The sequence below is a fragment of the Chionomys nivalis genome, chromosome 8, assembly GCF_950005125.1.
Source record: "Chionomys nivalis chromosome 8, mChiNiv1.1, whole genome shotgun sequence".
NCBI classification, from domain to species: domain Eukaryota; kingdom Metazoa; phylum Chordata; class Mammalia; order Rodentia; family Cricetidae; genus Chionomys; species Chionomys nivalis.
This window is the reverse complement of record NC_080093.1, coordinates 87,286,001-87,346,948: the sequence shown is the minus strand read 5'-3', so window position 1 is coordinate 87,346,948 and position 60,948 is coordinate 87,286,001. Positions and strand designations below refer to the sequence as shown.

The window sequence follows — 60,948 nt, the reverse complement described above, 5'->3', positions numbered from 1 at the left end:
AAAGGTGTAGGATACCACTCTCTACCTCTACAGCTCACCAAGTTTTCTTACACCACCCAGGGATCCAGCTCACTATACTTTCTCCACAGCCCCTATTTATTCTTCAGACAGGATGTTATTTTGTAGTCCAGTTGGTCTGAAACTCACAAACCTGCTGCCTCAGTTTTCAGTATTCAGTCATGTATAATCGTTTTAAAGACTTACTTTCTTGTGTTTTTGTATCTAGGTAGGTGTCCCTTGGAGCTGCAATTACAGGTGTTTGTAGGACATAGCTGCTGGAATCCAAACTCTAGTACTCTCATGATTGAACATCTGCTGAGTTCTAACTCACAATGATTTAAGACTTATTTTATGTGTATATTTTGCCTTTTTGTGTATGTATATGCAACATGCATGTTTGGTGCCCACTGAGGTCACAAGAAGGCATTGGGTCCTCTGGAACTGAAGTTACAGATAGTTGTGGGCCACCATGTGAGTGCTGGGAATCAAACCCTGGTCCCCTGCAAGAGAAACAAGTGCTCTTTTGAGTCATTTCCCCAACCCCAATATTGCTACCTTAAGTCCTTTTTTTTTCTTAATAGATCTAGAATACAGTTGTTCAAAATCAACTCCAAAATATCACACAACAGACTGAACAGACTTTCCCACTATAATACTGTCAGTAACGATGAACTAAATTTTACCTGTGGTCGATTTAAAAAGTCACAGCATAACCAGGCGGCGGTGGCACATACACATAGTCCCAGCAGTCAGGAGGCAGAGGCAGGTGGATTTCTGAGCTCAAGGTCAGCCTGCACTACATAATAAGTACTAGGATGTTATACAGAGATATCTTGTCTCTGAAAATCCAAATTAAATGAAAAGATAGATAAAAGCCACAATACAAACCTTGTAGATGTTCACCAAATCTTTATTTGCAATACACAAACCTGGAATTTAAGACACGAACTCCCCACCACTGTTCCAACTCTTATCTCTGGGCTTCATATTCAGAATGTCTTCAACAGTACCTCTGTCAGCATAGAACACTGAGAACTTGGAGCTCAGCAATGCTACTAGGCTTCAGATGGAGAAATAGGGGAGTTCCAGGCCCAGCTTCTCTCTGAATCCACCAGGCACATAACCTGACAGACATCCCGTCTACTATCCAGCAAACACCCCTACCTGATTCCTTCACTCTTTGTTCTCTTTTGCATGACTGGGGATAGAACCTAGGATGACACTGTGCATGCTGGGTTAGATAGTCCCAGCTACTCTTTCTTTTCTTCCAGTTTGTGGAGACTAGATCAACCTTATTTCTCATGGGTCCAGTTTCCATCCAGACCGTGGTTATCGGAGACAGAAATGCTATCTTCACAGCACCTGTCTATTTTCCAGATAGGTTCTTGCTACTAGTTTAGGCTGGCCTTGAACTCAATGTGTCTCTCCAGCCACAGCTGGCATTACAGGTGACTAACATACCCGGTCTCTTTCATTTCTATTCTTTGTGTGTTTTCTAGAAGTTAACCCCCAAAGTCTGACATACCAGGCAAGCACTTTACTACTGAGCTGTATCTCAAGGCAAGAGATTAAGAGATGCTAGGGGAAAAAAAATGAATTTTGTTTGCTTTGTGTTTTGGAGAGATAGGGTTTCATTATGTAGCTTAGACTGGCCTTGAATTTCTATTTCTTTTGCTTCTAGAGGTCTGGGATTCTATGCATGATGCCACACCCATCTCCTCTTTAATGTTTTGTTTCTTTTTAAAAACTCATTTACTGAAGGACATCTGGATTACTTCCATTTTTGGTCTATTATGAATAATTACTAAAAAGTGAAACAATCATTCATTCAAACATCACTGGTGGGGAAATCATTTCCAATCTTTTAAATATATAATGTATATTTATATTTTTTTGATTTTTCTTTTAATATTTATTTATTATGTATACAATATTCTGTCTGTGTGTATACCTGCAGGCCAGAAGAAGGCACCAGACCCCATAACAGATGGTTGTGAGCCACCATGTGGTTGCTGGGAACTGAATTCAGGACCTTTGGAAGAGCAGGCAATGCTCTTAACCTCTGAGCCATCTCTCCAGCCCCATTTTTTTGATTTTTCAAGACAGGGTTTCTCTGTGTAAAATCCTAGCTGTCCTGGAACTCACTCTGGAGACCAGGCTGGCTTCAAACTCATGGAGATCTGCCTGCCTCTGCCTCCCAAGTGCTGGGATTAAAGACGTGCGCCACCGTTGCCTGGCCAATTTATTTTTATCTTATGGTCATTGGTGTTTGGCCTGCATGTGTGTCTGTGTGAGGGTGTCAAAAGCCCTTTAACTGGAGTTACAGATGGATATGAGCTGCCATGTGGGTGCTGGGAACTGAACCTGGGTTCTCTGGAAGAACAGTCAGTGTCCTTAACCATCGATCCATCCATCCCTTCAACCCCAAATTTTGTTTTTAATTAGCTTAGAACTCAAAGAGATCTACTTGCCTCTTGGATGATGGGATTAATATGTATGCAACCACACCCTAATCTTAATCTTTTTATTTTGAGACAATTCTAATATTTAAATAGTTCTAAAAAATAGAGAAATCCTATGTACCCAATTTCACTCAAAGGCAACATCTTGTAAAGAATATAGTACATCACCAAGACACTGACACCCATACCAAGAGCCAGAACAGTCTAGCCTCCTGGTCCTTATTCTCAAGGCTCCATGAAGAATTATATTAAAATCCTTATATTTTGATTTATATTTATATTAAGATTCATGTATTTTGTTGTTTTTTTGAGACAAAGGCTAACTCATTAACCTAGAATTTGATGTGAAGCCAAAGAACTTCTGATCCTTTTGCTGAACTTACAGTGCCTAGGTTACAGGTTTGCACCACTGTGCCAGATTTACGAGGTGCTAGGTAGGGAGGGGGTGGCAATGTTGAACCTAGAGCTTCAAATATACGAGGTAAGCACCAACTTATAAGCTACATTCCAGCCCTTATGTTCTTTGTTCCAAATGGCAAAATGTATGTTAGAATCTTTGAGGGAACCACAAATATAGCTGTGATAGAATTCTTTTAAAAAAAAAAAAATATTTATTTATTTATTATGTATACAATATTCTGTCTGTGTGTATGCCTGCTGGCCAGAAGAGGGCACCAGACCCCATTACAGATGGTTGTGAGCCACCATGTGGTTGCTGGGAATTGAACTCAGGACCTGTGGTAGAGCAGGCAATGCTCTTAACCTCTGAGCCATCTCTCCAGCCCCATGAGTGATAGAATTCTTGCCTGCCATGCAAAGACCTGGGTCAAGTCCTAAGAAAGTCAGGCAGTAGTGCTGTATGTTTTTGATCCCAGCACTTGGAAGGCAGAGGCAGGAAGATCTGGCTAGAGGCCAGCCTGGTCTACAGGGTGAGTCCAGGACAGCTAAGGCTGTTACACAGAGAAGCCTGTTTTGAAAAACAAACAATAATCAAATTCTTTTAATCAAAAAATGTTATTTGTTAGAAATATATATATATACATATATTATATACATATATGTACTCTGATGAAATGAATCCAAAGCATGACAATGTTTCTACACCCGAGTAATCTACACTTTAGTTTACATTTATTAAGCATCATAGATATGTAATACTCAAAGTAACAAAGCTCTATTAAAGAGCCAGAAACTAAGAAGGAAACAGTTTTAAGTATGTGGACTGCCTAGTTAGCCTATTTGTCTCTCTGTTCCAATAGTATGCTCTTTTATGGTTATCACTAGGAAATCTCTTAAAGATGTAATGTTCTGCCTGAAAGCCAGAAGAGGACACCAAATCTCAAAGATGGTTGAACTCAGGACCTCTGGAAGAGCAACCAGTGTTCTTAACCTATGAGCCTTCTCTCCACTCCCAAGAATTTTTCTTTAATTTTTTTACTTATTTATAAATTTTTTATGTATGAGTACTCTGTCTGCATATACACCTGCATGCCTGAAGGAGGCAACAGATCCCATTATAGATGGTTTGAGCCACCATGTGGTTGGTGGGAATTGAACTCAAGACCTTTGGAAGAGCAGTCAGTGCTCTTAACTGCTGAGCTACCTCACCAGCCTTCCCAAATTCTTTCTTGACAGTCAAGGGTGAAATGTTAAAACAATGGTCGCCCTCTCTAGGGAGAAAAAAGTATATCCAACTAAAGTGGCAGCTCCTGTTGTACGTAGGGAAAAATATAGTAAAGGGAAAGAGGATGAAGAGGGTATTCTCAGCATAGACTATGCACCATATACAAACCAAAATAAGCAACAGGGTCTTCCCATTAAAGGCCTGATAAACACACACACACACACACACACACGATGTGTAGACCAGGTTGGCCTCAAACTAGGCAGTCAAGGTTAACTCTGAACTTCTACTTCTTAAGTCTTGGGATTGTAAGCATGTTACCATGTCTAGCTTCAATGGTATTTATACAATAATATTAGTAAACTTTGTCCTATACAGCTATGTGTTTAATTCATTAGTAAAAATAACAAAAGCTTTATCACTCAGCAAGACCTTTGCTAGACATAACAATTTCATACAAAATGACACAAGACTACACTATCAATCATTTTCCTTATATTTGTAATATATCCACATGTTAATACTGTGACAGAAAAAGGTTATGCAGGAGAAACGGACTTCGATTACGAATAAAAACACAAGGGTTTGCACACTGCTAAAGCGATTGTTTAACACACCACTAGATCTTAGAGTGCTTTAGATCACTCTGTCCTGGTAAGCAAAGAAGTCAAAAGGAGTCTCTCCCAAGAAATGGTAGAGATGATAATCACCATGTAGAAAGTGTTTCGCTTCGTGAGGTGAGAAAATAAAAGCTCTACAGCTGGGAAACTGTACTAATCAAGGGCTGTCCCAAAAAGGAAGTCATCAAAGGAAAGGCAACAAGCAATCGCACAGATGTATCATGCATGAAAGGTAATTACACAATACACTCTTTAATGAGCAAATATATTAATGTGGCAAAATTTACAGCTATTGAAACAAATAAACTAGATTTAAACACCAATGCTTCTACCAGATGTTTCATTATAAAATAATTAGTGTCTAAAAATTCTATGTTTCGAGTACTTACTTTCAGAACCCTTTTGAGATAATAAAGACGCTGTAACAAAATATCATTATCTGAATATACATTATCGACACCAATATGATACAGGCATAGAAGTCTCATTTTATATATGTATGGTGGAATACTGTAAAAAGGATGAAAACAGTTTAAATTATCAAACTAATTCATGATAAACCTCTATAAACTTAAATACTTATCCTTGCTACATTCTCTGGCCTATGTAAAGTGCTGTCTCAAAGAAATTAAAACCTCCCATTTGCATAAAGTATTCAGTTTTTGCTCTAAACTTTTTTTTTTATTTCACTGTTCCTTATTTTACATTAATATAGGGTCTTGTGGCATTGCTCAAGCTGGTCTCAAACGAGCAATCCTCTGGCCTTAGTCTCCTCAGCAGGTGGGATTACATGTATGTGCCACTGTACCCGAGTTCACTACTTTAGTTATTAGACAGAAAAGGAAAAAAAAAAAAAAAAAAACAACACAAAACCACTCAATTCAATGAATCATTTTGAATAAGAATCCTAAGACAGGCACACGGATGCTATCTCAGAGCTGCTCTTGGAACAGTTACACCCACAAATCTGATGACAGCACTTCTCATAGTCTGACGATCTTTGTAGGACAGTTTACTTTACAAATCCTTCTTCCAGTTACTGAAGAGCTGATTTCAAAACATAAGATGGATACACCTGCTATTCCTGAGATGGTGGTGGTGGTGGTAGTGACGTTGGTGGTGGTAGTGGTAAACAAAAACCCACGATTTTTACTCAAATTTCTGTTTTAGTTTTTTTTGGAAGATGGCTGGCAGAATAGAAAGAAGAGCCAAAATCATCAGAATAAATACTGAGTTCCAGGAAACAGCTTCCCCTGCTGTCGTAAGCTGATATAGAGTTGTTCCTGCCTTAATTGCTACAAAAGAGGGAGGTGCAACACCTAAAAAAAAAACAAAAAGAAAAAACAAAAAACAGTGAGTGAGTGGCAATGGCAATCAAATAAAAGTAAAAACCACCATTTTTCATATTTTTCACATGTATGCATGTTTTGTTCACATGTATGTAAGTGCACTATGGGCAGGCATGCCCACAGAGGCCAGAAGGTGGCATCATTTCCCTAGAACAAGAATAACACAAGATGGTATAAGCCTCCATATAGGTTCTGGGAACAGAATCTAGGTCCTCTATAAGCACAAGTACTCTTAACCACTGAGCCATCACTCCAGAACCCCCAAATCATATTTTAAAAGTTAAAATTCTATGTGCATATAGTCTTTTAGGAACACAGCCATTTGCATTGTGAATAAAGGATTAAGAAGTTAATGCAGGTATTTAGCATACAGGAGGCCCTGGATCAATCCCAGCACACACCAGCAGATTATTGGATTATCATTGGATTACATTTTTTTTTTTTTTTTGAGACAGGGTTTCTCTGTAGCTTTGGTGCCTGTCCTGGAACTACCTCTTGTAGACCAGGCTGGCCTTGAACTCACAGAGATCCACCTGCCTCTGCCTCCCGAGTGCTGGGCCACCACCGCCCGGCTGGATTACATTTTGAAACGATAAAATTATCTGACACAGACTCAAGTATAACATGGAAATAAAGTTAATTTCAGGATTAAAATTTATATCAATAAAGCAAAATTCTAAAAAAAAATAATTTCAGGTGTTCCTTTTTTTTGATGTTCCTAGATGGCTCACCCAGTCCTCATAGCCCTGTGCTACTAAAATAAAATCTTTTGTTATATGCTCAAGATCAAATCTCTCCCAGCTGTTCACTCAATTTTACAAGTACGCCTTTTCATAGAGTGTTTAATATTCCAAAGTACAAGACGAGCTAGCGAGATGGCTCAGTGGGTAGAAAACTTCAAGCTCCATTAAGTGTAGACCCCTAAAAGAAATTCAGTTTTTCAGTTACCTCCTAAGGATTATGAAAAACAGTTTTTAAAGATTTATTTATTTATTATGCATACAGTGTTCTGTCTTCATGAATGCCTGTAGGACAGAAGAGGGCATCAGATCTCATTAGAGATGGTTGTGAGCCACCATGCGGATGTTGGGAATTGACCTTTGGGATCAGAACCTTTGGAAGAGCAGCCAGTGCTCTTAACTACTGAGTTATCTATCCAGACGCAGGATAATGATATTTTTACAAGCCAGGAAACTTGAGAAGGCAAATAAAAACAAAAAAAGCAATGTCATCTAGAGAATAACTTCACAACTTTAGTATGTTTTAAAGTCAGTGAGTCCCATAATTCCAACTACTACTACTACTAGGGAGGTTAGGCAGTAAAATCTTTAGAGACCAAGCTTTGCCTAAGCGATGTCTCAAAGTAAAATGTGAAAAAAAGGTGTGTGTGGGGGGGCTGGGAAGCTAACTCAATGGCAATGTTTGCCTAGCATGCATGAAGCCCTAGGTTCAAGCCCACATACTGCCAGTACCCCTCAAGTCCCCACAGAAACTAGGTTGAATATAGTGTGTAGAACAGACTTTAAAATGGTAAGGGTTAGAAACATAACTCAGTGATAGAATGCCATCCAAGTAGTCAAAAGGTCCTGGGTTCAAGCTCTACATCCAAATCAAACACACACACACACGTAGAAAGAGGGAAGATACTCAAAGTCTAAGTAGACACAGCAGTTTATAATATGAAGTAAATGCTGGAAAGATTGCTTAGTGGTTAAGAATGCTTGCTGCTCTTGTAGAAGGTCATGGGTCAATTCCCAACACCTATGTTGGTGGTTCACAAACACCTAGAACTCCAGCTCCAGTGATATCCGATGCTTCTGATCTCCACAGGCACCTACACTCACACACATATTTTCTCACTCAGACACATAATTAAAAAAAAATCAGAACTTGTAAGTCAACTTTAGCAAATATTCAATACATGAAATCCATACATGCAGAATCCAAGCAATTTAAACTGCAAATAAAAGCAAGAGTCTTTCTAAATAAAGGCGGAATTCTCAAAATTAAGGTTTTGCCCTTGTGTACGGTAGTTAGGCAAGCACTCAACTCCTCTAATAAATTGTTGTGTCCACTTATTAACTTCAAAATTTGGTATCAAATCTTTTTTTTTTTTTTTTTTTTTGGTGTTTCGAGACAGGGTTTCTCCGTGCTTTTGGAGCCTGTCCTGGAACTAGCTCTTGTAGATCAGGCTGGTCTCGAACTCACAGAGATCCACCTGCCTCTGCCTCCCAAGTGCTGGGATTAAAGGCGTGTGCCACCACTGCCTGGCTTGGTATCAATTCTTGATGTCTATTGATTTCGCTTTTCCTAGACTTCTGGTGATTTCCGCAATAAATTGGATTTCAATATTTGACTAAAATACAAAGGAAAAACAGTTCAAAAACAGAAACTAAATGTTTCTATCTACTGAGAGAGACAGTGGAGTTTAAAAAAAATTCAGGTGGTGGAGGTGCACGTCTTTAATCCCAGCACTCTGGAGGCAGAGGCAGGTGGATCTCTGTGTGTTCAAAGCCAGCCTGATCCACTGATCCAGATGGAGGGGAGTTGCAAGACAGCCAGCAGCCAGGAGTGTTATACAGAGAAAACCTGTCTAGAAAACAAAAAAACAAAAAAAAAAAAGAAAAGAAAGAAAGAAGCCGGGCGGTGGTGGTGGTGCACACCTTGAATCTCAGCACTCGGGAGGCAGAGGCAGGCAGATCTCCGTGAGTTTGAGGCCAGCCTGGTCTACAAGAGCTAGTTCCAGGACAGGCTCTAAAACTACAGCAAAACCCCGTCTCAAAAAACCAAAAAGAAAAGTTCAGTCTGGGGACGCAGTGAAGTTTGTGCAGCCGAGAAAGGACTAAGAAAAAGCTGTCTTTGGCCAGTTCCTAGTCATCACCCACCAAGTCCTTTGGAAGGCCAGAGGGCACCTGGAGCCTGGGATGCTCAACATGCAGTTCAGGCTCATGAGAAGAGTTCTCAGCCAATAGAGTTTGTGGCCTGTGATCTCTGATCTAACTGACTCCAGCTGGCAAAGAAAGAAAGGCCAATGGGCCAGAGTTGGGGTGGAAATAAAACATTCCCAGGTTTGAGCCCTAATATCACCAAAACAAAACAAATAAAAAAGGATACAAAAAAAGAGGTGGTGAGGGTTCTGCTTAATCTTAGGTTATTAAAATAACATGTAATAGAAAGTGCTCATTCTTTACAGACGTAACACATTACAACACACTGAAAAAGCTGTTGTTCTAGGCCAGGTGATTTTGCACACAGCAGACGACCTAGGCCAGCTGGACATGCACACGATGAGCTGTCACAGTGTGAACCAGAGGTCTTACCTAGAAAAGTGCCAATAAAAAACACTTTCAATGGCACATTTATCACAGGAGACGTTATATTAATAAACCAATTAGGCAGAAATGGTGTGATTCTCAAAAAGATAATGTAGTTAATGAGATGTTCTCTATGACGCTCTACCTGTTGTAAGAAAAGAACCAGTGTAAGTTAAGACCAATATTGAAAGTAAACTGCTAATATAAAATACCTTAAATTCTCATCCCTGATACATCTCAGTTTACCCAACAGAAACAATGTGTATACAGCATCTGCCTACCATGTGTAAAGCCCAGGGTTAAATACCCAGAAAAACACAGACATGCACAGTTAAAAAAAAATTTCCTTTCACCTTTACATGGGTTCCAGGGATCAAACTCAGTTGTTAGGCTTTTGGGCCATGACCTTATAGACTGAGGCATCTTACCAGCCCTTATTTTAGTTTTTACAATTATGGGTGATCCTAGGAACTCATTCATGCTAGCCTCCAGTTTAATTTTTTAAAAATTCACATAATCTTTATCTTATGGTATTACAACACATGAATTAAATAAATAAATAAATAAATAAATAAATAAGCCGGGTAGTGGTGGTGCGTGCCTTTAATCCCATCACTCTGGAAGCAGAGGCAGACGGATCTCTGGGAGTTCGAGGCCAGCCTGGTCTACAAGAGCTAGTTCCGGGACAGGCACCAAAACTACAGAGAAAGCCGGGCGGTGGTGGCGCACGCCTTTAATCCCAGCACTTGGGAGGCAGAGGCAGGCGGATCTCTGTGAGTTCGAGACCAGCCTGGTCTACAAGAGCTAGTTCCAGGACAGGCTCCAAAACCACAGAGAAACCTTGTCTCGAAAAACCAAAAAAAAAAAAAAAAAAAAAGAACAAAACTACAGAGAAACCCTGTCTCGAAAATAAAAATAAAAATAAATAAACATTTTAATTAGCTATATATAATAATTATTTATATTCCTATATAAGTAGTAATATCACTTATAAAAACAGCTATTCTTTTTTGGGGGGGGATTTTTCGAGACAGGGTTTCTCCAAAAACAGCTATTCTAAATAAAAATATATATGTAAAATTCATAATCTGTACACATATAATAAAAAGTAACTAAATTTAAAGTGTAAACTACAAGTCTAGCCATTAGATTTCAGATGTTTTAGAAACATGTGATCACAATTTAAAAGTAAAATATAAAACTTTCATTTGTTATCTAAAGCAAGAAGCTGAAGAAGGATGATCTCTCTACTTCCTATGAGATGCAATTATTTCTTCTGATCTTTGTATAAAAATAGAGTTCTCCTCCTGTTGTGATTTAAAAGTAACATGTCCCTATCAACTGTCACATGTGCTGAAGCCTAGGTCTCTAGCTTGGGGAATGATCAAAGGTTATGGAAACTGGGTGGTGGTGCCTAGCTGGAGGAACCAGGCTACTTGAAGGGCGTTCTTCTTTTGTTTATTATTATTTTTTTTAAAGACAGGGTTTCTCTGTGTAGTCCTGGAGGTTCTGGAACTCACTATGTAGATAGACCAGGCTAGCCTCAAACTCAGAGATCCACTCCCTGCCTCTGCCTACTGAGTGCTTGGGATTAAATGCCCCCACACCCTGGCTGAAGGTTCCATCCAGGATCCTCTGTTGTGCTCCTGCCTGCCACAGGGTGAGGGACACTGAAACAAGCTTCCTGTGCCCTGCCCTGTCCCACCACTGGCCTAGAATTAACAGAGACAGAGACTGAAAACTGAACCCTGCAGAAAACCATGCCCGTTTTCCCCAGCATTTGTCACAACTGAGGGTCTAATACACCACAAAGATTATGGCAGCTTTTTTCTGTGTACAGTATATTAGTCATTGTTAGTCTTTTCAGAGATCCTGATTGAAAACAGAAGTTTTTCCTACTAAAATGCCTAAGAGCAATAAGCTTAAGGTTTTTCAGTTACCACTGACAATATGCTACATTCACACAAAACATGAAGCACCTAATTTTGGAATGCTTTCATACTGACATTGACTTCTGCTAACTGATTTCACAAAACAAGCAAGCAAATAAAATAAAACAAAAATAAACAAAAAAGTTGGAGACATAGGAGTATCGGGGATAATCCTTCTGTATGTTGTGAATATATATTATTCTCATTGGCTGATAATAAAGCTGATATAGCCTATAGCAAGGCAGAATAAGGCTAGGCGGGAAAGTCAAACTGAAAATACAGTGAGGAAGAAGAGCAGTCAGGGAGAGATGTGAGCCAGCCGACAGAGGAACAAGAAATGTTACATAAAGCCACAAACCATGTGGCAAAGGTATAGATGAATAAAAATGGGTTCATTTTAGTTGTAAAAGCTAGTTAGTATAAGTCTGAGCAATAGGCCAAGCATTAAGTAATTAATATAAGCTTTGTGTGATTATTTGGGACTGGTTGGTTGGGACAGAAAAGTTCTCTTTCTACACAGGAGGATCAGGAATTCAAGGCCAGCATGGATTGATTACATGACAACCTGTCTCAAAAAGTAAAATCACTGGGGCTAAAGGAACAGGTCAGCCGGGCGGTGGTGGCGCACGCCTTTAATCCCAGCACTTGGGAGGCAGAGGTAGGTGGATCTCTGTGAGTTCGAGACCAGCCTGGTCTACAAGAGCTAGTTCCAGGACAGGCTCCAAAATCACAGAGAAACCCTGTCTCAAAAAAACCAAAAAAAAAAAAAAAAAAAAAAAAAAAAAACCACACAGCACTTGGGAGGCAGAGGCAGGTAAGATCTCTGTGGGCTCAAGGCCAGCCTGGTCTACAAAGTGAGTTCCAGGACAACTAAGGTTGTTATACAGAGAAAACCTGTCTCAAAAAAAAAAAAAAAAAAAAAAAAAGGAAGAAAGGAGGGAGGGAGGAAGGACAGACGGACAGAAAGAGAAAGAGAGAGAGAGAGAAAAGACAGACATGTAACTGGGAACTGGGGAGGGGATGTGTTGGGAAGTGAATCTAGAGGGAATTAAAAAGAAATAGGGGGTGGAGATGAACAAAATACAATGTACACATGTATGAAATGCCATATAACAAGGTCGTATCTCAAAAAACTCAAACTGTGGCACTGTATATCTGACCAAAGCCTATGGCTAGAAAGGAACCCACTACTGCTGTCTTGCTAAATGTGTATGCTGTCAAAGCCTTCCAAATCTTCATGTTTCTATCTGTAGATTAGTACTACTTTCAGAAAAGCTTCTTTTTGCAGTGGGCAGCAATGCAGAGTCATAACTGGGCAAAGTGCTGACAGTAAGTGGCTGCTGAGTGCTCAGACCTAAATGGGTCTCAAGAAACATCACAGAAAGGAAAGGAAAGAATTTAAGAGCTGGAGGATGGGAAGGAACACTGAAATGATGTCGGAAATAACATGGCCACTTCACTCATGAATTACAGCAGCTATGGCTACTTACACAAGATTAAGCAATGTTTAATTGCACAATAAACATTCCAGCATGGATGAAGAGGGACTTACGAGGTTCTACCCCTAGTTAAGAAACTAACTACTGGTAGTTGGTAGCTGCTAGGAGAGGGGTCATTTTTCTGAGGTGGTAGACCACCTATCCCATGAGCATGCAGGCAACATTAATGAGACTTAGTAGGCTGGGGGTAGGGTGGAGCCAGAGATTATAGGAGGGTAAGTACTGAAGGAATGGGGAGAGTAAAGTCAGACTGGGGTTGAATATAATTAAGATACACTGTCGAAGACAGCAATGAATTAATGCATAGCTACTGCTTAGCTTGCTCTCCTTTTCATACAGTTCAGGACTCAGCCACTGAAATGGTGCTGACCACTAACAGGGTGGTCTTCCCATCTCAAATAACTCAACTAAGAAAAGACCGCAGGCCAATCCAGTCTAGACAATTCCTCATTGAGTCTCTCTTCCCAAGTCAACAACTTAAGCTAACCATAACATGCTTTATAATAAACTTTGTGTACGAAGTCTTTAATCCCTGCACTCTAGAAGCAGAGGAGGGCAGATATTAAAGGTGAATCTGAGGCTAGCCTGGTCTACAAACTGAGATCTAGGCCCTCCAGGGCTACATGAGGAATTAGGCATGTGTGAATATAATCAAAATACACTGTATGAAATTCTCAAAGAACAAAAATATGTTTTAAAAATTTCTTATCACATGATGACAAAACCAAAAAAATCAAAAAGAAACAAAACCAAAAATACATGCCTACCTGCTGCGACCATTTTACTGCCTTCTCTGTTAGGTATTTGTATACAACAGGTCTTCCAACTAAATAGGAGAGCATGTAGCAGAAGGAGGCACCAAGTCCAGAACACTGGAAAACAAGACAAACAAACAAAATGTACTCTGTATCCTTCCATCTCATTCCTGCAGATGTATTTACTTAGTTGACCTCTCTCAGGGCCAGGCAGAACAGTCTAAATAACATCTATTTAGAGAACAGAAGAACCCATTTGATCTAGTCCTTTCTCAAACTAAAAACGAGATCAGATAAAATAAATTGGTACTTGCAATGAAACTTTGTGACCATATCCAGTAATTACTGTTTAGTTTAAGAATAAGGAGCCTTAGCTGGTATGGTGGCACGGCATTCCATTCAGGAGGCAGAGGCAGGCAGATCCTTGTGAGTCTGAGGCCAGCCTGGTCTGCAAAGCAAATCCCAAGATAGCAGGGCTGTTACTCAGAGAAACCCTGTCTCAAAAAACAAAAGAATAAGTAGCCCTTCCCATCCTCCCCTATACCTATGCATAAAGACACTTCCATATGAACTGCAAAAAACAACAGGAATGAAAGGCTATGTAATTAATTACAAGCAAGTCTATAGTATCCCATTCTAAGAAAATCAAAATCTTTTTTGTTGTTGTTGGTTTTCTGAGACAGGGTTTCTCTGTAGCTTTGGAGCCTGTCCTGGAACTAGCTCTTGTAGACCAGGCTGGTCTTGAACTCACAGATCCACCTGCCTCTGCCTCCCAAGTGCTGGGATTAAAGGCATGCGCCACCACTACCTGGCAAAAAAAAAAACAAACAAAAAAAAAACTCTTAACAGTTCCTCATGAGAGACTTAACAGGAACCACATTCCTGTTAATGAACAAGTTAACTAACGATAATTCCTCAAAAATTGATGAATGAGACAGACTGGTGTGGCTAGGATGCCATTATCACCCTCACCCCAATTCATTGCCCATACTTACCAAGCAAACAAGGAATAAGGCTAGTGGGAATGGGTAAAGGAACCCCGAAAGTATGCTGAGGAAAATGGAGCCTGGAATAGCAAATGTTTGCAGACTGTTAACTTCTAAGTTAAGGATCAAAACATCAAGAAGTGGAATTTTCACAAGACAAACTCAACATCTGAGGAAAATTACAATACAGAAATTATGTCAATAACCCCAAAGTAATCTTATGTAGTATTATTACTTTGTGTTGGAATGAAATCTGCCCCAGCAGTTCAGGTGGATTTTTCTACCTGTGGTATCATATCCACACTAAAACAAGGTGCATACTTTGGAGATTCTGGATATTGGTTTGGGGACTTGTAGTAAAGGACAATGGATGCCTTCAGCTCTAAGCAAGCTACCACTGACTAATAATACTAAACTTCAGCAAGCAAATAAATGCAATGTTGGTAAGAGTATGCTAAGAGGAACTCCAGAACAAACACCCAATAGACGCTGGGAAGAAAAATCAGACAGTAGCCAAAGTCTCCTGTGATGCTTTTATTTTAGGGTTTTTGTTTTGCTGTTTTTTAGACAATCTCATTTTGTAGCCCCTGGCTGGCCTGGAACTTTCCTCGTAGACTAGATTAGACTCAAACTCAAGAGATCCACCTGGCTGGACGGTGGTGGCGCACGCCTTTAATCCCAGCACTCGGGAGGCAGAGGCAGGCGGATCTCTGAGTTCGAGGCCAGCCTTGTCTAGAAGAGCTAGTTCCAGGACAGGAACCAAAAGCCTCGGAGAAATCCTGTCTCGAAAAATTCAAAAAAAAAAAAAAAAAAAGAGATCCACCTGCATCTGCTAAGATTAAATGCATGCTAATACATGCTAATGCAGACTGGCTGTATTAACAACTATGCTGTGTCTCTACCTATCATTCTCCCATTCTTTCAGCTGTTTAGTAATGTTGCTTTTTAATACTCTATATTCAAACATAAAATATATACTTAGTATAGACGTATTGCTTAAAAAAAAAAAAAAAAAAAAACTGGTTAAGCCGGGCGGTGGTGACATATGCCTTTAATCCCAGCACTCGGGAGGCAGAGGCAGGTGGATCTCTGTGAGTTCGAGGTCAGCCTGGTCTACAAGAGCTAGTTCCAGGACAGGTACCAAAGCTACAAAGAAACCTTGTCTCAGAAAACAAAAAACAAACAAAAAACTGGTTAAATGAATGAACACTAGGATTAAAATAAGAAACTTTAAAAATTATATCAAAAAAAAAAAAATAGAGAAGAAGCCGGACAGTGGTGGCGCACGCCTTTAATCCCAGCACTCGGGAGGCAGAGGCAGGCAGATTTCTATGAGTTCGAGACCAGCCTGGTCTACCGTAGGGATATAGCCCCACCCATTGGGGGCGTGTTCGCCTCGGGCTAATGTTTACAGGCGTGATCCCAGCAGCCTTTTCTTTTGCTCCGCTTTTCCTGTTCTCCGCGGGAACCTGTGGTCCTGTAAGTCTATTTCCTTATTAAAGCTGTATATATCTATATAATCTGTCTGCATTCATTTACACCGCCACAGTCTACAAGAGCTAGTTCCAGGACAGGCTCCAAAACCACAGAGAAACCCTGTCTCGAAAAACCAAAAATAAATAAATAAATATAAATAAATAAATAAATAAAAATTATGTCCAAAAAGAGAATAAAATAAAAAGAATAGCCAAGCATGGTAGCAAATACATGGAATCCTACCATCTAGGATGGTAGATTCAGAAGGATAAGGGGTTCACTGTCATTACTGGGTACACAGCAAGCTTAAGGGCAGCCTGGGTTATACATGGGCCTGAATTAAAAAGCAAAAAAGAGACACACACACCCAAATCTTTATTTATCTGTTTGTTTCGAGATACGGTTTATCTATGTAATAGTCCTGGTTGTCCTGGAACTTGCTCTATAGTTCAGGCAAGCACAGTAATACCCTGCCTCAAAAACAAAACAAACCCAGTTTTATTTATTTTTGAATATTAAACTATTTGTGTTTTTTGACCTCAGTGGGATGTATGGAGGTCAGAGGACAGCTTTCAGGATCAGGTTCTTTCCTACCATGTTGTCCTAGGAATCAAATCCAGGATATGCCGGGTTGGTAGCAAGTGCCTTTACCTGCTATGCCATCTCACTGGCCCTTGAATTAACATTTTAAAAGGAAAACAATCATTACTTAAACAGGAGACCTTTAGAACCTCATCTTGAGCAAATTAGAAAACATTTTTTCAGGTAAAAGGATACAAAATATATGTAGCAAAGTAAGCGACCAATACTTGTACGTAAAAGGTATCCTTGTACTTGGAGAGGACCTTTCCTAGAGCCTTGGCATCATCCATATCTCTTGGGACCTTCATATTCACTCTTTCTTCTCTAAAGAAAACAATGTAAAAAATTTAAAAACCATAATTCCATGATAAAAATCAAAGACAAATTTAAAACATGGAGTTTTAAATCAAAATGATGTAATGTAATTGATCTGTAATAAGGACAAATTCACATTTTTAGATATAATAATCTATAAACATACACACATACAAATTAAAATTCAAAATGATACAAACCAAAGATTAAAAACATTTCTTTCACTTTTGGTTTTAATTTTAATATTAAGAAATGAGCCGCCTGGTCTACAAGAGCTAGTTCCAGGACAGGCTCCAAAGCCACAGAGAAACCCTGTCTCAAAAAACCAAAAAGCTGACCAGGATGACCTCAAATGCCCAGTTGAGATTTTTATAAGAAATCATTCAAATCTTAACAAGGCGGCAGATAGAAAACAAAATTAATAGCAAGGAAAAGGAAAAAGCGAGGGGAGGTGAAACATGACCATAACACCAGCTACTCGATAACCCAAATTAGTGGGTAGGCTGAGGCAGGAGTTGGAAGACAGTTTGGTTTTCATTAGAAGACACTGTCTCCAAATGGGGTAAGAAGGATGTAGTAGTACATGCCTTTAATCCCAGCACTAGGAGGCAGAGGGAAGCAAAGTAAGAGACTAGCTAGGGTCAACACAATTCCAGGGCAGCCAGGATTACATAGTAAAACTGTCTCAGAAAAAGAGTTAAATAAACTAGAAGGTGATGGTACACACCTTTAATCCCAGCTCTCCAGAGGCTGAGGCAGGTGGATCTCTGTGAGTTTAAGGTCACCCTGGTCTACTTAGTGAGTTCCAGGACAGTCAAGGCTACACAGTGTGACCCTAACTCAAAAGAACAATCATTAAATAAATAATAAAATCAGCCGGGCGATGGTAGCGCACGCCTTTAATCCCAGCACTCGGGAGGCAGAGGCAGGTGGATCTCTGTGAGTTCGAGACCAGCCTGGTCTACAGAGCTAGTTCCAGGACAGGCTCCAAAGCCACAGAGAAACCCTGTCTTGAAATCTAGAAAGACTCTAGAGAGAAGTGTGTACACATGTATACACAAATACACAGAAAAGAGCAGACTAGAAAAGGCACCTAACTACATTATTTTCTGTAAGTATGTTACTACACAGATTGGATGCAAAAATTACTTTAAATCAGCTCCTTACTTCCTATTCCTCTATAAAAAGTCAGAAAGGATCTAAAATCAAATTCATTTCAGGAGGCAGAAACAAGAGGACCTCTGTTAGTCTTAGAGACTAACCTCTGTCCTTAGAGTGCTTGCTGGGATTAAGGGCTTGTGCCACCACACCTGTCCCATCCTTTTCTTTTTTTTTTTTTTTTTAAGTTTTTCGAGACAGGGTTTCTCTGTGGTTTTGGAGCCTGTCCTGGAACTAGCTCTTGTAGACCAGGCTGGTCTCGAACTCACAGAGATCCACCTGCCTCTGCCTCCCAAGTGCTGGGATTAAAGGCGTGCGCCACCACCGCCCGGCCTCCATCCTTTTCTTAATAAATTCTATTTTTGTTTCATGGAAGGGAAAGGGAGGGAGGGGAGGGGAAGAGAGGAGGGGAGGAGGAAGAAAGGAGGGGAGGGGAGGGGAAAGAGAGAGGCGGGGGGGGGGGGGCATTTCTCAGTTGGTAGACTGCTTACTTAAGATACAGAAAACCTGGATGAAAATCTGGTATGGTGGCATAGGGAGGTGGAGACAGCAGAACTAGAAATTCAAGGTCATTCTTTGTGAAAACAGGGAGTTTAAACCAAAACAAAAGGGCAGGAAGGTACTCCTGGATTCTATAATCTTGAGAACTGATACACAAGCACCTTAAATAGTTCTGTTGCTAAAGGAAATTTGTAGCTTTTAATTTATTTCACCTCTAAAATATATAGACATTTTTAGACTCTCTTGTATACTTACTCACTAAGCTGAGGAAAATTTTTATATACCAAAAACATAATGAAAGCTGCACATAAGAAAATGGACACCAGTATAAGGAGTGACATTCTTGCTGAGCCAGCTTCTGCACAAGGTTTGTCTGAAAGAAAAAAAAGTGTATTTAAAATAAATCGTATTTCAAGCTAATAACTTCCTCAAACCCTTTTCTCCCAAAAGCCGTTCATACTTTTGCTTAAAACTATGACATTAAACCAATTAATTCAACTGCTATAAGAACCACTTATTGGCCATCTTCCAACATCCAAGGGGCAGAAGCAGGCTAGACTCTTTAAATTTAAGGCCAACTTTGTGCACATAGTGTAGGACAGCCAGAGATACATAGTAAGGCCCCATCTAAAACAAAAAACAAAAACCAAACAAACGAACAAAAGACTGAGGAAGATACCTGACATTGACCTCTGGCCTCTACATGTGCACACACCCACACAAACATGTGCATACCACACACACATACATACATTACTTTTGGCATGACAGTTCAAACATGTAAACCCAACTCTCAAGATCTAAAGGTCTGAGGCTAGCCTGGGATAGATAACAAGACTTCTGCTCAAGAATTGATAGCTATGGGGCAGCAGAGACTGTTGAAGCAGCTGCTGTTCTGAAAAGTTCATTCAGTTCTCAGTACTCACATAGTAACCAGAGAATCAGATGCCCCTCCCTCTTCTAGTTTCCACAGGTGCCAGCATGTGGGGCATATACATACATGCAGCCAACACTCATACATAAAACTAACCTTTAAAAACAAAACAGTTGTTATGGAGCTGGGGAAATAGTCAAGTAAGAGTGCATATATGCAAACATGAGAACGGAGTTTGATCCCCAGACTCAGCCAGCCTAGTCCAAAGAGGGAGCTTCCTACTCACTAAGTAACGCACAGAGCAATAAAGAAAGGCACCTTTGTGTTCTGGGCTCTATCTGTATGAGCCTAAGCGATCATATCTACCCACTTATATGCTTACACCATACACACAACACACAAAACAAGCTACAAAAACAGCAGTATGTATTAAAACAACTTAATCAAAAATGTAGGACAAAAAACTAGGTAAGATATGGCAGGCAGCATACACTTAAGTAATCCCAGCAATTAGGAAACTGAGGCAGGAATAGGGAACTGGAGATAAACCTGGGCTACATAAGGAAACCACCTCAAAGAAAACACACACACACAATTTGTTTTGGTTTCTTGTCACATTGGTGTGGGAGAATTGTCTGTATTCTGTCAATCATGTTTTAAATAAACGATGATTGGCCAGGCAGGAAGTATAGGCAGGAAAACCAAACAGGAAGTAGAAATGATGCAAGAAGCAAGATGTGAGTGGCCCTGCTGAGAAATGTACTGAACCATGTGGCTAGCATAGCTACAAGAGCTAATATGTAGCCTGAGCTAATGGGCCAATCGGTTTTATAACTTAAGGAGATCTCTGTGTGATTTTCTTTGGGGCTAAACAGTTGGGGATACCGGGCATGACAGAAACCCCGAACAAGCAGGCCCCCTTCATGTTACATCACATAAAAAAAAAAAGTCTTAGAAGATAAATAAGAGGGCCTGGCTTGGTAGCCCATGCCTGCCTTTAATCCCAGCATTTGGGGCAGAGGCAGGTGAATTTCTGTTTGAGGCTTGCCTGGTCTACAGAGGCAAGTACTAGGATGGCCAGGGCTACATAGAAAAACCCCAAAATCCTGTCTCAAAACAAAACAAAAGATTAATAAGAGGAACACATAAATACTGAGTTCAGAGAAACAGTTTTAATGGGCTGTCATCAAAGCAAAGACACGCTATTCATTTAAGTAGTACACAAGCAGTTTTTATCATGCCTGTTGTCTTTTAAATCTACCTGAAGGGCTGAGGAGATGACTCAGCAGGTGAAGACACTTGCCACCAAACCTGACAGGTGACCTGAATTCCATCCCTAACATTCACAAAAAAGCAGAGATAGATCAGATTCCTGCAAACTGTCCTTCGATCTCCACATGCATGCCCTGGAATACTGTGTTCTGGCACATACGCACATGCCCATCTACTCTCAAATCAATCAATCAATCAATCAATCAATCAATCAATAAATGTAAAAAACCTTTTAACCGGGCTAGAGAGATGGCTCAGAGGTTAAGAGCATTGCCTGCTCTTCCAAAGGTCCTGAGTTCAATTCCCAGCAACCACATGGTGCCTCACAACCATCTGTAATGGGGTCTGGTGCCCTCTTCTGGCCTGCAGGCATACACACAGACAGAATATTGTATAAATAAATAAATAAATATTTAAAAACAACAACAAAAAAAAAAACCCTTTTAACCTACTATCTGGAGTTAACTCGTCCCAGCCCACATGCCACATCTACCCTCAAATAAATAAGTAAATGTTAAAAAAAACTTTTTAACCTACCATCTAGAATTAACTTGTCCCAGTCCAAAGTTTTAGCTTATTTCATTGAGAAGAAAGTCTATGAATTCAAAGTGTTTAATAGCAATGTAATCTGTTTGTTTTAAAGAATTTTTAAAATATTTATTTATTAAGTATACAATATTCTGTGTGTATGCCTGCAGACCAGAAGAGGGCACCAGACCTCATTACAGATGGTTGTAAGCCACCATGTGGTTGTTGGGAATTGAACTCAGGACCTTTGGAAGAGCAGGCAATGCTTTTAACCGCTGAGTCATCTCTCCAGCCCCAATTTGTTTTTTGAGACAGGGTTTTCTTCTCTGTGTAGCGCTGGCTGTCCCGGAACTTGGTCTGTAGACCAGGCTGGCCTCAAACTCAGATCTGTCTGCTTCTGCCTCCTGCATCGCCACTGCCCAGTAAGAGTAACATGATTTAACATTAACTTTGGATTAGTTTTCACTATGATTTCTTTCTTTTTTTTTTTTTTAAGATTTATTTATTATGTATACAGCATTCTGTCTGCATGTATGCCTGCACACCAGAATGGGGCACCAGATCTCATTACAGATGGTTGTGAGCCACCATGTGGTTGCTGGGAATTGAACTCAGGACCTTTGGAAGAATAGCCAGTGCTCTTAACCTCTGAGCCATCTCTCCAGCCCCCTTCACTATGATTTCTAAGAACAAAGGGCAGATATTCTCCCCACTCCTGGCAATTCTACATAAGTCACAGACTGAAAGCATACTTCTCTGTATGCTCGGCACCTACTATGTTCAATCTCTGCTTCCAAGAAGCAGGCAAAACCATCATAAAGAATACGAAATCAGCCAGGTGGTGGTGGCGCACGCCTCTAATCCCAGCACTCGTGAGGCAGAGGCAGGTGGATCTCTGTGAGTTCGAGACCAGCCTGGTCTACAAGAGCTAGTTCCAGGACAGGCTCCAAAGCTACAGAGAAACCCTGTCTCAAAAAACCAAAGGAAAAAAAAAAGAATATGAAATCAAAGGGCTTAAAGACTTCATAGGAAGGGCAGATTACTAGGTGGACATGATAAAGGCAATTTTTAGTTGAAGATTAAAAATATGGGTTAAAAAAACCCCTCTAACCTGTACTGTATGCTCCTAAATACATTTTAAGGCCAACAGTCTTTTAAAGTCAAAACTTTTTTTCCTAAAACATACTGCCCTGTGGCTCAGCTTTGAAGTTAAAACTTAAATAAGGCATCTGTTATATTACCTGGAAAACTAAATATTTTTCTCTGCACTAAGAATTCACCAGTCCTACAGTCGGGGACAATTGGGGCATGTTTCAGAAATGGCTAACTGGACTACAGAGCACCAGCTAACAGGAATTTTTTCTTTTTCTTTTTTTCTTTTTCTTTTGAGACAGGGTTTCTTTGTAGCTTTCGAGCCTGTCCTGGAACTAGCTCTTGTAAAACAGGCTGGCCTCAAACTCAGAGATCCCCCTCCTCTGCCTCCTGAGTGCTGGGATTAAAGGCTTGCGCCACCACCGTCCAGCTGATAGTGACGTAACTTCTCAGGTTTAACTTGACACCTATTCTCTTCACTGTCTGAAACTGAGTCTCCTCCACCCATATTAGCATTATGCTTACCAGAAAAGAAAACAAGGAAGAGGTGCACAAACACTTGAGTGACATTCAATTCTGAGGTTCTACTTTCACACGTCATAAACAGTGTTGATAATTATGGTCCAATAATGCTTCTGCATAATCCTAGTAAACCTAAAGGCTAGAATACAATTCATTTATTCTTCTGAGCATAATTCAATTATAAGTATAGTTTTCGTCTGAATCTGTACCACGCATACTACTACTGCTTCTTTGTACAACCATGTTAGATGGGGGTGCTTTTCTCTGGCAGCCACCGTGCCTGCACTTGAAATGCATTGGCTTCTAGATCTTCTCCAATACTACCACTATGTTCGTTAATACTATAATCTAATATCATCATACTCTTATCCAACTCTCTGCCTATCTAGCTTTCTCCCAGGTCAAAGGTACTGCTTGAGAAAGAGTCATGCTTTTTCAACCTACTAGTCCATATACTTTCTCTGCTTCAATTTGGGTTACTGACAGACAGGAATCCTGTCACAACACTGTCCCTGTACCCAAGGACTCTGCCTCTTACTTTAGTGAACCCTCCCATTCTATCCCAAGTCTGTTCACAAGATCACCTTCCCTATTCTTATCTTTATCTTTTTGTTAAATGTTAACAGACTTCCTTCTAGACCCTGCTCTGTGAATTGTTTCCATTCATCAACATCTTCAATACAGCCTCAGCACTAAGGAGGCAGAAGCTGATGGATCTCTGTAAGTTTGAGACCAGCCTGGTCTACACAGTGAGTTCCAGTTAAGTCAACTGTAAGAATCCCTCTCAGTAAGTAAAAACACATGAATGAAGTCTCAAAAAATAAAAATTAATCATATTGTACTTCTATGTTTTTTTTGTTTTGCTATATGGTCTCATATAGACCAGGCTGACCTCCAACTCAAAGATGTAATTAAAGGTGACCTTGAACTCCTTTCCTGTATCCTATATCCATCTCCCAAGTGTAGGCACCCACAGACATGCATGTACAACACACATACGCCAAAACAAGAAAAAAAGGGAAGAAAGAAAAAAAACAAAAACCTCACTCATAGAGAAGGTCAGTGATGGTGACACCTGTCTGCAATCCCAATAGTGGGGAGACAGAGACAGGACTGCCAAAAGATGGAACCCAGCCTGGTGCAGGCTTGGTCTATACAGACAAAAAAGTGTCATGCCTGGTATATAATACCCCATTTTTAGGTAGGATCTCCAGGGCAGCTTGGGATACAAACGAAACAAAACAAAAACCAAACACTGAAGTGTTACAGAATTTGTAAGAAGATTCTATCACTAAGTAGTTTTCTTCCTTTTTCTTTTTCTTTTTTTTTTTCGGTTTTTCGAGACAGGGTTTCTCTGTGGCTTTGGAGCCTGTCCTGGAACTAGCTCTGTAGACCAGGCTGGTCTCGAACTCACAGAGATCCACCTGCCTCTGCCTCCCAAGTGCTGGGATTAAAGGCGTGCGCCACCACCGCCCGGCTACTAAGTAGTTTTCAATCAAAGGTTATTAGAATCTTTACTTTGCCTTTTTTCTTTTCTTTTCTTTCTTTCTTTCTTTTTTTTTTTTTTTGGTTTTTCGAAACAGGGTTTCTCTGTGGCTTTGGAGCCTGTCCTGGAACTAGCTCTGTAGACCAGGCTGGTCTCGAACTCACAGAGATCCACCTGCCTCTGCCTCCCGAGTGCTGGGATTAAAGGCGTGCGCCACCATCGCCAGGTTTGCCTTTTTTCTTTGAATGGCAAGTTGCTATCTACAATCAACAAAAGTTGTTTTTCCAATCCTAGGAAACTGGTTGCTAACTAGTTACTAATGGCACCACTGCAGCAGAATACTAAGTAAACTAAAACCTACCATGTGAAAGGACCATAGACTCTTTGCTACAAAAAGAATTCCTAACATTAGAAAATGGCAGAGGGGCCGGGCGGTGGTGGTGCACGCCTTTAATCCCAGCACTTGGGAGGCAGAGGCAGGTGGATCTCTGTGAGTTCGAGACCAGCCTGGTCTACAAGAGCTAGTTCCAGGACAGGCTCCAAAACCACAGAGAAACCCTGTCTCGAAAAACCAAAAAAAAAAAAAAAAAAAAAAAAAAAAAAATGGCAGAGGGGAAAAAAGAAAAATCTCTGTCCTTTGGCTTATGTATGTATAGTTTGCAAGTCATTTAATAAAAGAAAACACCATAAAAGAATTCTGGAAGTTTTGAGACGTTATTATTATTTAGTAACTCCAAAACAAACAACAGCAACAAAACAAACCCACAAAACTGAAGGCTAACTATTCTCAAGCCAAATTACAATTACCTAGAGCTTGGATTATTCTCACTCTCCACACCTGAATCTTCAAAACAGTGTTCCCTTCACTTAAAGCAGATCTAGGGCTGGGCAGTGGTGGCACACGCCTCCTTTAATCCCAGAATTTGGGAGACAGATAGATTTTAATGAGTTCGAGTCCAGCAAGTTCCAGGACATCCAGGACTATTTTTTTTTTTTTTTTTTTTTTTTTGGTTTTTCGAGACAGGGTTTCTCTGTGGTTTTGGAGCCTGTCTTGGAACTAGCTCTTGCAGACCAGGCTGGTCTCGAACTCACAGAGATCCGCCTGCCTCTGCCTCCCAAGTGCTGGGATTAAAGGCGTGCGCCACCACCGCCCGGCTATATCCAGGACTATTACACAGAGAAACCCTGTCTCAAAAAACCAAGAGGAGACTTAGGCTTTAGCAACCATATGTTCCTAAAAGGTTTTTCATTTATACAAAATTATTTAGTTCCAGTCTATATGCAAATACATAAACCTATTAATTACAACATACTTTTAAAATCAGCTGGGGGGGGGGCAAGGGATGCATGTTACCCAGAGGATGGTTCTAGATACCCTGAAACTAGAGTTACAGATGGTGATGAGCTGACATGTGGGTGCCCTGAATGGAACCAGGGTCCTCTGTAAGAGCAGCCAGTGTGCTTAACCACTGAACCATCTTTCCAGCTCTCCCACTACACAGTCTCACAAGACCACCATTTTGGCCATTAGTGGTGGTGAAGACAGCAGTAAATTTGCTGCAAACATCTTAAAGGATCACTCCAGGCGTTTGCGCTTGCTTCAAAAGCGCTTAAAAGAATGCAAACGGGCTGTGGTGGTGTAGGCCTTTAATCCCAGCACTCTGGAGGCAGGGGCAGGTGGCTCTCTGAGTTCAAGGCCAGCCTGATCCATAGAGCGAGTATCAGGACAGGCTACAAAGTTACACAGAGAAACCCTGTATCAAAACAAAACTAAACAAAAACAACAACAAAAAAGAATGTAATCATTTCAGTTGCTGAAAAGCAACGAATAATTTTTTTTTTGTTTTGTTTTGTTTTTCGAGATAGGGTTTCTCTGTGGTTTTGGAGCCTGTCCTGGTACTAGCTCTTGTAGACCAGGCTGGCCTCGAACTCAGAGAGATCCGCCTGCCTCCTCCTCCCAAGTGTTGGGTTCAAAGGTTGTGCCACCACCGCCTGGCTTGGATAATATTTGTTTGTTAGTTTTTAAAGACAGGGTCTGGGGTCCCAGTGCACGCCAGGAAGAGGCAGGTAGTTATCTGTGTTCGACCCCAACCTGGTCTACAGAGAAAGTTTCAGTACAGCCAGGGCTACACAGATAAAGCCAGTCTCAAAAAAACCAAAAACATCAACAAAAATCAAAGTTACAAAGAACAGTAAACGGAAGCATAGGATCTAAGACTTTCAAGTGGCACCTGGAAGGTCCAGTCCTTGTTCTAATCACTACCTTAGCTTGTCTCGGTGACTCTGCACAAGTCATGTACCTGCATATCCCTCAGTTTGTTCACCTGGAAAACAATGCAAAAAAGCCTCAAGTCTCTTTAACACCTGCCTGGAAGGTAGCCAGGGTAACGAACCTCATTGTGTCTCTGAGCTTCAACAAGTCAGCGTCACTGGTTCTTTTAACTGGAGTCTATTGAGAAAGTACGTACTAGGAGCTTGACACAGGTCCCCCAGTCAAGTACACTACTCTCCTGCTGCGGTCCTTGGGAGCTGAAAGGTCGGTCTTTCCCTGAGATCTGCTGGGGTACTCGCCCCTCCGGCCTTTGGGGTAGCCTCAGGCCCGGCCCGCAGGTCCACTCACCCTTCAGCTGCTCTCCGCTGCCTGGCGTGGCGGAACCGCGCGTCCCCGTTGCCCGGTCCCCCGCTGGGGTCGAGTGCCGCGCCCCCGTTTGCGTCCTCTCGGCGACACGGCCTTTCGCCATGGCTGTTGCAGGGGGCTGAGAAGAACACCCAATGCTGCCGCGCCCCCTTGAATGACTAAACTCCTCCTGCAGCTTCCCACCAACACCGAGGCGCGCCGCACAGCCACTTCCGGCGCGACCCCCTCACCCGAGACGACCTCGGCAACGAGACGCTGGGCCGAGCCTCGGAGCGAGCTCGGCTGACGGCCCGCCCAGCCCCGGCCAGCCCCGCCCACGAGCCTCGCGCGCTCCCGCAGGCCCAGTGACCGCGAGACTAGTCAGGGCGGGCGCCGCCTCCTTCGGGACCACGCCTACCAACATCACGCGAGCGAGGCGCATGAGCAGTCGAGTGCCGAGTCACGGGTCTGCAGTCTGCTGGTCGACGTCTCTGCGCAGCCTTCGTCACGCGGAAGTGAGGCCTTAGGAGACTTCTGACTCTTTGTTCCCGCCGACCGGAAGTGCCGGCGCGCGTTTAGTTGGCGCTTCCGGATCTAAGATTCCGAAGGTTCATCTGCAAGTGGGTCACAAGCGCCGTGGAAGCTGCATGCCTAGTCTGAAGATCGTGTAAAATTTAAAACATGAGACATGACAACCGAAGTTCAGAGACAAGGTTTCCTAGGTTTATGAAGGTCACAGAGCGACAGAAATGAGATTAGAGTCCACCTTTTCTGGTTCAAAACAAAAGCTTTCCCGCCGTCAACCCTCTTGTCATAAGCAAATACACCTTAGCTCTTTATACTTGGCATTTTCTGAACCCAAACAATCTTCTTGACAGTTTTTCTACTTCTGCCCCTCAGGACAGCTATCCAGCTTCTCACTGGTAAGTATATTAGATTCCCCGCTTTTAAATTTTAGGGTTTTGGTTTTGCTGCCTATTTAATCCGAGACCTTGGGCAGGCAAAGTACACATCTGCTACTGACCATCCCCCATCACATTAACTGGTTTCCCCCTCGTTAGCGTCTTTAAAAACAGGTATCGAAAGTAAAACTGGGGACTTTCTTCGTGAAAGCAACTTGTCATTTTATTTTTTTTAATTGGACCAAAAGGTGGAAAATTGAATTTTTTCTATTCAGTAATTACATTTTACATTTATAAGAAACAATCTGACAGCCCGGGAGATAGCGGTCGGGTGGGGGTAAAGGTGTTTGAAAACTTGACAGTCTGGCCTCGATCTCTAGGACCTACATGGTGGTCGGTGAGAGCCAATCCTTGCAAGTTGTCCTCTGATTTCTACATGACATTCGTTCACACACACAGTAATAAATGTAGTACTAATAAAAAAATTTTTAAAAAATATTCCATGAAAAGAAAACAGTCATTTCTATTAACATTGGTATCATAATTGTAAACACAAAAACAACTGTCACCTGAAGGAGAATGAATTTATTCAAGCCCGTGGTGGTTGGTGGTAGCGGATGCCTTTAATCCTAGCATTAAGGAGGCAGAGACAGGCAGATCTCTGTGAGTTCCAGACCAGCCTGGTCTAAGTAGCAGCTTCCAAAACAGACAGGTCTACACAGTGAGATCCTGTTTCAAAAAAGCAAAAACAAGCCGGGTGGTGGTGGCGCACGCCCTTAATCCCAGCACTCGGGAGGCAGAGGCAGGCGGATCTCTGTGAGTTCGAGGCCAGCCTGGTCTACAAGAGCTAGTTTCAGGACAGGAACCAAAAGCTACGGAGAAACCCTGTCTCGGAAAAAAAAAAAAAAACCGAAGCAAGCAAACAAACAGGGACTGAAATGCCAGCTTAGTGGTTAAGAGAACTGCCTGCTCCTCCAGAGGATCCGGCTTCAATTCTCAGCACCCACGACAGAAGTGCACACCTGCTTGTACTCCAGCTCTAGGCGATCCAACGCCCCCTTCTGAACTACATTGTCCTCTGTGCACACATGAGGCATAGACATACATCCAGGCACTCACATAAACATAAATAAAATCTTTTGGTGGTTTTTTATTCCTGGTTTTGGTTTTTTGAGGCAGGGTTTCTCTGTTTAGCCCTGGCTGTCCTTGAACTCATAGAGATCCACCTGCATTTGCCTCCCAAGTGCTGGGATTAAAGGCATGTACCACCACTGCTCAGCCAAATAAATTATATATATTTATTTAAATATATGTATTTACCCTTTACCTAATCTTTCCACCAATATATTTTATATATTGGTTACAGCAGAGTGGGGGAAATCTCTGCTATAAGTTTCAAATACTATCTGATGATGATCTTAGCTTTTGATTGGTGGAAACTTATGTATTAAGTTAGTTTATTCCAAAAGTTCTACCTGATAATCATAAAGATATTAGGTCAAAAACAGGTGAAATGTTGTTTGTTTGTTTGTTTGTTTTGAGACATGTTTTTTCTGGGTAGTCCTGGCTGTCTTAGAACTTGCTTTATAGACCAGGCTAGCCTCAAACTCAGAGATCCACCTGCCACCTCTGCTGGAATTAAAGGCATTCGCCATCGGGCTTCAGTGAATGGCTCTTAAGGAGACTGAAAACAGCCCACGGTAACTTGGCTCTGGATCCACAGCCTGCTGGTTTGGGTTTTTCTTTTTTCCTGACTCTTCAGTTCACATGACAAACATTGAAACAATTTGTAATCCAACACACACATACAAAAAGGTTAAGTAAATTCTGTAATATCCATTCAGTGGAAGTATTTTGTTTTCGGTGTTGGGAACTGAACCCAGGATGCTTCTGCATAATAAGCCTATCCTCACCAGGGAGCTATATCCCAGTCCCAACCAGGACTGTTTACCTACTTTTAATAAGGCCTTCCATTAATGACCACTCTTAAGAAGTGGCTCTTCATTTTCCTTTGAAGTCTCCATAAACTTTAAAACCATAAAGCCAAGCATGTGTTTTAAGTTTGTAATCTCAACACTTGGAAGGTGGAGGCAGGAAGATCAGGGATTCCAGATCGTCCTCTTCTACATGGCAAATTATGGGCTAGCCTGAACTACATGAGACTGCCGCAAAATAAAATAAAACAGCAACAAAGGAGTTAAGTGTGATGCCCCACCTTGTCATCGCAGCTCAGGAGTTAGAGGCCGTTTTCATCTACATGGTGAGGTTAAGGCCAGCCAGGGCTAAGGAGTGCACAAGGCCCTAGAGTTGGTCCCAGCACTGCAGGGAAAAAAAAAAAAATAAGAGACAATAAGCCCAAATAGCAAAAAGTGCAATTAACTACAAGTAGAATAAAAATAAAGAAAAACTACAAAAGAAGTTCAAGACTATCCTGAACTTATAGTTCAGGAGACCCTGGGATGGGGAGGTAGAAAAGTTGATCAAAAAACTTCATTTGGGCCATGGGAGGGAGGTGGTGTACACCTTTAATCCTAGCACTTGGGAGGCAGAGGGAGGATCTCTGAGTTAAGCCAGCCTGGTCAACAGAGTAAGTTCCAACACTGCCAGGACGACACAGATAAACCCAGTCTCAAAAAAACAGAACAAACAAACAAAAATCAAACCTTCATTTGGATCCCCAGCACCCAAATAAAAAAAAAAAAAAAAAAAAAAGGTATAGTGGCTCACCTATAGTGTTAGCACTGAGCTGAGGCGACAAAAATGGGAGGGTGTTTTATGTTTGCTGGACAGCTAGTCTTGCCAAATCTGTGAGCTCCAGGTCCTGTGAGAGACTACATCTCAAGAAATAAGGGGCATGAACCTGGAGAGATGCCTTGGCAGTTAAAAGCACTTGCTTTTCTTTCATAGTATAGGGTATAGTTCCTAACACCCAATGGTAGCTCACAACTATCTATAATTCCAGTTCTAGGAGATTCAACACCCTCTCCTAGTGTCTGTTCACACATGTGCAAGCAAATACTCATACACACTCACACTTTAAAAACACAGGAGGTGGAGCAAGTTGTGATGGCCCTGGCCATTAATCCCAGAATTTGAAGACAGCCAGGCAGATCTCTGTGACTCAGAAGCCAGTCTCGTCTATGTAGTGAGTTCTAGGCCAGTCAAGGCTACATAGTGAGACCCAGTTTGAAAAAGACAAAATCAACCAAAAAAAAAAAAATGGAGAGAATAGAGGACACATGAACATCCACATACATGCACACACTTGAAATTGCACGCACACACATACAGAGCCAGCTTCTCAAAAAAAATAGCATGAACATGAAGAGGATAGGACAATTTTTTTAATTATTTATTTATTATGTATACAACATTCCTTTTTTAAAAAATATTTATTTATTATGTATACAATATTCTGTCTGCATTTGTACCTGCAGGCCAGCAGAGGGCACCAGACCCCATTACAGATGGTTGTGAGCCACCATGTGGTTGTTGGGAATTGAACTCAGGACCTCTGGAAGAGAAGTCAGTGCTCTTAACCTCTGAGCCATCTCTCTCCTAGGACAATATTTTTAAAGTATAAAGAAACACTTTTTTTTTTTTTTTTTTTTGATTTTCAAGACAGGGTTTCTCTGTAGTTTTTGGTGCCTGTCCTATTACTAGCTCTGTAGACCAGGCTGGCCTGGAACTCACAGAGATCCGCCTGCCTCTGCCTCCAGAGTGCTGGGATTAAAGGCGTGTGTCACCACTGCCCAGCTAAAGAAATATACTTCTAGCCAAGAACTCTAACTCCAGCAGAAATATTTTTATAAGTGAAGGTGAAATAAAGACATTACTGACCAATGAAATTAAGAGCTTTGTCATGAGTAGACTTGGAATGTAGGAACTGTTGAAAGATGGTAGCAGAAGAAAATGAAACTTCATGACAAAACAGAGAAAACCAAAGTGCTAAAGAATGAATTAAAAGAAAGTTTTCCCATCAGGCAGCAGTGGGTGGCAGACATCTTTAATCTCAGAGGCAAGTGATCTCTGTGAGTTCAAGGGCAGCCTCTTCTACAGAGAAAGTTTCAGGACAGCCAAAGCTACAACCCCCCCCCAAAACAAAACAAAACAAAACAAAACTTGTCTTGAAAAACCAATAAAGAAAAAATGTTTTCCCAGCTAGGAGTGGTAGTGCCTTTCAGTTCTTTATTTCTTCATCCTTCTTTCTCCTGCACCAGGATGCCCAAGCAAATTTACTTTTCACCTAGGTTTTGTTGTTTTGAAGCAGGTCATATGCAGCTCAGGTTGACTTCACAATTGCTGTGTAACTGAGGATGATTGAAAACCTCTGTCACTCCTTCCTACGCATCCTGAGTGCTGAGGTCACAGCTGTATGCCACCATACCATGTTTGTGTGCTGCTGGGAATCAAATCCAGGGCTTCATGGATGCTGGGCAAGCACTCTGCCAACTGAGTTACATCCCTAGCCCCTTTCCACCTAGTTTTGACTTGCATCAGTCTAAGTTATCACCGTCCTCTTCTGACATTCTTTTCATTTACATTGCCTTTTGCTTTTCATTTCCTGAGACAGGGTCTATCCTGGCAGCCCTGCCTGGCCTTGAAATTTTTGTTCTGACCCTCTGAAGTGCCAGGATTATTAAGCGTGTGTCATCCTCCGCCTCTTCAGTTGACTTTGAAGTCTGCATTGATCTGATCATCCCCAAGAATACCTTTATCGCCGGGAGGTGGTGGCGCACTCCTTTAATCCCAGCACTTGGGAGGCAGAGGCAGGTTAATCTCTGTGAGTTCGAGACCAGTCTGGTCTACAAGAGCTAGTTCCAGGACAGGCTCCAAAACCAAAAAAAAAAAAAAGAATAAAAAGAATACCTTTATCACCAAATATGTAAATACAATTATTAAGACTGCAGGTTGTAGAAAGATCTCCTGCTAAGGAACCAGTGATTTGCTTGCAATCACAGAATTAGAAACATGAAAAGGGAGAGAAGTGTTGAATGTGGGAAGCAGAGGCAGAAAGATTGTCTGGTATTTGAGACTCTAGCCCAACTTACATAGTGAGTTTCAGTCCAGTCCTAGACTTTTTTGGTTTTTTGGTTTTTCGAGACAGGGTTTCTCTGTGGTTTTGGAGCCTGTCCTGGAACTAGCTCTTGTAGACCAGGCTGGTGGAACTAGCTCTTGTAGACCAGGCTGGCCTGGAACTCACAGAGATCCGCCTGCCTCTCCTCCTGAGTGCTGGGATTATTAAAGGCATGCGCCACAACTGCCCAATCCAGCCCTAGATTTATAGCAAGACTCAAAGCCAAACACACACACACTAAAAAGAAAGCTCTGATTGTTGAAGATCATCCTCTACTGCATCTATTGCATAGAGAGGTCAAGGCCAAGGGGTAGGAATATAGCTCAGTGGCATACTGTTTGTCTTACCATGCACAAGGCCCTGGGTTCAAGTCCTAACACTACATTTAAAATAGTAAAAGGGCTGGGCGGTGGTGTCATTGATATTTCAATATTGATATTGAATATTGATATTTCAAGATCATCTTCTACTGCAAAGAGAGTTCAAGGCCAGCTTTGACTATATAGACTAAGTTTTTTTTTAATTTTGTAATATTACAGTGCATGCAAGTTTTGTTGTGTTATTGATACCCAGTTTTATCTCTTTGGTCAGAACAATTTAGTATAACTTGTACCTTTTCCTTAGCTGTGTGAATAAAAAATAAAATTAAAAAAAACACTGGAGCCCTAAGCTTCATGCTTCCCATGTACAGATGCCTCAGTCTAAAGTAGGAGTGGAAACAGTTTAGGAACAGAAAAAGAAGAACAGTTTCTCAGGAAGCCAAAGAAAGGATGTTGTCCTAAAAATAGACAAGAATGTGGTGGCCCAAGCCAAGCATCTAGAAAGAGTCAGTGTCTGCTCCCTGCCACCAGGATTCTGCCCCACATCCAGAGTGCTGGGATTACAGGCATATGCCACCAAGTCTGACTTCAAAACGCAGTTTTAAGTGCCAATATCCAGGCAACATTAGGCAAGGCTGACCAGAAGCCAGTGGGATCAGGTGCCTGGAAAGCAGCTGGTGAAGCCGGAATAAATTACACTATGGGTACAGCGCAGACAGGGTTGGCACCTTCAAATATGGTCTCAGCGTTGTACAGAGGAGAATGACAGCTCCCGTTAAGGGTAACCAGCCAAGCCAAATTCTTTGGCTTGACATCACTTGTGTGTGAAAAGAACACAGGCGGCTCCAGCTGCCTTTTCGTTTATGTGGGTAGGGAGCATGCTGGACAAGACTCCAAACTGTTCAGGCTTTGGGCCAAATATGGTGGCTCATGCTTGCAATTCCAAAAATTGGGAGGATAAACCTGGAAGACTGCCATGAATTTCAAGACCAGCCTAGGCTACAGAAGGAGAATCACTCTTTAAAAAAAAAAAAAGCAAACTAAAACAAAAAAAATTATTTTTTTTTAATTTTTTTGAACAAAGCTATTCAAACTTTGACGATTATGTACTTCTGGACCATTTCTGTGAGTATTGTAATTTGCTCAGGTCAGTGAAGAGGTCTGGCTCCTTCATGTGGTGGCTCAAGTCGATACTCCAAGTACTCTAGAGGTGATGAGGGAGGATCCTCACACATTCAAGGACAGCCTGGTGGGCATAGGGAGTCCCAGGCCATCTAAAGCTACATAGAGAACTTCATCCTCCTCCTCCCCCTCAAAAAGATCTCTAAAGAGACCAGTTTATCTGAGCAGATCAGACTGTGTTGTCCTGTTTTTATTTATGTATGTTTGAGTCACCATTTTTTGTATTCCATGCTGGTCTCAAACTCGCATGTCATAGAAGCCAAAGACAGCCATGAATTTCTGATCCTTCTGCCTTCCCCTTTCAAGTTTCACGTGCCTAGCCAGTTGGTGGTAGCACACACCTTTAATCCTACCACTGGGGAGGCAGAGGCAGGTGGATCTCTGTGAGTTCAAGGCCACAAGGCCAGCCTGATCTACTAGAGCTAGTTCCCAGACTGACAGGCTCCAAAGCAAGGCAGAGAAACCCTGTCTTGAAAAAACAAACAAACAAAAAAGCTCAAGTTTCACCTGCGTTATATTAACTGTGGTTACTTTAATCCCAGTACTTGGTGAGGTGGTAAGACAGAGGATCTTTGTGAATTCAAGGCCAGGGCTGGTCTGCAGAGCAAGTTCCAGAACAAGCACCAAAGCTACACAGAGAAGCCCTGTCTCAAAAACCTGAGAGAGAGAGAGAGAGAGAGAGAGAGAGAGAGAGAGAGAGAGAGAGAGAGAGAGAGAGAGAGAGAGAGAAACTTTGTTTTATACTTATATTGGTTTTTTCTGTCAAACATATTTTCAGCCCCCATTACCGCATTATCTCATAAAGCATACAAGTAAGTTTTGTCACGCCTCTCTGATTGGAATGCAGAGCCCAGGAGAGGATAATTGCTGTTCTTCCTTCATCACAGTTTCCTCAAGGTCAGAAGAGTTGTCTGACCTGAACGTGAACACACAGCACGAGGAACTGCACTGAAGGGCTGCAGTATTGGAAGGGTGAGAGCCACTGGGCTAGAGAGTCTGTAACCTAGCAAGAGAGTTATAGAGGAAGACAACTACTCCAGACTGCTGGTCTTTACATGGGGACACACACACAATCCCTGCCCACAGAAACTGCATGTTACACGTCCCCTAAGGTGAGTAATGGTCTAGGGAGGGAGGAGTCTGGAATAATCATTCTGGGTAATTAGAGTGAGGTCTGTCCCAACAGATGGAAAAAACGTCACCAGGTCATTAACAGCCTGCACTCCCAGCTTTTTGGATGGAATGCAGGTATTTGATTTTATCTCCTCCATTGAGGAGACACTCTGCATGATTAACATTCCTGACTCTCTTATTGCTCCTCTGTGAGTACAAGGCCCTCCTGCCCTCTACAGGTGTGTACATATACTAACACACATGCACCTGCACTCACCCTGCATACATACATAGATATAATTTTTAAAAATTTAAAAAGGGGCCAGGGTTGTCAATTCTAAAGTAAATCCTAAAGTACTTAAGCAAGGACAGATTCCTTGTGCTAATTATTCCTTTCTGCATCTCAGGTACCCAGGAGCATCCTGTACACTCCCAGGCAGTTATTTCCTAAGTGCTTCCCAGTGACCTGTTGGTGCAAAAACACAGTGCTTCTCTCAAAGGGGGCGGATCCAGATATGAGTGGCAGTGGCCCAAGATGAGCAGATTTAGTTACCCCAGAAACCATGTCCAACATGGTAACAAGTTAGGTAAGGGTTTGCTGGTGCTTTGTGTTTTAGAGACAGAAACTCACCATGTGTAGACCAAGCTAGCCCTCAAATTCACAGAGAACCTCCGGCCTCTGGCTCTTAGTGTTGGGATTAAAGATGTGCACCACCATGCTCATAAAGTTCTCTATCAACAGAACAAAGAAAGTCGTAAAACAAAAGATGTTCCTGAAAATAATCAGTGAGAACATCAGGGAGGTTACAACAGAAAAGGGAAGTTTCTGCCGTAGGCCTCAGATCTTATCTGATGATTCTTAGCCTTAGGGTGGAAGCAGGGACCTGTTTGTGCATTCTTTTTTTCTTTTTCTCCCCTCTCCCCCAGACAGGGTTTCTCTGTAGCTTTGGGAGCCTGTCCTGGAACTAGCTCTTGTAGACCAGGCTGTCTTGAACTCACAGAGACTCGCCTGCCGCTGCCTCCCGAGTGCTAGGATTAAAGGCATGTGCCACCACCGCCCGACCTGTTTGTGCATTCTAAAAATAATTTTAGCTTCTGTTCATCAGGATGTTAGGTCAAACTTTGAAGTAAGAAATAAATGGCTATTAAGGGTCTGAGCTCCAACCTACAACATTCCTGTTCTCTGCAGTCACATAAATTCTATAGTCAGTCAGTGTTCTGTGACAAAACTTTACCTGGAGAGATGCAAAACATGTCTGTTCATCCCAGATATGCATCCCAGGACAAACCAAAGCACAGATAGATACCACCAAAGTCCAAATTGGTTACCTAGTGAGTTTTGTTGGGGTTACTTACAGGAGCAGAATTGTCTGAATGAGGGTGCCAGATCCACTGGACCTGAACTTACAAGTGTAAGCTTCTGTATGAGTCCTGGAAATTGAACCCTGGTCCTCTGAAGGGCAGCCAGTGCTCTCAATCACTGAGCCATCCCTCCAACCCTGCTTTGTCGAATCTTTAATGCAGCCTTTTCTGGGAACTTTAGCCCACAGATCCAACTATAACTCTGGAGGAAAATGTCATTCTCTGGTCAGTTGCTGTTAGTATTCAGGCATCTGTACTGGCCTTCCCCTAGGTTCCTGGCAGGATCCGTCCTCAGCTGTGGCCACTAAGAGCACCTCCTGTACACATTCACTATGCACCCTTTTAAAGGGTGGGCTTTGCCCACTCCTTGTCTTTCCCTTTCTCTCCCCTCCTCCTCTCGGCCTCTCTCTTCTCTTCTGCTGCTCCTGTCCCCAGAGGCCGGTTTCTCCCCTCCCTTCCTCCTTTTCCCATTCTCTATCCCCAATAAAAACACCTCCATGTGAACTCTGTTGTATGACATCTTTCTTGCTCACACCACTTTTTGCAAAAAAGAAAAAATAATAATAATAAATTATTTATTGCTTTATGTGTATTGGTGTGGATGTATGTCTATGTGAGGATGTCAGATCATGGAGTTACAAACAGTAGTGAGCTGCCATGTGGGTGCTGGGAATTGAACTCAGATCCTCTAGAACAGCCAGTCTCCCAACTGCTGAGCCATTTCTCCAGCCCCTCTCACATTACTTTAAAAAATTACAGCATTGGCTCCTTGACCAGGAAAGGCTCCCCTGGCACTTCCTCCTGCCCAGAGGCAGTTTGAGGCTAGACACCCAAGGATCCTGGAACTCAGTCCCCATACGACAGCCAGTGGTTATTAAAGAAGCTCACTTCTCCAGATCGCCGGGTCCCTCCCTCCTTCCAAAACGGGAATGATTGGTGAGCCCCTCCCTTTTTCTCATCTCTGGCTATTTCCTGCGTGAGGACTCATCTCTCAAGCGTGGTTTTTTTACCTTTTGGCTTCATTAAGTCCTGGTCCCAGGCAACCACGACTCTCTTGGGCTCAGAGCCCTCAGCCCTCTGTAGGTGGAGACTGTTCATTCGTTTCCTGGACTCCCAGACCCTAATAATAACACAGAAACTACTATATTAATTACAACACTGTTTGGCCAATAACTTAGGCATATTTCTAGCTAACTCTTACATCTTAACCCATTTCTATCATTCTGTGTATCACCATGAGGTTGTGGCTGGCGGCTGGCATCTTTCTCCGTCAGCAACTACGTGGTGTCTCTCTGACTTTGCCTACTTTCTCTCTATATCTCTGTTTGGATTTCTCATCTGGCTTTACTGTACTAAACCATTGGCCGAAACAGCTTTTTTAATAACCACTGGTAATAAAAGATATTAATAGCATACAGAAGGGGAATCCTAGCCGGGCGGTGGTGGCGCACGCCTTTAATCCCAGCACTCGGGAGGCAGAGGCAGGCGGATCTCTGTGAGTTCGAGGCCAGCCTGGTCTAGAAGAGCTAGTTCCAGGACAGGAACCAAAAAGTTACAGAGAAACCCTGTCTTGAAAAAAACAAAACAAAACAAAAACCAGAATCCTACATTAGCCCTCACTTACTGGGTGACCTTTGCCTTTCTTGGTCCTTCGGGCTTTGTCCTACAGCCCCTGCTCCTTAAGTGACGACTTTCCAGAGCGGCTTGCGCCTTTCTCGTTCAATCCTCGCTTGCTTTTGTTCTGCCTCGCTGTGGGGAATAAGACCAAAAATCTGCCTCCCAGCATTCTATATCCTGATATTTTACGGGAACGGGACCTTTGCAGCGCTCTGCTAGTGGTCCTGATAGATGGAAGGCGGTATTGCCCTTTTACCCTCTCACTCCTCTGCTTCCCCTCCCCCAGTAAACCCCTTATACTAACTCTGTTGTACGCAGCGTGTTTGCTCAGTGGCAGAGCTCACTGAAAGGTAGACTCTTTACTCTGGTAGCCTCTCCACTTGCTCCACCCTCAACAGAGCTGCTCTCTTTCACCTGCAACAAATCTGCTTTCCCGTTCACTGGCAGCTTTGCCTTCCATTAAATATTGGCAACTGGGTCTCGGGTGGGACTACGTGCCTCTGACCATTCCCCCTGGATGTGAGGCTACCTTTCTTGAGCACAGTCCTCTCTTAGCCTTCTGGCTTTTCTCAAAGTCCTGGAACTAGGTGACTGTGTCTCTTTTGGGCTCAGAGCCCTTGGCCCCTGCTCTGTAAGTTTGGCAAAACACAAAGCAGCCTGTACCATCTCCAGATCAACCCTCTATGAATTCCTAGGACATTAGGAATTGCAGACCCTTGGCTCTTCTCTGCCTCATTCATGGGAACTGTGTCATCGTTTATACCTCCTTGCTCCCATTGGGATGTTTTTGGGAGACCCACTGACCATTCCTAATTAGTTATTGTGGCTGGACTACCAGCTGTGGGCCACAGAGCTGGAGTTGCAAGATGACCAAACACATTCAGGTGATGCTGTGCTGATGGGAAAGGATCAGGTGCTTTAAGCCCCAGGGAGTCGCCTTGGATCCACCGTGAAAAGCATTTTGCCAGGTCCACACAGCACCTGATGCTTCCTCAGAGCCTGGACAGTGAAGTAAAACAGCCAGATACTCCAGGACGTGCCAGTACCCCAGCTTTCCAGGTCCCCCAAAGATGAATGATGCCCCCAGGTCAGCAGGAAGTAGTCTTGAGAATACTGTGTCCTCGTCCCTGCCTTACCTGCTACCCCTTTCTAATTCCTCACCTTTTTATAATAAAAATGAAGGAATTCAGGTATCTACTGGTCTGCCCTTGAGGTTCTGACGGCTAAGTCCTCAGTTGTAGCCCCTAAGAGCACCTCCTGTGCACATTCACTACGTTCCCTTTTAAAAGGGCCCTGCCACCTCCCTCCCTCTCCCCTCCCTCCCTCCCTCCCTCTCTCTCTGCCTCTCTGCCTGTCCCCCCCTTCTCTCTCTCTCTGCTTCTCTCTTCTCTTCTGCTGCTCCTGTTCCCAGACACCGGTCTCCCCCCTTCCTTCTTTTTACATTCCTTTTCTCCTAATAAAAACACTTTCACGCGAGCTCTGTTGAATGGCATCTTTCTCTCGTGTACTGCTTTCTAAAATTACAACAGTTGCACTACCCTTGACTTCTATGAATAAAAATTTGTCCTATTAAACTGTCCAGTGGCCAGACCTGATGGTGCATTCCTTTAATCCCAGCACTCAGGAGACAGGTAGTTTGAATTTGAGACCAATCTAGCTTACATAGTGAGTTCTAGGTCAGTCAGAACTACAAAGTAAGATCTTGTCTAAATAAACAAACTGCACAGTGCCTCCTTAAGAAAGCATGCCCAGCCAGAGAGTGGTACTGCACACCTTTAATCCCAGCACTGGGGAGGCAGAGGCAGGCGGACCTCTGTGAGTTCAAGATCAGCTTGATCTGAAGAATGAGTTCCAGGACAGCCAGGACAACATAGAGAAAACATGTCTCCAAAACACAAAAATCAAAAAACACGGTGGTGGCGCACGCCTTTAATCCCAGCACTCGGGAGGCAGAGGCAGGCGGATCTCTGTGAGTTCGAGACCAGCCTGGTCTACAAGAGCTAGTTCCAGGACAGGCTCCCAAACCACAGAGAAACCCTGTCTCGAAAAACCAAAAAAAAAAAAAAAAAAAAAAAAAATCAAAAAACAAAAAAGAAAGAAAGCATGCCCAAAGCTTGCTGGCCAGTGGCAGAAATTCCATTCCTCTCTCTGTGCTTCTTGCTTCTGGAAACACACGCGCACACACACACACACACGAACACACAGACACATGGACACATGGATGGATACAAACGCTGATGCTTTTACCAGTGCATCTGGGTGGAATGCTATCCAGTTAGGATCTTTCAGAGGAATGTCCTGTCAACATGTGTCATTATGAGGGGTGTTTTGGGGGATTCATCTGAGTCCCAGAACTTGGAAAAGGCTGTCAAGGCCAGAAGAAATGAACAGTTCAGTAATACCGAAAATATGTTATTGAAACATGGAGCTGGAATCTGGACATTCACAGCCGTTACACCAAACTATTTAAGTGAAATCATATTTTGTGCTAGACTTCTAAGAGCATACTAATATGAAAACTATTTTTATTGTCTTGAAGCATGGTTAAAAGCAACTTGCCATAAGTAAAGAAGTTTACTGTATGATCTTTGACTAAATGTGTAAATATATAAAGCTAAGTGTTTGTTTTCTTTTCTTTTTTTTTTTTTTTTTTTTTGGTTTTTCGAGACAAGGTTTCTCTGTGGCTTTGGAGCCTGTCCTGGAACTAGCTCTTGTAGACCAGGCTGGTCTCAAACTCCCAGAGATCCGCCTGCCTCTGCCTCCCGAGTGCTGGGATTAAAGGCGTGCGCCACCACCGCCCGGCTTAAAATTAATTTTCAAAGAAAGCATTTAGCTTGATGAAATGTGCTGGGTGTGGTGGGGTACACTTTAAATCCCAGCACTTAGGAGGTAGAGGCAGGCAAACCTTTACAAGTTCGAGGCCAGCCAAGGTTACATAATGAGATATTATCTCAAAAACAAATAAGCAAACAAACAATATATATATATATATATATACACATGTATGTGTGTACATGTATATATTACACACAAATACACACACACATACATATGACTGGAGAGTTGACTCAGTGGCTAAGATCATTTGTTCTTGTAAAGGACCCAAATTTGATTCTCAGCACCCACATGAAGGCTCGTCACCTCCTCAGGCACATATGTAGTGCACAGACATATGTAAGCACAACACGCATATGCACAAAATGATAAAATCTAGAATATTTTATCATTCTCGCTCAGTAGTTAAGAATGCATAATGTGCCGGGCGGTGGTGGCGCATGCTTTAATCCCAGCACTTGGGAGGCAGAGGCAGGCAGATCTCTGTGAGTTCAAGACCAGCCTGGTCTACAAGAGCTAGTTCCAGGACAGGCTCCGAAACCACAGAGAAACCCTGTCTCGAAAAACAAAAAAACAAAACAACAACAACAAAATGAATGCACAATGCTCTTGCAGAAGACTTGAGTTTTGTTCTCAGCACCCATATCAAGTGACTTACGACTAACTTCCTGTAACACCACCTCTGAGGGGATCCAATGCATTGGCCTCCATAGACCCTGCACACACGTGTGCACACCCACATACAGACCCCCACCCATACACATAATTAAATAAAAGAAATCTTTTTGTTGTGTGTTTGTTCATTTGTTTGCAGAAGTATGATTTCTCTGTGCAGCCCTGGCTGTCCTGGAACTCACTTTAACTCGGAGATCCACCTGCCTCTGTCTCCCAAGTACTAGGATTAAAGGCGTGCACCATCACTGCCTGGCAAAATAAATTCTTTTTTTTTTTCTTTTTATTCTTTTTTTAAAAAAATATTTATTTATTTATTATGTATACAATATTCTGTCTGTATGTCTGCAGGCCAGAAGAGGGAACCAGATCTCATTACAGATGGTTGTGAGCCACCATGTGGTTGCTGGGAATTGAACTCAGGACCTTTGGCAGAGCAGGCAATGCTCTTAACCACAGAGCCATCTCTCCAGCCCCTTTTTATTCTTTTTTAATTAAAATTTCCACCTGCTCCCCGTTTCCCATTTCCCTCCCCCTCCTCCCACATATTGCCCCCTCCCCCCACGCCCTTCCCCCTATCCCCCCTCCTCTTCTCCTCCCCCCACTTCACTCCCCCTCCCTCTCGATACTGAAGAGCAGTACAAATTCCCTGCCCTGTGGGAAGACCAAGTTCCTCCCACTTCTATCTAGGTCCAGGAAGGTGAGCGTCCAACCAGGCTAAGCTCCCACAAAGCCAGTTCATGTATTAGGATCGAAACCTAGTGTCATTGTCCTTGGCTTCTCATCAGCCTTCATTGTCCGCCATGCTCAGAGAGTCCAGTTTCAACCCATGCTTATTCAGTCCCAGTCCAGCTGGCCTTGATGGGCTCCCAATAGATCAGTTCCACTGTCACAGTGGGTGGGTGCATCCCTCGTGGTCCTGACTTCCTTGCTCATGTTCTCCCTCCTTCTGCTCCTCATTTGGACCTTAAGAGCTCAGACCGTTGCTCCAAATTGAGTCTCTGTCTCTACCTCGATCCATCGCCAGATGAAGGTTCTAAGGTGATATGTAAGATATTCATCAGTATAGGATAGGGTCATTTCAGGTTCCCTCTCCTCAGTTGCCCAAGGTACCAGCTGGGGACATCTCCCTGGACACCTGCGAGCCCCTCTAGAGTCAAGTCTCTTGCCAACCCTAAGATGGCTCCCTTAGTTAGGATATATACTTCGCTGCTCCCGTATCCACCCTTCCTATATCCCAACCATTCCAATCCCCCAAGCTCCTCCCATCCTCCCCTTCTCACGTTTCTCACCCAATTTCCCCTTAGTCCCATGCCACCTCACCCGCAAGTTCCCAGTTTTTGCCCGGCAATCTTGTCTACTTCCCCTATCCAGGCGGATGACTATACGATTTTCTTTGGGTTCACTTTCTTATTTAGCTTCTCTAGGATCACAAATTATATGCTCAATGTCCTTTATTTATGGCTAGAAACCAATTATGAGTGAGTACATCCCATGTTCCTCTTTTTGGGTCTGGGATACCTCACTCAGGATAGTGTTTTCTATTTCCATCCATTTGCATGCAAAATTCGAGAAGTCATTGTTTTTTACCGCTGAGTAGTACTCTAATATGTATATATTCCACACTTTTTTCATCCATTCCTCCATTGAAGGGCATAAAGTATCTGTTCAACTATGTTCATAGCAGCATTGTTTGTAATAGCCAGAACCTGGAAAATAAATTCTTAAAGTTATTTATTTATTTTGTGTGTATGCACATGCAGGTATGTGTACATACTCATGTCTGTGTAGGTGCACATGCACCAACCTAACTTTGGAATCCAGAGGTTAACTTCAGATATCATTTATTTTCTGTGTCTCTGTGTAGTCCTGGTTGTACTGGAGCTCACTCTGTAGACCAGGTTGACCTTCAACTCAGAGATTCAGCTGCTTCTGCCTCTGACTGCTGGGATTAAAGGTGTATGCCACTACCTCCTGTTCAGGTATTATTCTTCAGATACCACCTTGTCTTTGAGAAGGTCTCTCACAGGCCTGGATCTTAGCATGCAGGCTGAGCTAGATGGCCAACAAGTCACGGAGAGCCACCTGCCTGCCTCCCCAGCTCTGGGATTTCAAGTGCACACCAGCACTCCCAACTTTTTACATTAATGCTGGGGGTTGAACTCAGGTCCTCGGGCTTGCGGTGCAGACACTTTACCAGCCGAGCTGACTTCCAGCCCTTTTCTGGTTCCGTGGTGCAGTCCTATTCTAAAGTCAGTGACACACACCAAGCTAACATAGTGATCTCTGTCTCTGTGGGAGTCTTGCCCTAGCTAAATCATTTTTACTCACTGCTTATAGGGTCGTTTTTCTAAGCATGGATTCAGTCCCTGCTCCCTGCTTCTCTAGCACCATTACCTTGTATTTCACTGTAAACGGAGGCAGAGCTTTTCTGTCCTTACCACCTAATCCCAAATAATCACACAAAATCTTATATTAACTACAAAATGATTGGCCTATAACTCAGGATTATTACTAACTAGCTCTTACAACTTAATCCATTTCTATTAATCTACACTTTGCTACATTTCTTGTGGCTTTACCTGTCCTCTAGCACATCCTGTTCCTCTGCCAACTAGCTCGCATCTCTCCCTGACTGCCCTTCTTCCTCTCTGAATTTTCAGTTGTCTTTCCCGCCTAGCCTTATTCTGCTTTGCTATAGGCAAAATCAGCTCTATTATCAACCAACGAGAGTAATACATATTCGCAGTGTACAGAGGCTTATTCCATAGCAGTTCACATCTTGCTTCTTTAAATTAAAAAAACTGTTTTTATATTTATTTATTTATTTATTTATTTATTTATTTATTTATTTATTTATTTTTGAGATATGTTCTCACTGTGTAGCCCTGGTTTGCCTGGAACTCACTTGTAGACCAGGCTACCTTTAAACTCACAAAGATCTCCCTGCCTCTGCCTCCTGAGTGTTAGAATGAAAAGCACATTCTTTTCTTCCAAGCTCATACTAAAGTGACCCATTAAGCTCTGTGTTCAGTATCCAGTGACTTTTCTAGTCCAATGTTTGAAACTCTCCATATTCCTCCCACAAAATGTTTTGAAGGCCCATGAACCACATAGCCAAGTCTATCACAGCAATGGCCCTTGTTATGGTTTTGGTCTCTGATCCCTTTAAGAGACAAGCCATGCCCACTCCCTTCCCCATCCACTGAGGCAGGCTGATCTTCAGCTTCCAGCCTGAGCTCATTCTCTTTTCCATCTTCCTCTGGGAGAGGCAGCTTCGCTTCTGCCTCTCTCCCCACTTCTCCGCTTCCCTGTAGTGGGAGCTGCGGGCTGTGTTCCTGCCACCCAGCTTCCGGCCGCCTGGCTAGCTTATGCCACACAAACTGTATTCTTTTAAACACTGCTTGGCCCATTCACCCGCCCTCCATGTGTCTCCCTGCCTGGGACCAGCCACTGCTCGGGGACTGGCAGCCATCTCTGCCTGGGACTGGCTGCTCCCAGAGCCCACTGCCTGCCGCCACATGGCCCGCCACCACTGCTTGGGCCACTGCTCTGGGACCTGCAGCCGTCTCTGCCTAGGACTGGCTGCTCCCTGGGCCCACTGTCTGCTGCCACATGGCCCGCTACCACCATTTGGGACCTACAACATTTCTGCTGCCTACTGTCACCGGGGATCTTGCAGCATTTTTAAAAATATTTTAAAAGCCCTCCTTCTCCGTACCAATTTTTGGTATGTTCTCATGAATGTGACAAAATCCCTGACAAGGAGCAATGCAAGGGAGAAAAGGTTTCCTTGTCCCATCATTCAAAGATCCGTCAGGGCAAAGCATGGTGTCGGCAGCCAGTCATACTGCTTTCTCAGACAGGAAGCAGAGTCATGACGACTGGTGTTTAGCTCACTTTCTCTGTTTGATTCATTTCAAGGCCCCAGCTCTTGGAAAGGTACCACCCACAGTTAAGGTGGATCGTCACACCTCAGTTTACCTTACATAGACAACCCTCACAGGCATGCCTGGAGCCATGTATCCTAAGTGATTCTAGATGCTGTGTAGTTGAAAATATCAGATACCATAGAGAGGAAGTGAGGCAACCATAAAGGAGTTCTGTACTATCAAAGGCAGCATACTCTTAAACTATACAATGAGTAGAAACACCCCACGCCTTCAGTGCAGTGGTTTCATAGCTTACCATACAAAGGTCCTGTAAGGACACAGAGGAGTGTGTGCTAACAATTGCAGCTGGGCAAATCCATGGAAGGTCGTCATGTAGAGAAAGAAATACTCAAGATACAGTTGATAGTGTGTCAGGTAGTGGTTTTACAGGTAGCTTTCTCTTGAAAATCTTACGTTGGGCCAGTGAGATGGCTCAGCAGGTACTTTCTGCCCAAACCTGACAATTTGAGCTCAACCCCCAGAACACACATGAAGTTACAAGGAGAGACTGACTCCACACTCTTGTCTTTTTACCCAGCATATGTGCATGGTTCATAAACCCTGCCATACATACACACACACTAGTATAATGATGATGGTAATAATAGGGGTGGAAAGATGACTCATCAGGTAAAGGCACCTGCTGCAAAGTCTAATGACCTGACCATGCTTCCTGGAACCCACGTGGGAGAAGGAGGGAACCTGACTCTCATAAATTGTCCTCTGACCCGCATTGTGCATCCACAATGGACATACACAGACTCTTCCTCTCCATCCCTCTTTCTCTCCCTCACTCCCTCTAAAATGTAATGAAAAAAAGAGTGATTTGGCTGGGCAGTGGTGGCACAAACCTCTAACCCTAGTTAGTACTTGGCAGGCAGAGGCAGGTGGATCTCTGGGATCTCTTGAGTTCAAGGCCAGCTTGGTCTACAGAGCAAGTTCTAGGACAGCCAACCTTATTTCAGAAAATCAAAACAAATTTTTTTAAACTTCAGTTTTCAAAGTTCTGTTTAATTTTCTTTTCTCAACCCAAAGGATGTGATGGGCGTGAGGTTTCAGAGCTGATTTGGGAGTCTGAGTAAGTCCTACACATGTGAACGGAGACCTCTCTATAATGGTGTAATTGACCAGGCACAATGGTCCATCCCTGTAATCACAGGCGTGGTGAACTAAGGCAAGATCACTGGAGACTGGTCTAGGCTATAAAGTGAGACCGTGTCTCAAAATGCAGATAAAGATGATAATTATGATGATGATATGGGCCATTCTTTCCTTCCTTCCTTTGTTTTTGGCAGAGAATTGGAGTTTATTAAGACAATTTAAGGGGCTGTAGAGATGGCTCAGAGGTTAACAGGGGACCCTGGATCAATTCCCAACATCCACATGGCAGCTCACAACTGCCTGTAACTTCAGTTCCAAGGAATAAGACACCCTCCACACAGATATATACATGCAGGCAAAACACCAATGCACACAAAAAATAAAAAGGAATCGTTAAACTTTTTTTTTTTTTTTTTTGGTTTTTCGAGACAGGGTTTCTCTGTGGTTTTGGAGCCTGTCCTGGAACTAGCTCTTGTAGACCAGGCTGGTCTCGAACTCACAGAGATCCGCCTGCCTCTGCCTCCCGAGTGCTGGGATTAAAGGCGTGCGCCACCACCGCCCGGCTGAATCGTTAAACTTTTAAAAAACTAATTTTAGTCAGGCAGTGATGGCCAGTCTGGTCTAGAGAGTGAGTTTCAGGGCATCCAGAGATACACAGATAAACACTGTCTAGGAAAAAAAATGATAATAATTTAATACAGGGGTTTCAGTTCCCAGTACCCGCGTGGCAGCTTCCAACTATCTGTGGCTCCAATCCCGGGATATCTGACACCGTCACATCAATGCACACAAAATAAATAAGTTTAAAAAAGAAAGTAAGATGGGAGGAGGTGAATTTGGGCTTCTCAAAAGAGAATTGCCTCCTATTTTTTGTCTTAAAACAATGTGTCAAATGTATCAAGTCAAAGCTAGCCTGGAGCTCTGCCTCCCAACCTTGGAAAAATTAGGATTACAGATATGAAATCCTGTATTTTTGTTTCTTTTTTCTTAATAATTTATCTTTATGTTATGTGCTGTGTTGTTTTCCCTGCATGTATATCTGTGTGAGGGTGTCAGATCTTGGAGTTACAGACAGTTGTGAGCTGCTACATGGGTGCTAGGAATTGAATGGGGTCCTCTGAAGAACAGCCAGTGCTCTTAACTGCTGAGCCATCTCTCCAGTCCCACATCTTTGTTTCTTTTTTTTTTTTTTTTTTTTTTTTGGTTTTTCGAGACAGGGTTTTTCTGTGGTTTTGTAGCCTATCCTGGAACTAGCTCTTGTAGACCAGGCTGACCTCACATCTTTGTTTCTTAATCCTTCCAAAAATTAATTCTTTTTCAAAGCAGGGTTATCCTTTCTCCTGCCTTGCTATTGACCATTCAGCTCTTTATAAGACTAATCAGGTGTTTTAGACAGGCAAAGAAACACAGCTTCCTAGAGTTAAACAAATGCAACATAAAAGAATGCAACACATATTTGCATCATTAAACAAATGTTACAAGGCATAAACAAATGTAACACATTGTCAACTAATATTCCACAACAGTATATGTGCCTCTGGTCTGAACAGTCATTAGTCACTTCATACATGCACAACTATATTTACATACACATAACAAGAAATAAAATCTCGCCGGGCGGTGGTGGCGCACGCCTTTAATCCCAGCACTCGGGAGGCAGAGGCAGGCGGATCTCTGTGAGTTCGAGACCAGCCTGGTCTAGAAGAGCTAGTTCCAGGACAGGCTCCAAAACCACAGAGAAACCCTGTCTCGAAAAGCCAAAAAAAAAAAAAAAAAAAAAAAGAAATAAAATCTCGTGTGTGTGTGTGTGTTGGAGGGGGTGCTAGAGAGATGGCTCGGCAGTTGATAGGATTGGCTGCTCTTTCCAGAGAGCTCAGAGTTCCATCTGCAACAGCTACAAGGTGGCCTAAAACTGTCTATAACTCTAGTCCTGGCAGGTCTGATGCTTTATTCTGACCTCTAGGTATCAGGTACATGAGTAGTACACAGATATAATGCCAAAAAATACCAATACACATAAAATACAAAATTAAAAAAGTATTTTGAATCAAAAGTAGCACTGAGTACATGATTCAGTGGTAGAACATCGTGTTTCTGAGTTCCTGATTTTATTCCCCAGGGCCACAGGGAAAGAAATTTCAGAGACAAATGAAAAATAAATAAATTAAAAGCAAATCTATATCATTAGTATATAAATATGCTTTAGTCGTTAATCAGTGCTAAACTTGCATGTATATCAAAAATATATACATACATACATACATACATACATACATACACAAATATATATACACACACATACATACACATATATGTAAACTGAGACCACCCTTTCATTTCCCGGCTACCCAGACCCGAATAACCACATAGAAACTATATTCATTACAACACTGTTTAGCCAACAGCTCAGGCATATTCCTAGCTAGCTCTTACATCTTAAATTCACCAATTTCTATTATTTTATATTTTACCACAAATCTGTGGTTTGTTATCTCACATCTTGCCTCTTGGGCAGCTATATGGCATCTGCCTAACTCCATCTTCTTTCTTCCTGCATTCAGTTTAGTTTGCCCTGCCTAGCTGTGTTCTGCCTGCCATAGGCCAAAGCAGCTCTTTATTAACCAATGGTAATAAAACATATTCACAGCCTACAGACACAATACATATATGTATATAATAGTTTTTTTTTCAAGTCAAGGGTTTCTCTGTGTAGTCCTGGCCAGCCTGGATTGAACTCTGTAGATCAGGCTGATCTCAAACTCAGAGATCAATGTGCCTCTCCCTCTGCTTCCCCAGTGCTGGCATTAAAGGTGTATGCCACCATGCCCAGCTGAATTTTAAATTTAGATAGATAGATAGATAGATAGATAGATAGATAGATACAGAGAGAGACAGAGACAGAGACAGAGTTAGTTCCTTTGTGTAGCTCTGGCCATTCTAGAACTAACTCTGTAGACCAGGCTGGACTCAAACTCACAGAGATTTGTCTGCCAAGTACTGGGATTAAAGGCCTGTGCCACCACCATCTGACCAGAATTATATATTTTTTGGGGAGGCAGGGTCTTTCTATGTATCCCTGGCTGTCCTGAAACTTACTATGTATATTAGGTTGCCCTGGAACTCACAGGGATCTCCCTGCCTCTGTCTTCCAAGTGCAGGGACTAAGAATTATTTTTAAATGTATTATTTCTATATGATTTTAATCAGTAAATATTTGACTTGTATATATATATATATTTTATATATCTCTATTCCTATAGTCATGCAAAATTTTCTCAAATGAAAAGGTATCATCTATAGTTCCAACTTTCAAGAGGCTGAGGTAGGAGAAACACCATGAGTCTGAGGCCTACCTGGACTATGTGCTAAGTTCCAAGTCAGTCTGAGCCACAAAGACAGTGTCTTGAAAAGCAAAAAACAGGCAAAGACACGTCTGTGAGTTCAAGGCCAGCCTAATCAAGAAAATGGATTTCATGCCAACCAGGGCTTTATTGTGAGAGCTCCATCTCAAACAACAAAACAAACAAACAAAAACCTACCTAAATTGAAAAACCAAAAATCAATCACAAATGGAAAAAGCTTAAGAAGTCTTTCTCAAATGTGTTCATAATTTACCTTAGTAGAATTCTTCTAAACAAAACTTGTTTTTAGAAAGGGTCTCATGTAGCCTAATCTGACCTTGAACTCATTGTGCTGCTGAGGGTGGTTTTGGACTTTTTTTCTAAAGCATTTGCAGATGTGTGTGTGTGTGTGTGTGTGCAGAAGCCAGAAGAGGTTGTCTAGTATCCCATATCACTCTCCACCTATTTCTTTGAGGCAGAGTCTCTCCATGAATCTGGGCTTATATTTTCTGTGGAAGTCAGCAAACCCAGTGATCCTCCTGTCTCCACAAACTCATAGGTGGAGTAACTTGTGTGCACAAAAGTTAGATCCTCCAGGTGTGGTAGTACATGCCTGAAAACCCAGCACTCGGAGACTAAGGCATCAGGAATGTGAGTTTGAGGTAACCTTGGGTTCTATAAGAAGTTCTAGAAGAACCTGGGCTACACAGTGAGATACTGTCTCAAGGAAAAAAAGTATAGAGTGTGTGTGTGTGTATGTGTGTGTGTGTGTGTATGAGCTGGGTTGTTCTTTTTTCTTAATTTTTATTTTATTTGTATTATCCTCTTCTCTGTGTGTGTCTGTGTGTCTGTTCAGTGTTTATGTCTATGTAGTTGTGTGTGTGTGTCTGTATACTTATTTGATTGTATGCCATGTATGTGCAGGAGGCCAAAAAAGGGTGTTAGGCCTCTGGTAAGTAGATGGATAGGCTGTTGTAAGCTACCTGATGGTGGTGCTGGGAACTGAACTCAGGTCCACTCAGAAAAGATCTGGTCCCAGGTGATTCAGTTCTTTCTACTTTGGTACATACTGTACTCCTCAGGACCTAGGGGACACTTGAGATGGTTGAGTTAGGATTTGAAAGTCTCTAAACTGCCGGGCAGTGGTGGCGCACGCCTTTAATCCCAGCACTTGGGAGGCAGAGGCAGGCGGATCTCTGTGAGTTCGAGACCAGCCTGGTCTACAAGAGCTAGTTCCAGGACAGGCTCCAAAACCACAGAGAAACCCTGTCTAGAAAAACCAAAACCAAAAAAAAAAAAAAATTTAAATTAATCCATATTTCTTATCTAGTCTCTGCCACGTGGCTTGGTACCTTTTCTCAGTGTGGCAAGTTTATCGCCTGCTTCCTCTGCATCTCCTTGTGACTCCAGACTCCTCCCCTTCTTTACGTGCTCTCTTTGTCTGCAAGTCCCGCCTAACCTCTACAAGTCCAGCTATTGGTCAGTCAGCTTCTTTATTAAACCAATCACAGTGACATATATTAACACAGTGTAAAGGAATTTTTCACAATCTTCAATACCTCTCAGACTCTGTAACTGATTGAAGTCAAAGGAGGCAACCCTTTGGTTAAATGGTAAATTTTGGGATTTAGCTCAGGTGTTAGAGTGCTTAGCAAGCATGGATGAAGCCCTGGGTTTGCACAAATGGGAGATAGAGGTGCAGGCCTGGGATTCTAGCACTCAGGAGGTAGAGGCAGGAAGAACAGAAGCTTAAGGTCACTGTTGGCTACATAAGTGAACTACATGAATGGGACCCAGAGAAGAAGATTGGGAATATCAAAGGAATAGGACTAGATATTTCATGCATTCTGGAACACCAAGGATAGTGTAATCTCAGATAGCTTCTAGGGTCTCTAAGCAACCAAGAGATAAAACTGATGTCTTTAAGATCTCCCCAATGCTGCTGAGATGGCTCAGCACTAAAGGCACCTACATCAAGCCCGACCACCAGAATTCAGTGCACAGGATCCACATGGTAGAAGGAAAGAAGTCACTTGTGCAAGTTATTGTCTGACCTCCACTTGGGTACTGGGGCATATATCCCCAGCACCACAATTGTGTAAATGTGTGTCCCCCACTAGAGCTCCCAGACAGCAGCAATCTGTACACCATGATGGAAGGGATGGGTTTGGGAATGAGTAGACCATGTTGTAATAAAGTAGGAAAATAGCTTTCTATTTGAAACAAAGGAATATTCAATTTTCCTGTACAGAGAAATAGCTTGAAAGTATAGTGTGCCGCAAAAACGAATGTGGTACTGTGTGTAGGTTGGGTAGGGAAGTGGCAGAGACACTTAGGAAGTCATTGAGGTCACCCCGTGGTGGCATGCTCAGGACTGGCACTAAGAAGGTTGTTATGGTAAGTCTAAAAGTCACTTGAAGGCTGTTGAGATGGTTCAGCCAGGAAAGACCCTTGCAACCAAGACTGACAAGTTGAGTTTGATCTCTGGTAGAAGAGAACCAACTTCTCCAAATTGTATTCTGACCATAACACACATGTCTAATACATGCACTTGTGTTCATGTAAACACACACACAAATAACTTTAATGAAAAAAACTGTTACTTGAGGAGTAGTGACAAAACTAGGGTCTACCAAATTCCTATATGCTGTGCCAGGGGCACCAAGATGAGCATAGAGTCACTCCTATTGCATCCATGTGTCAGGTGAAATTCAGCCAGATTAAATGACTCTAGGTGTAGCCGTCCTAACAGGAGGAAGGACGTTTTTTTTTTTTTTGCTTTTTTCGAGACAGGGTTTCTCTGTGGTTTTGGAGCCTGTCCTGGAACTAGCTCTTGTAGACCAGGCTGGTCTCGAACTCACAGAGATCCACCTGCCTCTGCCTCCCAAGTGCTGGGATTAAAGGCGTGCGCCACCACCGCCCGGCAGGAAGGACGTTTTAAAGGACATTTGAGCCCCTCACTTTGTCTATCAGATTATTAAAACAGTGAACACCAAGAAATTGGAATTCTTCCTCCCTTACCCCCAGGAGTCCCAAGCTAGAAGAAACAGGCTGAAGCCCGGGCCAGCCAGAGGGGGGCGATTGAATCCTGGAAAGAGACTGGCAATTTGTCGATCACTTTGCAGAACCACTGGAACAGATAAAACGATGGTTACTGATGAGTGCCAAGAACTGCTTAGCTATGTTATCACTGACCCTCTATTTCAACCTAAATCCCATGCAGGAAGATGAACTTGGGAAAGGGTTTGGGGGTGGTGTCTCTTATTTTTAACTCGGTCCCCTTCCAAATGTGGCCACATGGGATGAATCTTTTTCTGCTTTTCAATAGTAATTTACTCTTTTAATTAGTTTATTAAGAACAGGTGGCTTAGCCTGGCTAGTGAAGGGAGCAAGGGCACAAAACTACTGCTGCATAAAGTGGGAGCGAAGGTCTCTGCTCCTAAGTCCCCGAGCTGCAACCTCAGTGCACTGCGGAGAACCTTGCCACGCTCTAGATCCCATTTCCCCGCCCCCGCGAGAGAAGAGCACGTGGGGCAGAGGATCTAGGAGATGTCCCGGTGCCGGAGGCGGCCACGCTTAGGATGCTCCGATGCTCCGGAAGTGACTGAGTCAGGGGCCAAGCATGGCAGTGACTCGGGCGTCCGCACCTCCCGGCCGGCCCCAGAGGAGGACTCCAGGTGACGCAGCTGCAGCTGGCTAAAAGGAAGGACTGATTCAGCGCCGCGACGCGCCTGGGAACCGCCCGGGGCCACGCACCGCTCTGGCATCTGGTGTTTCTAGAATTACACTGTCCCTGCGCCTCATCACGGAGCTGAGATCCGAATCTAAAGTCAAGAAGTGGTCCAAGCTTCAAACACTGTATGCAGACCAAAGACTCTTAACTAGCAGGGGATATACCATGATCAAGAAGGTAGTTTTCCCAGAGTGAGGTTTATCCATTGTGCTCTGATGTGCTAATCCCAAATGCAGAAAACTTGACTGCATAATTTGTGATAGTGGGGGACTGCCTCCTGAATAAAGAAACAAAAGAAATAAATAAAAAGACACTTGCCTAGGGCCAAACAAAGTGATTTGCCTCATTCGGTTCCTACATGCAGTAAATAAAATTATAATATAATAAATAATAAAACAAGCACACAAACACAAGTTTCTTTGTTTAGTTAAAAAAAATCCCGTAAATTCAGTATCTGGAAGGCCGAGGCAGGAGACGTGCCACAAGTACTCCCAGTTCTAACTCCCAAGTGCTGGAATCACAGGCACTGAAGCACTATGCCCAGTTCTCTGGGAAGAATGACAGTTGAGTCTGACATGGCTGTCCTGGATGAGATGATGCAAATGTTTCTTTGCAAACCCTCTTCTTTTGTAAAAATCAACTCCAAGTTCAGTCCTTCTTAATCAGATCAGTGATTTCATAAAGAGGAAATGGATAAAGCTGAAAAAAATGATGTCACATGATCTTTTGAAAACTTTTATGACTTAGACCTGTCATGGGCCGTGAAATCATTTCTCAGATGGGAATATAGCTCCCCATACACCAGAGCGCTCTCCAAGCATTTCCGAGGCCCAAAGTTCAAGTCTCTTCACCCCGTAAATGCTAGGACAACAGCCACGCATCACCACTCCCAGTTTTCTGTAGTTCTGGTGCGAGAACCCCAGGCTTTGGACACACTAGGCGAGCATGCAGCCTACTCCGGCTCCATCTTTGCTCTAAACAGAGACCGCTGTTCACTATGACGTCCAGCTGACCTTCCCTAGCCTCTTCAGGCTCTCCCAGAAGGTTGTTCGATAGGAATGATAATAATTAACCAGAAGAATCAAATTTCCTTTTCCAAAGATTGGATTTGAGACCCAGATAATAAGTTGCTAATAACAGAGTCAGACGCTGGAAGGTACACAGAGGAAATGCTCTGACGAGTAGCTATGACACAGCAGAAGCCAGAGGCAGACGGCAATCGCTAGTATTCCGGATCACAGAGGGAAGTTCAGCAGAACCATTAGATACAGACAGAGCCCAGAAAAGCACCCGGACAGCATACCTGCTTTTCTAGGCTGCCTGGGATCTAATACAGCCCCTCAGATCCAAGACTGAACTTAATAGCCTCCAGAGCCTTAATCTGCATGACTGAAATTCTTTTCCTTTTCCCACATAGCCTTGGAATAAATCACTTAAGTCATCTTAAGTAATGTGATCTTTGTAACCAAAGATACTAGCTATTGTATTCTCCAGATCAGGCTTTCCCAGCTGCACATTCATCATCTCCTCCACTTGTACTGTTCCGCCCAGGAAGGACTCCCAGTACTGTCCTGTTTCAGAGTCCAGAGCCCAGCTCAGAGGCCTCCTCCTCCACCCTGCCATCCCTGACACTGTAGATCCAAGTAATGACTCCCTTGTTCCTCAGAGGTCTTCCTGTCCTTGTCTCCCTCTTCTCCCCCCATTACATTCCTCCTTCTCTCCTCTTTCTTGTTTTTGAGATGGACTCATTCCAATTCATAATCCTCTTGCTTCAACCTCTAGAGTCCAAACACTAAAGGCATGTACCATTACACCCAACACGAACACTGTCTCCCTCAGACTGGGTTTTCGGTATCCCAGCCTGGCTTCTAACTTCTCCAATTTACCATTGCTATCAGAGCTGCCCATGATCTTGAACTTCTGATCGTTTTGCCTCTACCCTCCCAAGTGTTTGAATTACAGGTGTGGACCACCTGTGCCTAGTTTTACAGGGAATCAAATGTGCTATCTCTCTGTAAGACAAGGCCCCACATCCTGCACAGCTTGGTCTTAGAAACCTGACTGGAGCCAGACAGTGGTGGCACGTGTCTTTAATCCCAGCACTCAGGCAGAGGCAGGCAGAGGCAGGCAGAGCTCTATGAGTTTGAGGCCAGTTTGGTCTACAGAGTGAATTTCAGGACAGCCAGGGCAGCACAGGGAAAACTTTTCTTGAAAACAAACACAAGCAAACAAACGAAAAACCAAAACAACAAAAAATCTGATTGGGGTAATCAGGGAATAAAGAAAGAACAGACACACAGACACATGTACAGAACTGGGGTCAGGAGGCGCTGACTACAGAACAACCCAGAATCTCACTTTTTACCCTTTTAAATTATTATTCTTAGTATTATTATCGAGACAAAGTCTTACTATGTAGATCAGACCAAACTTAAACTCATAAAGATTTGCCTGTTTCTGCTTCCCAAGTGCTGGGATTAAAAACTTGTACCAGAGCCCTTGACTAAAGCACACATCTTTAATCTCAGCACTTGGAGGCAGAGGCAGGTGGATCTCTGTGAGTTCGAGGTCAACCTGCTCTACGGAGCAAGTTCAAGGACAGTCAAAGCTACACAAAAAAAACTTTGTCTCGAAAACAAAAAAATAATTTGAGCCGGGCGGTGGTGGCGCACGCCTTTAATCCCAGCACTTGGGTGGCAGAGGCAGGTGGATCTCTGGGAGTTCAAGACCAGCCTGGTCTACAAGAGCTAGTTCCAGGACAGGCTCCAAAACCACAGAGAAACCCTGTCTCGAAAAACAAACAAACAAACAAATAAATAAATAAATAAATAAAAAATTGACATACATAAATTTTTTTCCTTCATTAAAGATAAAATCAATTTTGAATAGTTATGATATGGATGTACTTATTTATTTGTACATAAAAATTCATTTTGGCTTGGATATCTGATACTGTAGGACAAACAGCATTTTAACATTTTTCAAAGATGACCAATATTTTGATTTTATAATCACCAATACTGAGAATATGACTTTGAATAATGCAGAGTACAGAAACAGCAGTAACATGTCTGGGGCCGTTTCAGAAATTATTGAAGATTCTTTCCTAATCATAAACCAAAATTCATTGAATTATTTTTTTAAATAAAACTCAAGAAAATCAGTGTTGTGGAAAGGAGAGAAATTGCTATGTACCTGAAAATCACCTTGAACTCTGGATCCTCCTCTGAGTGCTGGGATTATAGACATAAATCACTACACCCAGCTAATAATTTTTGTTTGTTTGTCCTCCAAGACAGGGTTTTCCTGTGTAGCCCTGGCTTTCCTGGAACTCACTAAGTAGACCAGGCTGACCTTGAACTCAAAGAGGTATGTGCTACCACTGCCTGGCTTAATTTTTAAAATTAAACATTTTAACACAATACTATCTAAAGATATACAGTTTGATACCTGCTAAGGAGTGATGGTAGGGAAATATTTAAAGTCTTTGTTTTTCATAACTAAATCATATGTTTCTGTATTTAATATATATGCATATTAAAAACACCACAGTTCATAATATCCAGTGTGAGCCAGGGTGTTTCAGGCAGCATTCGCCTGTTTTTCTGTGGTGTGATCGCATATACAGTGTGCAAAGTGCACACACTGTGTCCAGAAACAAGTGTGCAGTGAAAAACACCTGGGAGCAACATGGGTAAGCACTGCTAATAAGAGCTCAGATTCATGGCCGGGCGGTGGTGGCGCACGCCTTTAATCCCAGCACTCGGGAGGCAGAGGCAGGCGGATCTCTGTGAGTTCGAGACCAGCCTGGTCTACAAGAGCTAGTTCCAGGACAGGCTCCAAAAAAACCACAGAGAAACCCTGTCTCGAAAAACAAAAAAACAAAAAAAAAAACAAAAAAGAACTCAGATTCATCGTAGGTTTGATTTTGAAATGTTCTTTCTTTGTTACACATTCAGAAGTCTTTTACTGTTCACAAATATTTCGAGATCCTCACACTGTATTGCATAGAGTGTTAGTAGTGTCCTGTGGTTTAAGAAGCTGTGGGTTTAACCACTTTATAACTTTTGTGAAGTCTGAAAAAAAAAAAAAAACAGAAAGAAAGAAAAGGAAGTAGAAAGGACGGGAGAGAGGGAGGGAGGGGGAAGGAAGGACAAACCAACCCACAGCATAAATCTAGCTCTAGACCAGAGACTGGCAAACCATGATCTATGAGTCAAATACAACTATTTTTTTTCCTTTTTTTTTTTGGTTTTGGTTTTTTGAGACAGGGTTTCTCTGTGGCTTTGGAGCCTGTCCTGGAACTAGCTCTTGTAGACCAGGCTGGTCTCGAACTCACAGAGATCCGCCTGCCTCTGCCTCCCAAGTGCTGGAATTAAAGGCGTGCGCCACCACCGCCCGGCTAGTCAAATACAACTTGCTCTCTGCTTTCTGTTGTTTGGTTGGACTTTGGGTTTCTTTTTTATTCTTTTTTTTTTTTTTTAAATGTGTGTGATTGTTTTGCCTGCATGTATATGAACTACGTACTTGCAGTACCCTTGGAGGTTAGAAGAAGGCATTAGATCCTCTTGTGACTGGGATTACAGATGGTTGTTAGCAATCACATGTGTACTGGGAATTGAACCCAGGTCCTCTGCAAGAGCAACAAATGCTCCTAACCCCTGAGCCAACTCTCCAGCCCCCTCTTTTTTCTTTTAATGGTTGTTCTTTGCCTGCTTTTTAGAGCCACAGGTTTAGAATATTTTTGGTTTTTTTTTTTTTTTTTTTTTTTGGTTTTGGTTTTTCAAGACAGAATTTCTCTGTAGCTTTGGAACCTGCCTGGAACTTGCTCTGTAGATCAGGTAGGCCTCGAACTCACCAAGATCCACCTGTCTCTGCCTCCCAAATGCTCAGATAAAAGGCTGAACATTGTTTTTTTTAAACCTTTTCAGATATGTATATTTGAAATTGCTTGTTATTTACGTACAGAATACTTGCTATTTATCCCTTCAGTAACTTTTTATTTTCTCTTGTTTTGTTCTGAGACAGGGTTTCTCTGTGTAACAGATCTAGCTGTCCTAAGACTCACTTTGTAAACCAGGTTGGCCTCAAACTCTAAGACATCCACCTTCTTCTGCCTCCCGAGTGCTGGGATTAAAGGTGTGTACCACCTCCACCCCACTTCTCTTGAGTAGCTCTTTAAGAAAATATCTGATGAGACCGGGCGGTGGTGGCGCACGCCTTTAATCCCACCACTCGGGAGGCAGAGGCAGGCGGATCTCTGTGAGTTCGAGACCAGCCTGGTCTACAAGAGCTAGTTCCAGGACAGGCTCCAAAACCACAGAGAAACCCTGTCTCGAAAAACCAAAAAAATAAATAAATAAATAAAAAAAAAAAGAAAGAAAATATCTGCTGTATAACTGGAACCCAGCAGAGCTGTGACTTTAGCTTAGGACATCAGTGACAAAGCAACTAGAGTACCCGAGCATGGTAGGCAGGCGCTCTGCCTTTGAATTATAGCCCTAGCCCCATCTCTCACTCTGTAGTCTACATAAACACTAGAGGACTTAGGGGCTCATCATGCCTGCTCCGGGTCCTATTGTCTGATGTTTTCAGTATACTGAACCAGTATGATGCTCTGTGCAGTGTTAAGAATCAAGGTTACAGAAGACCATATGAACCATGAGCAAGAAAGCTAAGATAGCCTTGAGGCTGAGGGATAACACAATGGTATCACTCTTGTTTAAGCATGCACATTGAAATCCCAGTACTGCATTTAAATAAGCAAAATAGACTTGGGGCAAGATAGCAACGGACACTGGACAGTAGGAAGTAATGCCCATTTGGCTTAAGTTTTGGTTTCAGAGACAGTGTCTCTCCAGGTAGCTCAAGTTAGATCTGAACTTCTAATGATGCTTACGCTGCAGCCTCCTGAGTCCTGGGACTGTAGGCTCCTGCTGCCATACACGACTGACAAGTTGCCTTTGATTCTTACTTTGTACATAGTTGTACAATTGCTGGAAGCTGTGTTCACGTGCTGCCTGTGTTCAGACTTCAAAACACCCATTGAAGCAGTGTCAAGAAAGGCTTTAGATGTGCTCTTGGCAGGTGGTTGATTCTGAGTCACAGATGAATCATTGCATGTCAATAAGTTCCCACTCCTGAAGCTTTGTGTTCCAATTCTGCTTTAACAGCCTCAACCTTTATCCCTACCGGGTCTGTGGAGATGTATCAGCCGGATCCTACAAGTCTTTCATTTTGAAGTTTATTTTCTCTGTTCTCTGACCTCCACCAAGTTCCTTGGCATGTGTGTATTCCTGTACACAAATAAATAAGAGTAGATTAAAAAAAAAGGAATAATTGAAGGAAGAGAAGGAAAAAGGAGGAAGAGAAAGAGTAAGAAAATGATTTGTAGCAAAGAGACAAAGTTGTAATTATTTGCAAATTTTGTATGATCACCTACCTGGAAATCATCAGTATACTTCATTAGAAAAAGTAAGATATATCAGCAAACTTATTAAATGCAAGAAGCATTTCTAAGTTCAATACATTTGAAGTAGCAGCACATGCTTTTTATCCCAGTGCTTGGAGGCAGAGGCAGGCAGATTCGGATTTGAAGCCAGCCTGGTCTTTAATCCAAGCATTGTGAGTTCAAGTCCAACCTGGTTTACATAGTGACTCTTGGCCTTTCAGGACTTGTGTTTTTCAGAAGAGCGAGTTTTAAAACAAAACAAGCCCTATCCTGAAAAAAAAAAAAAAAAATATATATATATATATATATATATATATATACAAAGAATTCTTAAAATTTGACAATAA

At 42.5% G+C, this 60,948-nt stretch overlaps 1 protein-coding gene across 2 annotated transcripts; it reads right to left on the bottom strand.

Moving 5' to 3' along the window:
• Positions 1-889: 889 nt before the first annotated feature.
• On the bottom strand, positions 890-27,298 carry Tmem41b (transmembrane protein 41B). 2 transcript variants are annotated; one of them, XM_057779454.1, is made up of 7 exons: positions 26,967-27,296; positions 18,828-18,945; positions 16,794-16,922; positions 14,550-14,643; positions 13,567-13,671; positions 9,376-9,514; positions 890-6,025 (listed from the first exon to the last, which is right to left on the bottom strand). In XM_057779454.1, the coding sequence occupies exons 1-7, from the start codon at positions 27,085-27,087 to the stop codon at positions 5,856-5,858; spliced, it is 876 nt and encodes a 291-aa protein (XP_057635437.1). In that variant the 5' UTR covers positions 27,088-27,296; the 3' UTR covers positions 890-5,855. The 2 variants fall into 2 exon arrangements, 1 of the variants encoding a protein (XP_057635437.1); XR_009057610.1 differs by lacking the exons at positions 890-6,025; positions 9,376-9,514 and having other exon boundaries at positions 13,654-13,671; positions 14,550-14,650; positions 26,967-27,298.
• Between the last annotated feature and the right edge of the window lie 33,650 nt (positions 27,299-60,948).

Excerpts from the sequence above, each read along its gene's own strand:
- Tmem41b (XM_057779454.1), bottom strand. The coding sequence starts at position 27,087 with ATGGCGAAAGGCCGTGTCGCCGAGAGGACGCAAACGGGGGCGCGGCAC. Across the intron at positions 16,923-18,827 it reads AATTTTCCTCAGCTTAGTGA|AGAAGAAAGAGTGAATATGA; the intron begins GTAAGTATACAA and ends TGTTTTCTTTAG. Across the intron at positions 6,026-9,375 it reads TTTTATTGGCACTTTTCTAG|GTGTTGCACCTCCCTCTTTT; the intron begins GTAAGACCTCTG and ends TTTTTTTTTTAG.